Source organism: Ambystoma mexicanum, chromosome 2p (assembly GCF_040938575.1).
Source record: "Ambystoma mexicanum isolate Mex_15411 chromosome 2p, UKY_AmexF1_1, whole genome shotgun sequence".
Taxonomy (NCBI): Eukaryota; Metazoa; Chordata; class Amphibia; order Caudata; family Ambystomatidae; genus Ambystoma; species Ambystoma mexicanum.
In genome coordinates, this window is record NC_090923.1 from 45427473 (window position 1) to 45499561 (window position 72089).

Sequence of the window (72089 nt, forward strand, 5' to 3'; positions counted from 1 at the left end):
AGAGGGTCCTCCTCATTTCGTATCAGCGGCTGGTATTGCTGTCTGATAGGGTACCGTACTGTCCGGGGTTGTCTGGTTATGGGCGCTTCAACAGGCACGGATCTTCTAATGTTCACTGGGCAGAGTCCCAGAGCGGCTCTCTGCTGGTTCATTTGCTCTTCATACGTCATGCACCTTGGCGAGTACCCTCCTGGTAGCTCGAAAAAAGTGGCAGGGGTGCAGGTCATGTCTGGGATCACCTTTACAGACTGTAAAGCAGCAAACCTACGGAGTCGCAGCTGACCTATATTCCGACAGGCGGCTTGCACCAGTGAAATAACTTGGTCGCTGCTTGCCCCCCACATCTATGCACCCCTGCCACGAGGAGCAGGACGGAGAATCCACATTTTACAATATTAAGGTGAGGAGAAGGCCCAAGGGGGAGGAAGAAGTTGAGGTCAAGGGATGTGGGAAAACATAAAGACAATCTGGTATTGAATCCTGTCTCCTATATTGCAGATCCATCTTTAACCAGAGGCCTTACCAAGGGACTGGGAAAGGGTCCGAGAGTGCAAATCGTCCAACCAGGGCTGGGTGGCGTCCCCGTGGATACCAGGTGAGCGGCCTCAATAATATTATCCACCTGGGCGTCATGGGGACTTCACAGATTGACCAGTTAGCTCAGTTTTTGGGACAATTACACACTGAAGTAAATTCAGCCAGGCAAGAAACCAATGGTTTTAGGAGGGATTTGATTGTTACTAAGGATCGTACCGACTAAATAAATAGACAACTGCTCCAATCAAAGGCAGGACAGACCCCATTGCCTGGTAACATTCCGCCAGCATCTGTACCAACTTCTTCCACCAATCCAGTACAAATAACCCTTCCTGGGGCAGTTCCTTTACCTCCACCCGAATGATTTACAGGGGACCCCAAGAAGTATGCAACGTTCATGAACCAGTGTCGTCTTCATTTCCTTTGCAGACCTGGGGCTTTTCCTAACGAACAAGCACGGGTTGCTTTTGTCTTGTCCTATCTGAGTGGCAGTGCTGCGGATTGGTCGGTACCATTGGTAAGTCAGGATAACCCAATGTTACATGACTTTGGGGGTTTCCAGATGGAAATGGAAAAACTCTTTGCTCGTCATACCCAAGGCCAAGCATTAGACAACCAACTTTTTTCACTCCGTCAAGGAAGTCAAGACTTGCTTACATATATAGCAACATTTAACAGACTAGTCGTTGAAGCTGGGTGGCCTGAGGAAAAAAGGACCACACTATTTCATCGGGGTCTACTAGGGGAACTAAAGGATGTCCTTGCTCAAGTGGTTAACCCACCTAAAAACTGTGAAGAATTCCTCAACCTTGTGGTGCAATTAGATCACAGATTACAAGACCTAAAAGCGGACCGGATAAGGTTAGACACTCGAGCTGTGTATGTCCAGTCAAAGGATAATGTTCCATGTGCATTGGAAAACACGGTAAAATCCATGAAAATCGGAGGTGTACAGTCCCCTTTAACTAAAACTGAAAGAGACAAGAGAAGGCAACAGCAATTATGCTTATATTGCGGAAAATCAGGCCACATCCTCAAAGAATGTCCAGTGAAACCACCAAGGAGAACTGTTGGAGCCACAGAGAAGGAAGATAATAACAAGGGGTCGGAACACTACCAAGCCCGGCAAGCGTAGAGGTCTGCTTGTCGAGCGAGAAGGATGAGCCACAGACCTCACACTTTGCATTACCGTATTTTTGATCCATCACCAACAACCATCTTGGATGCATGCTGTCGAAGAATACACAGACAGTGGAGCAGCTGGGAATTATGTAGACCAAGATCTGGCAGCAGAGATGGGGCTTCCCATATGCTCTAAGTTGACTACTGAAAAAGTTACTACTGTTGATGGGACAGAACCCAACGTACAGTAGCACTAACCCTACTGTGCCAGGATGGACACTGAGAATCTATTGCATTCAATCTCATCAAAGCTCCTCAGTTCCGACTAATCTTAGGGATGCCATGGTTGGTAGCTCACAACCCTCTAATAGATTGCCGTGCCAAGAAGTTGACCTTTTCCGATGATTGTGCTCGCACCTGTTATTACCAAGAAAAGGGGAAAACAGACTTATATACATCTGCTACTCCCAGTACGGCGGCAATTGTACTAGGTGTGACTAGTACTCTACCAAATGAATACCAAGATTTTCAAGACGTGTTCCAGAAAGAACAAGCCAATACTCTACCACCGCACAGGCCCTACGATTGTCATATCAACCTCATACCTGGTGCGCAAATTCCTTGTGGCTGAATCTATGCACTCACTGAACCAGACAACCTCCATTTGAAATCTTATCTTGATCAGTACCTGGGAAATGGATTTATCCGCCTGTCTAAATCACCGGCAGCCAGTCCCTTATTCTTCATACCAAAGAAGGAAGGAGATTTGAGGACTTGCATCGACTATCGCTCATTAAACCAGATCACAGTAAAAAACCGTTATCCACTGCCCCTTATTCCTGAATTATTGTATCAAGTCAAAGACGCCTAAATCTATACAAAACTGGACCTTAGGGGGGCGTACCATCTTGTTCGAGTGAAGAAAGGAGAAGAATGGAAAATCGCCTTTCGTACCAAATACGGCTTGTATGAATATCAGGTAATGCCTTTTGAACTTTGCAACGCTCCCGCTGCATTCCAGTATTTTATGAATGATGTTTTGCGGGAGTTAATTGATGTTTGCGCCCTGGTTTACATTGATGACATCTTAGTATATTCTGCTACAAAAGAAGACCATATCAGGCATGTCCACTCCGTCCTTACTAACCTCCGCCAACATAAACAGTATGCTAAACTCAAAAAATGCTCTTTTCATGTCACTGAAGTGGAGTTCCTCGGTTTTATCCTCACACCAAAAGGTATCAGAATGGATAGGCACAAGGTAGATGCCATTCTTAACTGGCCATCACCAACTTAATTTAAAGGAATCCAGAGTATGTTGGGCTTTACAAACTTTTACCGCTGATTCATCCCAGATTTTCCAAAATAGTGCATTCAATTACATCACTATTGCGAAAAAAACAATAAAAAGTTCCATTGGACCCAAGAAGCAGAGAAGACCTTTCAAGAATTTAAGAAATAATTCACTTCTGCCCCAGTTCTACGGCATCCTCGCCCAGACCTCCCTTATATAGTTGAAACTGATGCCTCTAGCATGGCTATGAGAGCTGTTCTCTCACAAAGGGACCCAGGAACTGGCCAGTTACACCCTGTGGCCTTCTGGTCATGAAAACTCTCACCTCCCGAACTAAACTATGCTATCACAGACAAAGAACTCTTGGCTATAAAATCAGCTTTCAAGGCATGACGACACTGTCTCCTTGGTGTTAGACATACTGTCACAGTCATAACTGATCATCAAAACCTGCAATACCTAAAAACAGCAAAGGGTCAATCATCCCGTCAACTGCAGTGGGCTCTTTTCCTCACTGAATATGACTATGTGATCACCTACCGGCCAGGAGTCTGAAACGGAAAGGCAGACGCCTTGTACCGCATGGGTGTTGATGAAAAGGTGTACATAACTCCAGATCCAGTAGCCATCATTCCAGAAGACAAACTCCAGGGTCTTACGACAACATTGACACAGGGTGAACTCCAAAACAAGATCCAACTCTTAATGGATCCCACTCTCTCACAAGAGTGGTGTACTCAAGGAGAACATTACACCATTAAAGACCAGTTCCCATATTTTAGGAACCGTCTATACCTGCCAAGTAAAGATTTAGAAGAGCAGGTTATTTCTGGGTTATCACGACTCCCTGATTGAAGGTCAACCTGGAATTGCCAAAACTCTAGCTAAAGTAAAACGAAACTATTGGTTGCCCAAATGGCGTAAAGACATCATCCAATTTATCCAATCTTGCGGTGTGTGTGCACAAAACAAGTCCCAAAAGCAGAAACCAGCTGGTCTTCTCCAACCATTGGAAATTCCTCCCGCACCATGGCACACACTGTCCCTTGATTTCATTACAGATCTACCTCCCAGGCAAGGAATCAACACCATTTTAGTAATTGTAGACTTGTTCTCAAAAATGGCACACTTTATTCCTTTTAAGGGTCTTCCAAATGCATCCAGTTTAGCAAAAGTATTCTTGGAGGAAATCGTACTGCTACATGGCTTTACATCGGTCTTCATCTCAGATCGAGGTAGTCAGTTCGTATCCAACTTCTGGAGGAAATGCTGTTCAATGGCCCAAATTGACATTCGACTATCCACAAGTCACCATCCTCAAACAGATGGCCAAACAGAAAGAACAAACCAAACCCTCAAACAATACTTACGTTGCATGGTACATCAAGTGGAAAGAAATTGGAAGGACTTGTTATGGATAGCTGAATATGCCTATAATAATTTATTACACACCAGCACTGGACAAACCCCTTTCTACACTATATATGGTAGACATCCACCTACTTCAGAATTGGATCTCCCAACCCCTTTGGAAATGCTAGCGGTTAAAACCCTATATACGACTATTTCCCAGGCCTTCAAAGAAGCAGCAGAACATTTACTCCAAGCCAAGAACAGACAAGAGGAATTTGCAGACCAACATCGTAGTAAAGCCCCCGACTATCAAATTGGAGACAAGGTTTGATTAGCATCAAAATATGTGCCCATAAAAGGGACTCAGACCTTTCGTCCCCGATATCTGGGACCTTATTCTATTGAATCCATAATAAATCCAGTGGCAGTTAAATTAGCCCTACCACCCACTATGCAGATTCATCCTGTGTTTCACGCATCACTCCTGAAACCGGTACAACCTGGTACTCGGGTTACAACACAACCAAAACCAGTATTAGTTGACGGAGAACCAGAGTTTGAAGTAAAGGATGTCCTAGACTCAAAATACACCAGATCCAAACTATACTACTTAGTTGATTGGAAGGGGTACGGCCCTCAAGACAGATCATGGGAACCTAGTGAATACATCCATGCGCCTCGCTTAATTAAAAAGTTCCATCAAAATTACCCACCCAAACCAGGAACAGGCAGAAGTGCCACCATGAGAGGGGCCTTGAGGGGGAGTGCTGTCATGACCCTTGACCCTGGCCCTCACTGGCAAGTCAGCCTTCCAGTTAGGGCCAGGTCAAAGGCCTTAAAACCTTATCCAAGTCTCTCTTGGAGTCAGTCCTGGCGCCTTTGGCTGCAGGCGCATAACCATCATGAAGACCAACATTACAATGGGACTATTTACTTGGGACTATTTAACTTGGGGGGGGGGTTCAGCCAACATGGAGGCACACACATAGCTCAGTTACAAGGAACTGAGCTATGTGATCTAGTCTCTTGGGTGTGGCATGCCTGGGACTACTTTACCTGGACTACTTTGGGTGTGGCAGGCCTGGGACTATTTTACCTGGACTACTTTACCTGAGACTATTTAAATCGCACCCAAACAGCAGAACACGCTTCGTGTTATTCTGCTGTGGGCAGCGTAACGCTCACCGTGTCCAGTTCTTTGATGCCAGCTTATCTGAAACCAAGGACCTACAGAGAGAGAAAGAACACTAGGGAAACTTACTTGGAATAGTATCCTGTTTTCAATCCATCACCGACTTCAGTTCCACTCACCTGAAGGTATGAACTCCATCATCCGGCACGCATGCATCCTGGAATACCATAACCTGGAAAGAGGAGAAAGAAAGACAGCATTAATAAGCGTTTACTCACGTTTCCTCCCAAACGAAGAAAGCCACACAATTCTTACCTGGATAGTCATGACCTGTTCAGTATCATTGCTGGAACATCATGGCACTCGGTGAGGAACATCACGACCTGCAAGGAGAAAAAAGCCACAGGTTAGCAATATAAAAGGCGAAACAGCGCCACACATTGCGCATTACTCACCGGACAGCATCGCGCACACCGCGCTTTCGCCTACCGGCCTATGCTCATCTTAAAACTGCATGACAACACCAAAATATCTTTCCATACCTAAAAAGAAAGAAACAAGACATTATTATTATAACTAAGAGAACTTCATATAAAGACTGTAAAGCAGCAAACCTACGGAGTCGCAGCAGACCTGGATTCCCACAGGCGGCTTGCACCAGTGAAGTAACTTGGTCGCTGCTCGCCCCCCACATCTACGCGCCCCTGCCACGAGGAGCAGGACGGAGAATCCACCTTTTACAATGTTAAGGTGAGGAAAAGGCCCAAGGGGAGGAAGGAGTTGAGGCCAAGGGAGGTGGGAAAACATAAAGACAATCTGTTATCAAATCCAGCTCTCCTATATTGCAGACCCATCTTTAACCAGAGGCCTTACCAAGGGACCGGGAGAGGGTTTGAGAGTGCAAATCATCCAACCAGGGCTAGGTGGCGTCATCGTGGATACCAGGTGAGCGTAACAGCAACATGCATGCATGTGCATGGTCATTCCTATTCAACAATGAGCCAGCTTCCATGGGCCGGTGTAGGGGGGTCATCCTGAAGATGTAACTATCATGGGTGCTGCAGGATAGTTGGCATAGACTGAAGTAATGATGCCCTTGGCATCCCATACAACCTGAACATTGATGGAGTGCCAGTGTTTCTGGTTGCGGTAGATGTGCTCTGTTGCTCGAGGTGGACACAGAGCAACATGGGTGCAATCAATGGCACCTAGCACTTTGGGGAAGTGCTTCAACACCGTTTCTGGGGTTTTGTTGGTACCAACTTAACTTGTACCCATGCGCCTAGTAGCTATTACAATTCAGAATTGTGTCGCAGCTGTGTGGGGCAAAAAGAGACCAGACCCCAACCCCTTTGAGACACAGTAAGGTAAGATGCCACACAATTGAAAAACTGCGCCACACTTGTGTAGGTGAATTGGTTTGGATTTATGTAGTTTGGTTCACTAACATAAATTAACAAACACTGCCCTTTTAGGATAACACGTGTTTCGACACACCAGTGTCCTTTTCAAATTAGGGCTAATTATAAAACTATGTTCCAAATCTAGTGTTCCAATTTGAAGAGCCAATATATCACGGGATGAATCCCCCTTCAAAGTTTCAAATCAATCTTCTGCCGTTGGGAAGTGTGCCACCCATAAAAATCCCCGACCACTGCTTGCCTTTCGGCAGGTTTTCTGGGCATATAGATATACCGGCGCACAGAAGGACGTGCTGTTATTATTGCCAACACCTGGTGTAGGCAGCGTGACTGTGTGACCTGTGAAATACCACTGACTATGGTGGTGATCCGCTGGAATGAGCCAGTGGCCAAAAAATGCAGTACAGTGAGCACCTTTTGCAATCAGCTCAGTGTTTGAGAGCACAGGGTGGGTGATTTGAGGTCATCTTCCCACTCTGTGATCAGGTCTAGGATGATATGGGGGGGGCCTATACCTGCCATAGACCTAGTCATCAGGCATCCCAAAAAGGCTGGTCCTTGGGTGGAAGATCCGGGCCCTGGCCATCCTCCTCCTCCTGCATTGTTCCAGGATGACTGCTGCAACAAATGGTGCATTCATCGTGGCTGTGTATGTGCGTTTGTTGATCTCGCGTGCTTTTGTTTGTGTACGCATTGACATTTACGCCTGATATCACGTGGCGTATGTGTTTCGGGATTTGCGCTTACTTTTTCGCATGCCAGCGATCCTTCTCCAATTCCATGAATATGGTTGTTTTGCACACGTATGGACGGTGCGATTGTTTGATGGTGGATCGTTCCTCGTAATGCCCAGCGTTCTATGTGTTCCGCCCCCTTTTTAGGTGACTGCGCAGGACAGGCCGGCCCTTCGCTTGGAATCTTGCGCATGGCCTTCGAGGTATTGCAGTGACGTGTTGGACTGACATGGATTCCTCCAAAGTCACAGGTAAACCCTGCGCATTGTGTTCGATGAATCGAGCAAATCCCAGATTTTCCACAAAAAAATTCCATGAATTGGGTCCTAAGGGTGCATCACACATTTATGATCGTGTGCCTATGAAACTGCTGTTGTGTAACTTTCTGGCAGAAAAGCGATACAAGTTATAGCTCTGATCTGGTGGATGAGGTCGCTCAAACGCAGAATGCAGGCAAAAGGTTAGCATGACAGTTTGTGTTGTATATGGTGATTGGGAAAGTTGAGAATGTACATTTTTGCACCAGTCCTTTCTTACACACATTAAGTATCATAGCAAGGGAGCCTGAAACAACTTGGTGGGAGTGGGTTTCTCCACCCAAGAAAACCTATTGAAAATTAGGCTAAAACTGTTTATTTTATAGCACACTTTAAGCGCAAAAATGAGTTAAACGGTTTATTTTGTTGGGTAACTCATGAAAAAATCCAACAAATGCAAGCCCTCAAAAGTGCACAGGAGTGTTTCCCATTGCCATTTCATGATGTTTTTGCCCACAATCTATGCCAGTATGAAAAAATGTTCACGCTTACTGTGCCCATACATTTCCATGCAAGCTGCACCAATATATGCCAGTATTGCCATATAGGAACAAAGTCATGTTTGCTTTGCGTATAACGCCAGTAATGATACTATAGGAAAACAAGTCCATGCTGGGTCTATCCATATATGACAGTAATCCCAAGAAAGAACATACTCCAGTTGACATTACTATCAAAAATGCCATGAAACAATATGGAAACATGGCCAAACTGGCTGCACCAAAATGCCAGACTAGCCCCACAGTAACACATCATGCTTGCGTTATCATATATGCCCATTAAAAATGTCATGCCACAGTAAGAAATGGCTAAACTGGCTACACCAAAATGGAAGTCTAGCCACATAATAACACTTATCATGCTTGCTTTATTAAATAAAGATACCCATGTAAAATGGCATGCCACAGTAAGAAATAGCTAGACTGGCTGCCCCAAAATGCCAGCATAGCCATGTAATAGCACATCATGCTTGCTGTATTAAAGATGCCCAATACAAAATGTCATGCCACAGTAAGAAATGGCGAGACTGGCTGCATGAAGATGTCTGTCTCGCCACATAACACTTACCATGCTTGTTTGTTTTAATCCAAGATTCCCAATACTAAACTGTCATGACACAGTAAGAAATGGCAAGACTAGCTACACCAAAATGCCAGTCTAGCCACATAGGTGTCCAGTATAATATAGGGACCCCCACCTGCCCAAATTAGCTCTCCATCCCAGCACAAGCACACACACACACACACACATTCACATACATTAACTCGCTCATTCACATGCAGCATTATGTACACCAATCATCATACACTCACTCATTACACAGGAATACATGCATACATACATAAACATAAACAGTTTTAATGAATTCTAGATTCTCATTGGACACAGTACAGACACACCACCAAACAATCATCATAACATGGAAGTACAAATACCAATAACCCACCAACCCAATGCATACCAGCACTACAGGATCTCGTTTTTCAACCCAGTACTTTACTGTAAGAATAATAGCTGTAATCTGGTTAAGATTTTACAGTTTATCATGCTAAAGAGGTCTTCCTGTAAGAGTGGGACTGAACTGCTGATGACGTTGAGTGGAGTGATTGACCCATGATTGTAGGATGTGGCAACATAAGCGGTGCATGTGAGAGCATGTTTGAGAGGGTGATAATTGTGAGTTGGGAAACGGTGTGCCATGGTGTGATGTTGTCAGATGCCCTTCAAATGTGTAGATAAACTAAAAAGGAGATATACAGCCACACAGGTGGGAGAATTAAATAATGCTTTTGGTGATCTAACATTCAGAAGTCTGAATAAAATACGACTACATGGAGTAAATAAAGAAATACAATTTGAGGGGGGAAATAGCTGGAAGAGGCCATTGTAATAAAGGCCGCATTGGTTAATGCGCGCTCAGAAGTGGCACATGCGGTGGAGGTGGGGGAACCTATCCAAAAACACGATCTTGATCTCCTCTTCCTATCAGAAACCTGGTTCATCGAGGGATCCCAATCTATTTTTCATAAATTAGTGTCAGAGAAATGCACAATTCAAACCATTGATAGAGTGGGTAGAAGAGGGGGAAGGGGGCATTGCCATCATTTATACATCATCCCACAACATTTCACATTTGGATATGTTGGATTGGGGTGATGAAGTAGAAATTGGGGAATGCTTGATCTCACTGTCCCATACAAGAACGGTAAAAGTTGCTCTAGTGTATAGACCCCCGGGCCCTTTGGGAAATCTTTCAGAAAAGTTACATATGTCCCTCACTCTGACTGGGAGCAAATTTAAGGAACTCCTGTTGGTAGGGTATTGGAATATTTGGCTGGAGAACAACTCACACCCAAATTCAGCGTCCTTGGCCGAGCTCCTGGATAACCATAGCCTGGAGACCCTAACGAGAGCAATATCACCTAATAAAGGCCACTGTCTAGACCTGATAGCAGCAAGAGGAAGAGTGGTGCGATTGCTGGAGTTAAGACCACTCCTCTGGTCTGACCACTGCTTACAACTGTTTGGCTTCCTGGGGAAAACAAAATAAAAACAAGGAGGAAGAGAGAGCATCCCAGTATGGACGTGCAAGCTAGCTGATCTGGATAAAATCCCAGGTGATGAAAGCCACAGAAGACTAGCGGATTTAGATAGCATGCTTACAGGTGAAGACTTTTCTTTAAAAAGGGCCTGTATATTTTACAGGAGATATGTGAGAAATATGCTCCTTTAAAATTAAAGACCACAAAAAAAACAAATAGTGGTTTGGCCTGGAGTTGGCCTTGATGCGCAAACAGGTGTGGCAAGCAAATAAGGGATGGAGGTTATCTAAATCAGAGAGTGATGCAGTGAAGGCGAAAGAAATACTTAAAGGGTATAAAATAGCCTTATTTGAGGCGAAGAAAGAATTCCTCGTCAAAGAAATTGAACAGGCAGGGAATCAATCAAGGGCGTTGTTTGATGAAGTAACCCGATTTAGAAATCCAGCATGCTTGGCCATGACTATTGCCCCTACGCAGGAACAAGCTAATACATTGAAACATTTCTTTGTACAATAGATTGTGGACATTCAAGAACATATTGCAAAAAGGAGGGCCCCAGAAATATGGGAGGAACCCACAGAAGAAAAAGACACAGATGAAATCAAGGAAGAGAAAGATAGCGTCCATTTCCAGCTTGTAAATGAGGAATCCATCCACTCTTTCTTATTCCAACTAAAGCCAACAAATGACCGAACATTTCTGATGCCGGCATGTAGGGCGAAAAGTCTGGCAGAGGATATTATTCCCTTTATAACATCCTTTGCCAATAAATCACTACTGGCGGGCCAGGTCCCTAAGGCACTTGTTAAACCACTATTAAAACAAGCTACTATGGATCCCACAGTTCTGAAAAAATACCGCCCTCTGGCCAATTTGTGTTGCCCACCAATATTTTAGAAAAAGTGGTATGCGGCCAACTTCAGGCCTTTGTTGACAGTAAGGGACTACTGGATGTACTCCAATCCGGTTTCAGACCCAAACATGGGACGGAGACTGCATTGTTGGCCGTCCAGGATGACTTATTGGAGGCTGCGGATAGAGGTAAATCTACTGTCTTGTTGATGCTGGACCTATCCAGAGCCTTTGATACGGTGGACCATCAGAACATGCTCCAACAGATAGAGAAAGTTGGAAAAGCATTGGAAACCAGTGGTGGAATGGTTTAGCTCCTTCCTGAAAGATAGGACCCAACAGGTTACCCTGGGGGGCTTTCTCTCCGAGATATTATGGTTAAAGTGTGGAGTCCCACAGGGCTCAGCACTTTCTCTATTGATGTTTAAACTATACATTTGCCCAGTGCTCAACATATTGAGGAAGCATGGGGTGCGGTTTCACTCCTATGCTGACGATACCAAGGTCTATGATGAGGTAGAGAATATTGAAGAGGCATTCAAGAAGGTCAATCAATGCATGGAAGACATTAAACAATGGATGGCAGGAAATCAGTTGCAGTTGAAATCGAGCTTATATTGTTAGGACTAGAGGGAAACATGGCGGGAGAAAGACAAAAGCTGTTGCCCCGTATCTTAAATGAGGAACTGCAATAATCAAGAAAAGTTTGAAATCTCGGGTGCCTCCGGCAGGAGAATCTGGGCAGTGAAGACCAGGTAGGTGAAGGCAGTACACTACTCACTATGAACACTGAGAGATGTGCCTCTATATATCCCTAGGGAAGATCAGGCAGTAGTGAAAGGGGCAATGACCAACTCGCACCTGGACTACAGTAATAGTCTGCTGGCAGGCATTCCAGCCGGCCAGATCAGCAGACTACAGAAGGCCCAGAATGCGGCAATCAGGTCGGTTGGTCACCTAGGGAAGAGGGACCACGTGTCCGCTCTACGTAGATCTTTACCCTGGGTGAAAGTGGAATATCAAATTAAATTTAAAGGGGCCTGCCTGATGTACAGATGTATTAATGTACTGGCACCGGAATACCTTACTTCTAGAGTGCGCTGCTATCACCCCACAAGAGATCTTCGGTCAGGAGGCGAAATGCTGATGTGTGCACCTCAGGCCAAACGAGTCTCTAGGGGCGACAGGAGGTTGGGGTATTTGGCCCCAAACTGTGGAATCAGATACCAGTGGAGATCCGGACATGTCAGACTTTGGAGGTGTTCAGAGGAAGGTTGAAAACATTACTATTTAAATAACCTAGGCAAGCCATATATCACATGCAACAGCTACACATCCTACTTTCTGAAGGATAGTTGACAAAATCAAAGTCAAAATCAAATCTTGACATTCTTGCCCCAGTCATGAGGATCCGCCTGAAACATGCGTGGGGCTTCCTTCCTGTTCTGTCCCAAGGAATTATATCTAGCGGTACCTGCAAGCATGGCAATGCTGTGGTTGAGACACACTGTGTGTTTGGCTTTTTCAGGTGCTAGTTCATGGTGAATTTTCAATATATTATAACGTCCAAAATACTTTCAGTGCTGCGAGTTCAGAATCGTACCAGGTGTTACACTTGGAGCCATGGTGCAGGGCAGCAGAACGGAAGTGGCAGACCTCAGGCTCGCCCTCTGGCAAACTGGCCTGTCCCCTTCTCCAAAGGCAATAATGACTTTCCCTTTGACCAGGAAAAGGACCCACATCCAGGCTTGCGTCTCTTCTGCATCCAACAACACGGCTCAACTCTTTAAAATCTGCAAGGAACTAGCCAACCCTTCCGCAGTCTTCACCTCACCTCTTCCCTCCCAGGCCCTCTGCAATGCACTGGCCGCACATTTCACTGCAAAAACTCAGGACATCCAGAGCAGGAGAGACAGGATTTGGTTTGAACTCGTCAAAGCAGTTGTCGAAGTCGGCCGAAGCGTTTGGGTAGGGTGACCAGACGTCTGGGTTTTCCCGGAACAGTCTAGGGAAATCGCCCTCTGTTCGGGGGTCCCAGGATTGTTTTAATTTTAAAAACCATGTCCGGTGTTTGCAAGGTGTGTGGCTATAGTCGATATTTTTGACGGGACCCGGCGCAACTCTTCCTGCGTGAATGGGGGTATTTCATGCCAATGAGAGGCGTGTGCCTGTGAGCACACCCTACACCACGCCCCCACCAAAAGGCCAGCGACATAGATGTAGGACTATACTTTTATTTTAAAAAGAATTCGTTCCGGAATGGCTTTGTTTTGAAATAAAAGTGTAGGAAGAGGTTGAAACTTGCACCTCAGTGCACTGCTCTGAACATTCCCTTAAACAGCAGGTGCATGTGTTTGGGGGATTGTATTACACGTTGAAGGGGGCATGGTGATGGGTTTTGTGGGTAGATGGGACAGGCCAGCAGGGAACATAGTTACACTCCTTCTTTTCATAAACCTCGACCACTGCGCCAAAGACAGGACTCGGTTCGAACTCGTCTAGTACAAACAGCAAAATACATTGTTTAGAAACCATGCGAGCACGTTCCTTAATCGTGTAGGGAGAATTCATTCGAATTTCTGGTAGTTCAAATTCTGTGAGTCTTTAGCACTTTTCCAATATTTGTCTGGAAAGGTTAAAGGTCACCTATAGAGAGAGGGAGGGCAGGATGCTGCCATCCCACAAAGGGCCCTGGTTACAGGTTCCACTTCTATTCTGGGGAATAGGGGCGTATACATCCATTTTCTGTTTCCAGCGCTGACAATAGAAAAAGGCGTAAACCATTCTTGGGGTGCTCGGGGCGGGTGAAGACGATAACGAGAGCAGTATGTGATGGGGGGTATTGTGGGGCCGGAGGCAGTCACGCGGCGGGCCTCACTGGTGGTGTGTCGGGTCACCGGACTTACTTGATTGCAAGGCAGGGACCTGTGAGGCTGTGGGGACGCAGCCTGGGTGCCAGAGTACCTCTGATGCCGGCAGGATCCTAGATGGTGGGTGCCTGGGCTGGACCCAGTGCACCATGCTGGTCTGGGGGGCCCACACCAGCAGGCACCTGTAGTGTTGCGGGGCCCGCCACAGATCACCAGGCGGGCCTCTGGCTGCGTTGGGAGCACCCGACACAGACCAGCAGTGCTGCGCTCACGCAGCAAACAACGGATCAGGGATCACCCTGCTCGCCCCGGGGCACCAGAGTCCTCCACGTGGCTGGGGTCACTCAGCTCACGGCAGCCCCGGCACTGGGGGCACCAAGGCCGGTGTTGCCTCATTCAGCCATGATCACATGGCTAGACCAGTTGAGGGCGGAGTTGCCCCGCAGGCGTGCCGTCCTCGTGCAGGACCCCATCCATGGGCCTACTGCATGCGGCGCTGCACCAGCAGGGTGCACCAAGGAACAACACCGGAGTCAGGTTCGCATCGGAAGCGGCTCGTTATTTTTATTAACTTGGCCACATGGTTGCCCATGTGACAAAGACAACAAGACTGGGAGATACCATGTCTCCCAACAGGGGTGACATGCAACATGCAGGGCCGTGATCACACAGTGGAGGCATGCAGGCCAGATGTTGCGTGGTTAGAGTCTGCAGCCGTTCTAATGCACACGCCTGCAGGGGGTCCTTTTATTAACTTGGGCCATGACACAGTCATGACCCACCTCAAAAGGGCATTTACACATTGGGAGGGTCTCACATCTTAAAAGGACAATACACATGGACGGGTCACACATCACATGGGGTGCTGGTTTCAAAAGCGCTCATCCCTGACCAATAGGCTGCTTCTGAATTCCAGCACCAGTCTCACGTGACCTTCAACCAAATATAGCATTTCAGTGTCGTTTTGAACCTCAGGATGGGCCCAAAGAAGAAAGCAAGGATCTCAAGAGTCCTTTTTAAAGCACTTTTTTAATGCAAGGTGTATTTTTTTTAATGCAGAAGAAAGTACATCTTCTCGTCTCTTTTGCCCACGCTGTGAATAATTATATTGCAGCATTTGAAAAGGAATCTTGTTTTTCATTGATCCGTGCAGTTCTCGTCGCTCAGTCGGTTAAAATTGAGGCAAAATGTTTTTTTTTTCTATGTGTGTGTGAAATGCAAGTTGGTGTCGCGTTGTCGGGGAGTGCCTTTGTCTCGCGCCGCTAATTTGGAGAAGGCTCAGATGTGGCTCAGTAAATTATGACAGCATTATCCCTAATCAGACACCTGTCCCAGCCATCAGGGCTGCCAGTGGGCGCCCCGGCCAAGCCGTGCACGGCGAGCCTTGGCAGGGGCAGCAAGCTACCTTTCCTCTGCGCGTGTAGCCCTTCCGCAGAGAGAGGCGCCACGCCAACAAGCTCTCAAACCGCACATTTACATGAAACCAAAGGGCGGTAATGCAGCTGGCAGTGCCTTGATGTGACGTTCACCCTGACTGGCTCGCACGAGCCCTGGAACTCTTCCATGTTTGCAGGGCTGAGCAACTCCAAGCCTGCACTGTGCATTGCACAGACGAGGATAACACGTTATCTTTCCAGAATGCAAAAACTTGCGTTGGACGCCTGTCCTGTGGGAGCTGAAATACCTGTCTGCATGGGGTGGAGTGTGCTGAGCAGTACCTGTAGTGGCAGCACTCACAGAAGGATCATGGGCAGATAAATGCTCTGGACGTCACGGCGCAAAGCACTCCTTCCACTACACTACTGGCAGGGACAGCACCAGGGCCTTCCACCCTTTTCAGCTGGAAAGGGCCTTGTGCCTCAGGTCCCCGCTATCCCACCAATGTAGCTATCCCCATGTTAGAAGTCATATCACAAGGTGACATACTTTCTTAATTCAGTACAGTAAATATGCACACCTCTCTCGGGCCCCTTGCAGTATCCAACAGCCTTCTTACTCCGATTTCTATCACTTTGGCATCTTGCTGACAAAGGCCTTGGGTCTGATTCACAGAAGTGCTTTCTGTGAATCAGGCACCTTGTGTCTGTACATTCACCCATGCACACAGCAATATATAAATCACCCCAGAGCTGCAAACACATGTCTCTCGTCTCCAGTAAAGCCACAGACGAGTGCTCTTCCACAGCAGCACACATATAACTGCACACAGAACAGCACCTGCCCAGACCCTCTCTCCAAACAAGGTAAAAAGTGGCCCCTCAGTAGGAACGTAGTGGGAAGTAAGAACAAGCAGTGGACTGTGAAGGTGGGGACAGTTTGGATACACTAAGTTTTGAAATCATAAATCTCGGATAATCTTCTCATGGTGTTTCAATGATAAAGCCTCAGAACGCACCAGTGCTAAGCTCCAGTGCCAATATGAGCTTTCAGATAAAGACAATGAGGAGTAGAGATGCGCTCAGTGGTGTATTTACGAGGCGCACTGGGCCTTGATCTAGAGCAGCAGATTGTCAATGGAGCAGCCTGTTTATTTACAATTAGTCATTTCTTACGTTACAGGTAAGTGTATTTCTTTGAGTCAGGTGTGTCTACAACAAGGCACTGAGAACGAACGAAGTGAAAAGACATAATACACTCACACATCTAAATCCTGTGCTGTACAAACCTGTATACATGGGTGATATTTACAAAAGCTTTATTGTTTGGGTGATTTTTGTAAAAAAAGAAAATGAACACAGAAAGGATGTGTTAGGTATTTAGTGATTGTCATACAACTGTTTTATCATTGAGATGCGTCAGACAAAGGTCTGTAGCCATTGTTATGTTTCCAAATATCATTCTGTTACTCAACGCAGCCTGAGCCTACGCGGGTTTTATTCACTATGAATCTTTCTAATCAACACACACCCATATACTGTACTAAGCAATCACATTTCACACACAGACGTCCATGTGCAAATACACATGGCATTCGTTTTATAAACCATCACAAAAGCAGGATTCTCTTTCTGGAAAAGTTAAGGTAAAACACGATGCTTCATTGCGTAATATTTAAAGCATGATTATGCTTAATGAAGAAGTTCTCTCAGGAATTGCCTTGGCCAAATGGATAGGGCATAAATCGATCGATCCCTTCAATACGTCTTGCCCTCGATTTTATCACATGTAGACACTGGAACCGCACGGGTCGGAAAGCACTATCTTGTGATAATCTCGTCTGTTGATCAATCACCCTACATTCAACTGCCCTGGGGGCAGTAACTCATAGCACCTGCCCATCAAGCTGACATTGACAGGTCAAACCGACGTGCTATGTTCCTCTTCGTATGGACACACACACACACAGTTAATGTTTAGTCGCTATTCACAAAAAGAACATACCAAGTTACACTTTTCAATAATTACTCATAGTCGGGCATTTACTAAATCGTATATTTCTTAATGCAACGGAAACAGTGGAATTCATCCATTAGCGGCATCGCAACTATTGTTGTACGCGGCATCGCAACTATTGTTGTACGCGGCATCGCAACTATTGTTGTACGTAATTAATGGAAGAACTGATTGTTTACTCCAAGCCATAGTAATCAGTTTAGGTCAATCGTTACAATTCCATACAATCTTTCAGCTTCCAATGCTCGATGATTTGACCCCATTACTTGAATTGTGCAAGTGAAAGTTCTGTGTAGTAAAATATAATTCTTTGGAGTTCCATCATCCATTTTCTCTCCAAGCACATTGCATTCCGTTTGTGAGAACAAATGATTTGTTACACATCCATCATAATAAGTTGCTTTCCACATGTTTTCATTGATCAAATGCAGTCATGGTGGTCCTGATGACGGGCACATCCAACGGACAAACAGGAGCTGCTTGACCATCCCAGAATATCGATATAACGGTTCCGTTCCTGATGCCCCACCAACCCCTCCACGGGCATATGGTGACCATAACATACACACATTTCTAGGACATAACTATGTAGATGTAAGAAAGAAAAAATACGTTTTAGGACCCAGTGTCAATTATATAAAACATAACTTTTTATGTGTATGTTATATTTTGATAAAAACTGCTGTCTTTGTGTCAGGTTGAAGATGGTTTTGCGTCAAGCACACTTTACATAAATATAATAATTATGTGTCTAAATGTGAGGAAATTGAAGGTAAATTATATTGGGGAAAAATAGGGATTGATTGATTTATGATCAAAAATGTATGCCCTATCCATTGGGCAGATACAATTCCTGAGAGAAGCTCTCCTTTAAGCTGAATTCCTATTGGTGGATACTGAAGCTGTGTTTGGAAGCAAGCCCTCACTTCCCTTCCTAGACCCACGTTTCAGTGGTCTTTGGCCTGTCTATGGCCGCTCAAAGGGAGCATGCATGACATAGATTGTGTAGAAAATGGCGAAGGGGCAGTCTAAATGCACAAGTACATTAAGACGCCTGTGAAATGGTACACAAAGCCACACAAGGGACAGCAGAAAAAGAACAAACCCGGACGAAAGGTCTGAAGTGTCCTGTCGAGAAATCAGTTGAGTCATCTTTACAGAAGCTGCCCAGGGCTCACTAGGCAGACGGTGAACTGGCTGTGTTTGGGATGGTTCTTTAACCACATTCAGCTGCACTTCTCCGTACTGCCAGAAGCACAACTGCAAATGCTGCCACACAATGCATAACAGTTATGTTTATAAGTAAACTTTGCAGTAATTAATAAAGGGTATGGACAACATCAACAGGCTCAGGCTTACTCTGTTTTCCCGGAAGTCTCTTCATCGGGTTCACACTTGACCAAGATCAACTCAACCAATACAGTTTTCCTTAGATCCCACAGCACAGAGCTCAGAACTGCTCACAGACATAGTCCCCCCAGCAGCACCCTGACTGGCCATGCATCCTCATGTACCCCAAAGCACCCAAAATGACCAGAATTGGATCTTGGGGAAAGGTTTGCACTGCAATTTGGAAGCGCTTTCACAGCCAGGCCCTAGCTGTATGTTCCCATATATAAGTTGGTGAGTTGCCTTCTTCAACTCTGGCAACCAATGCAGTGTCAAATCTGGAAGACAGCTGTGCAAGACAGACAACAGCCCATCAGGGCCCACTCATGAGGGCAGAATCTTCCATGCAGCGTACTAGCAGGATCTTTACTACTCCCTAATGCAAATCCCAAGGCCAAGGACAGAGGCCAATCTAGACAAACCCTAAACTAACACCCCTACTTTTCAATACACGGTGACCAGAGGTCACAGTTCTGTTTCCACCCATGACCAAAATGTCAGAGGGCTTAGTCAGGGGAAAGAGGCTCTGACAGTGAAAATCACCAACCTTCATATTGAGAAGTCAACTAGCAGGCCTGTGGGGAGGGAGACGACCCCATGCTGGACAGAGAGCCCTTTGGCTGGCCAGGCCACCAGAGAACAAGTCTGACTTCAGTGATTGCCATGTAGGTGGCCTCCAAGCAGCACCCACCTGATGGATATGATATGATATGGCATTTATAACGCTCCTATGCACAGGTGTTTCATGGATGGCGCACGTGTTACGTGGTCACCTCATGGAGGTTTACACCCTGGCCTTTTCAGGTCTGAATCCCGTGGCAGAGCCAACTTAACCTTTCATGTTTCCTAGCTCGATAAATTCAGTACCAATACATTGGGTAATAATAACTCCTGTTATGTTATTACAATGCTTAGAGGATCGAAACATCCATTATGAAGCACTATATATAACAAACAATATGTATTATCACTTTGTTGTGGACGAAATGTTCCCAGTCATGACTCATAAGGATGTGAAACGGCTGCCAGCTCAGCTCCCCTGTCCTAAATAGCTTGTGTGAAATAAGTCGGCGGGAATGTTAGGCACGCTTACACCTTACTAAGCTATATTGGGATCTTATGTGAATTAGATTGAGTCAAGATTCATCTTTTCCATTGTGATTTATAAACCTTTAGAAATTAGGATGTGTACCTTCCTGCCACCTGGCCTTAATTTATCTCCAATCCTTATGGTTTGGCTGATAGGATGGCAGAGCCCGAGAGGCCTTTCATGTGTTGCTGCAAACTAAAGACCACCCAAGTGGCAGTGGACCTGGTCAGAATGTCCCTCAAACTCACCCCACTGTAAGAAGCTCACTGCTTCCCGTCAAATCTGATCTCCCATCTATTGTACGTTCCTTTGTGATCAAAAGAGCATTGTTTCTCCTGTGAATACATAAATAAATAAGCTATGATAAACTATAATAGGTATAATAGGTTGAATTCTAATAGACCAGTTAGAAGAGGAGATTCCCAGTAACATATTAAACATCAAGGCTCTACCAGGCTTTGTAATTTCCAGTGTGAAATCTTAGAGGTCACTATACAGGACCCTCCAGCATATGTGATTCATTTATGGATCATATATTGCCCGCTTAAACTCGATTCTCAATTTGGATGGAGTTTAGTCGATATGTTAATCTCACAGACAAAGACCTCAGCCCCATCGATTTGGCAGACGATCTCAACTTTGACTACCTTGACTTCCAAGATATCGGTGCAATACAACGCAAACATGAATTAGTAGATATGTTTTTTTACATACTCACCTACAGCAAAAACACCCCTAATGCCCCTAAAAATGAATACCCCAAAAGGAATATCTTGGTATTCTACTTTCAGCTCCTAAAAAGTAAGATATGGTCAATTATACAAATAGCAAAAGTCAATTTCAACAAAAACAAAAAAGCAATTGCCAGGGAGGGATCATTTCTCTTTCTTGAGTTTATTTCATCCACTTGATCCAAAACAAATTACTCCAAAAGCTACTTGAGCCAAAGTATTTTCAGCCAGAAAGCCAACGCGTGTTTCGCGTAGCGTCCTACTGTACTTCAGTAGAGGCTAAGGAGATGCTTCATGGCTGTAACATGATGCATTGATCTATGACAAATATGGTATAACATGCAATTAATCACCCACATGCAAACTGAATTTTAACAAAATAATCTATCCAAATTCTTGGAACGCCCATCTTTACAGAAAAGTAAACTCTAATAATTCATAAACATCTACCGATATTGTTCAAACCTTTCCACAAACCCATTACTACACCATTTTTTTGGTTACATCCTCATTTGCCATATTTGAGCCTGTTGCCCATTGCTGGGTATGTATGTTGGACCTTTAGCGTACCATAGGCACACTAATATGCCTTAAAGTTTCCACCTAACCAACATGTTGCTCCTTTCCACTCACCCGTAATTATCATCGATGAGTTGTGAGCCGTATATCCTTCCTCACACGACTTCTGTGGGATGCTGTTCCAGAGACCTGATCTGAAATTTTAAATACACGCATCACATCACAATTTCAGTTCTGTCTGCCAAGCTTAATTCAGATTAATCTCTGACTGCCTATCCTGAGTACAAATTAAGTATAACGGATACATATCTGTCTCTTCATTAGTAGGTCCAATAATTCAATGCACAGGTAACGCAATGTCTGTAAAAATAAACATAATGAAATCATGTTCTGTTTGACTAACAACTTGTTTCATCAGCATCTTCGTAATGTTCCCTGACCTTGTCACTAGCACGTACCTTAAAACGGAGTGTTTTCCATCATTGAAACAATGCCTTTTGGCAGGAATCTGCGCTTCCCTCTACCTAAATGTTATTTTCCAAGTGCCCTTTTAACCTGACCATAATTCGCCATCTTGAAATGGCAAGAGCCATACTCTATCCCAACTACTTTCTACTGACCCATAAACCGTACATTATGAGATGTTTTTCATAATGTCCCCAATAGTAGCACAATCTAAACGTGTGAGTTCATAGAAAGCACTCCCACAATACATCTACTCTTTGTCAAGTTACTACACCCTTTTCGCACACCGAATCTTGCAGCCATTTTAGAATATCCTAATATCTAGGGAAACAACTATGAATGCCTCATTGATACGGCAAACATAGATGCTCCAAATCTAATCAAATCAATAAACATCCAGAATAATGAATATTCAAAAATGTAGTATTATGTGCATAACAAATCGATATTGATGCCAATGATCATTTTCCTGTGCCCTAAATTTACACCCCACATCCAATCCTACACTGTTATGCAAACCCTATTGTTGGGTAATCATGTGGAAATCAAAATTCCTCTAATTATCCACTGATTAATGTTAGGAAAGATTTATCTTAGGTGCAATTTTCCCTCCATTTGTGAACCCCCAAACCTTTTCTTTTGTTTGGCTTACCTAACCTGACTTTTTCCATTGGAGCATCGCCTTCAGATGTGCCCCTCCGGGCTTCCTTCCTGAGTGTCAATCTCACTCTACTTAGTTTCTTGGGAACCTTCTCTAATCTTCCATCATGCTCTCCTTTGTTGTTCGCATAAATCAGTACTGCATCCTGGAAAAAGAATTACACCTTCATCTCCATCAAATATTCTGTACATAACTTTTTGAAAAACCGAAGAGGCTGAAACGAGACCAAACAACATCCTGCAATATTGAAATAATCCCTCTGGTGTAAAAAACACTTTGAGATGACGTGAATCTTTGCACAGTTTAATTTGGTGATACACCGAGGTAAGGGCGAGTGTCAACATCTTTTTTGCAGGACCCATTGTGGCGATTAGCTCTTGAATGTTGGAGAGTGGATGCTTCTCTGGTAAGACATGTTTGTTTAATTGTCAGAGATCCACACACATTCTGACCTTTCCTGAAGGTTTCCGGACCACCACCAGAGATGACACCCACTCCACTGCATCAACACTTTCTATAATACCTTCCTTCTCTAATTTCCCTAGTTAATTTTTTACTTCTCTCCTCATGGCTAGTGGTATGGTGCGTAGTTTCTGTGCAACAGGTTTGCATCCTTCTTTTAATAAAATGCGATTTGTAAACCCTTTCAGGCAACCGATACCTTCTCTGAACGCGTCTAACTCCTTCTCACCCTTCAGGTGTTTTACCTCCTCTATTGCGAACACTGCTTCATCGACATTCGGTTCCAATCGTACCTTCAGATGTTTTTGATGGGTCCAACTGAAGAGAAATTATGCACCCCTCTTTGATAGATACACGCAACCTTCAGCATGTCTACCTTTGAAATCCAATGTCGCCTTGAACCAGCCAATCAGATCAATCATCACCCCTCCATATGCTCTGGGGTTTATGTCTGCCTCATGCAAATATTCAGAACCCATTTTTTTCATACTCCTTATGGAATCAGAGTGTATTTAGCACCAGACCCAGCCATAATAGTGATCGGAGACCCATTAACTTGAACCATTGTCATTGGTCTACCTGTCTTGTCTTCATCCCCAAAGGCAACTATACACTCATCCTCGTAATCACTTTCTTCTTCTCCAATCCATTTGGTGTAATCTTTGTTCCTACAGCATTTCGCTATATGTCCCCTGCCCTTGCATATCCTGCACATCATCTTTAGTGCTGGGCATGTTACACTGTTGGCAAGGAGGGAGGGACTGTCACACCTATATAGCACGTTCTGACCATCCTCCGTCCTCTTATGCTTTGACCTCGACCTTGCATTTACATGCCCCACAACCTTCCTGAACCCCTACTTGCTGTGTCTCTGTCTTCATTATTGTAACTGGAGCCTCTTCTATCATTATTCCACCTTCTCATCCCACTTTGGGTGCTTATCGCTGCTATGGATTCATTAATTGGCTGTGGAGTAGCTACTGGTATAGGCTTAACTGCAATTTCCTTTACCCTGTTTCCAAGGTCTTTACACACTTTTCTGTATGTTCAACTTCTTTGGCCACCCTCAATACTGTTTCTAGTGGTGGTTCATCCTCCGCCCACAGTCTTTCTCTTACATTGCTACTTCTACACTTCAACATAATTTTACCTCTAATTCTCTCATCCAACTGTTGGTTGAATCTGCAAGTTCTTGCCAGCGTACGCAATGTGATAATATACGGTTCAACAATCTCCCCTTCTTCTTGTATGCATTTGCCAAACTTGTACCGTACCAGGATGTGCAAATTTGTTTCTATAGTGTTTGTTTATTTTCTATATGGCTTTCTCCTATTTATTCATGTATTGGCCTTCATCCGTGTCTAGATCTGGTAAATCTTCAAATTTCTCCTTTCCAGCTGGTCCCAGGCAATATTAGAACAGAGACTTCTTCCAGTCTACTCTGTGGTTTGTTCAAAACATTTTAGCCATCTTTTCCAGGGCCAGGAAGAAACATAGTAGGTGGGGAAACACTGAGTAAGGCCATATCTCCGCCCCCTCTGAGAGTAGCCGTGGTGTTATGCTGTCCAGATGGTCTTTGATCAGAACTCAACTGAACCTTGTATTTTATATATCCATTAGTGGAGATAATTGTGTCAATATCAAGCTTGTCTAAATGTTCATCTCTTCTTTTTTTTTAACTGGGGCAAGGATGAGTGCTCTTATTTGGAGTGTAGATCATCCTTGCATTGTCTGACCCTCGAAAATGACCGCCGCTCATGTTTTTACATTACGTGAGGCCGGGCACTTCCTCTAATCCCTTCTGACTTCTTTGGAGATGGTGCAGTTGAACAGAGCTTTCGGCTCCTAATGTGTGCCTAATCATGGCACCCTTTCTAAATCCCTCGTTTTTTTTAGTGCTCCCCCTTATTGCCGCTCCCCTTGGCTTCACTGCCAGTATCCTGGAACACTTCTCGGATCAATCAGGGAAGGCGGAGCTCGGTAAGTTGCTCATATGTTTATACCACACTACATGCACTACCATTTGAACACAGTAGAGGAAGAAACGGTATAACAAGAATCTTTTAGGGATGAATGGGGGATATGTCAGGAATGGAACTGGAGGTGCAGGGAGTGGAAGAGAGAATTAGGAAGTGTCAATTGAGAAACAAGTCTGCTCAGGATAACAGGTGGTTTGGGAGATGCAATGTTCCCCAGGTGGGAGGTTGGGTCAGAATCAAATTGCCAGGGGTGTTGCTTGGTGATGATTGTCGATTGTCTAGACCCATTGAGGTGAGTGAGGTATTCAAGCATGCACCAAGGACGAAAGACAGAAGGGTGTGGAGTATGGAAAAAGGTGATGGAATCTGGACTGTCTGAAAGGGGTGAAGATTTGAACAGAGATTCTAAGGCGTCAGGCTCATCAGATACTGCGCCGGAATCAAGACCATCTGGAAGACTCGGAAGATTGTCTGTGTCTGCCCAGCTAGTATTTCGCCATCCACTTCAAGGTAGGGACTCGATTATAGAGACTGCGATATATGGACGACTATGTTGGTTCGCGGTGGTGGCAGAACTGTCCGTGAAAGGATCGTGATGAAATAAAGGGGATGTGTAGTGTTGGAGTGCATTGCGTCATGGAGCCTATGATGCGATGCAAGAACTGCAGTGGAGAGAGAAGCGCAAGGTGGTGTAGGAGTCTGTTGTTGCTGCAGAGCGGGGCTTGCATTGGAACCAGCGTAGAGCTTGCTTAAAGCTAAATAAAGGAAGTATAAATAATTTACAGGGAGCCGGTGAGTGCATGCTTGAATATTACAATTTCATATTCTGAAGAGATCTCACTATGCTTTATCTCTCTCTCTCGCTGAACATTTTCCTTGTCTTCTCCTTCTCGGGCAGGTGTGAGAGGAAATGGTCTTGATATTCCACCAGTCCCAGGTCACATTGTTGGCAGGTCCACTCTGCCTCTGATTCCCAAGTCTGCCTGTGCCGGCCTCTCTCAGTTTCGAGACTGTGGTCACTGACGCTGCATTTGGTCATTACCTGCCTGTGCGTTAGGTTCTTCTCTAACACGATAGCCTGCTGGGGTGTGCTTCCTGTTTAGCTGCCTGTACTCTTTCCCTAAGTTCTGAGCCTGGGTTCCCAGTGGGTGATGGATCTCTTTTCCCTTCTTATCAAAGTAGACAAGTTGAAGTGAATTCGAGTTTGTTGGAATAAAGGGTCTCTGATGAGTGTGATCAGCTGGTCTTGCATTTGGCAGGTGTGTTGGTGTAAATTGGAGGTAATTTACTGCTAGTGTGCCCTTGCGGTAGGCATTTACTCAGGGCTAATCCTTGGGGCTCACTGTGCCCTTCTGCCTTCCAGGTGTCCTGCCACTTGGGGCTACCCACTGTTTTCATGATTGAGGGGTAACTCATTTACAATTGATCTTGTTTGCATTGGGATGGATTAATACTATACATTTGAGTTCCAGCGGGACCAAATATTGGCCCCTTCCTGTCGCTTTTTTCAGTTGATGGTGGATACATTCTGTCGGGACGGATCCAAAATTATTCTCTCTCTCTCTCTCTCTCTCTCTCTCTCTCTGTCTACTCTCTCTCACGCGCTCTCTCTTTCTCTCTCTACTCTCTCTCTCTCTCTTTACCTCTCTCCATCTCTCTGAGTGAGAGGTGTCTTGTGAGGCGTGCCCTCTCAATGATCTCTCTCTGTCGGTGTTGCGTGGCACTCTTGCTTCCTCTGGCTCGGTGTCGCTGTGGGATTGCTCTGTCTCTCTCTCTCTCTCTCTACTCTCTCTCTCTCTCTCTTTACCTCTCTCCATCTCTCTGAGTTAGAGGTGCCTTGTGAGGCGTGCCCTCTCAATGTCGGTGTTGTGTGGCACTCTTGCCTCCTCTAGCTCGGTGTCGGATTTCTCTCTCTCTCTCTCTCTCTCTCTCTCTCTCTCTCTCTCTCTCTCTCTCTCTCTCTCTCTCTCTCTCTCTCTCTCTCTCTCTCTCTCTCTCTCTCTCTCTCTCTCTCTCTCTCTCTCTCTCTCTCTCTCTCTCTCTCTCTCTCTCTCCTCACACTAAGACACCTATCCTCGAGTCAACCTGTGTCCCCTAGAGATTCTCTGAGTCCATGTGAAGGGTGGGGGCGCTCACAGCCTCCTCACGGTCACCTGCTTCAAGCATCCAGCTTGCTGGTCCATGTGAGGTCAAGACACTGCAAAGAAGATTCTCCTCCACAAAAGTCTCCTCATGTAAAGGACAGCCTGGTTTACCCTGTGCCCCTCAGATGCCCATGGAGAGGGAGGGTAAGACACCGGGCATTGTGACCATCCTTGCGACAGAAAGAGGGACTCAGGAGTGAGGCAGTTCCTTCCTTCTCAGCCTCCATTGAGCTGCAGGTGGTGGTTGAATGCAAACAGATGGAAACAGAAGGAAGAGCATGAAGAAACTCAGAAGAAGCCTGGCTTGGTCCTCAAAGCCCCTCTGTAACGGCTGAGTGCACACCCAGGAGCTGGCGTTGCTGTCCAACAATCTACCCCGGCTTAGGTGTTTTTTTTTTCTATTTTTCATTTTTGATGTGCTAAGGATTTTTGTGTTTTTCTGTTAATTGTTCATGTGGTCAACAGTTACTGCCTACTTAAAACTGACTCCAAGCAATGTAAAAAGCATTCTAAACTCAAGAACATGTGACTTACATGCTAAAATGGACTTTACTGTAAAGGTTGAGTAGCTAGCCTCACCTCATTTCCTCTATTCACCATACCACTTCTCTCACCTCATAGATTTAACTCAACCTACTCACTTCCCTGGTTTACCCAACCTCACAAGCTTGTGCATACGTGTGTGTATACGTGTGTGTGTGTTTGTATGTGCCTGTCTGTGTGTCTCTGAGAGACATGTGTTACTGTGTGTGAATATGAATTTGTAGGCATGTGAGAGAGTGTGATTTGAATTGACTGAGAGTGCTCTGCAGAGTGTACTATTTTGGTAGAACCTGTAGCGTGGCGTAAGTGTTTTTGTGGGTGTTATGCCTGGAGCCAGGGCACAGGGTTCAGGCACATCGTGGCTGGGAGGGGGGTCTAGAAACAGAACACAAGTACAGGGATCACCCTGTGAGACCGTGAGTCCTAAATCAGACCATGGCCTGGGGGCACCCAGGCCAACACAGCCAGAGTTTCCCAGCAGGGGCTCCGGGACATGCACCCAGAGTTGCCCAGCAGGAGCACTGCTGATCACCAGTGGACAGGGACAGTGTTACCCAGCAGGGGCACTTTCCTGGTACAGGGCCCTGCAGGGCAGGCCCTCTGCCTGCTACACAGTGCCCGCACAGCACGCTACAAGGATGACACAGCAGGCAAGGAGTCAGTTGGTATCGACCCATGAGCGGATAACAGCTCATCCCTTTTATAGGAGTGGTCACATGGTCACTGACATATGACACGAGCACAAGTCCTTATCAGGGACTCATTTCTTAAAGGGGCACAACATCACAGTGCGGACCTGTCAGGAAGTAACACTAATTAGCCAAAAGCCAGCAGCCAGGCGCGGGGCGCTAAAGTACAGTATGGTGCACAGTGCAGTTTTTTGGCAATTGCTAGAGGACTCTCAATTCTTGGAAAGGTAGGAATTGTTATTTGCCTGTGGAGTCTTGCTACGCTACACCAATCGCTGACAGAGTCCGCTCATGCAAAGCGTGAAGCAAGGAAACCGGATCCAGTAGAAGCAGCGGCGGAGAGGTGAGTGAGCCGTCGACTTATGATTAAGAGGAGAAGTAAGTAAGCTCACTGTGTCGCACGATCTCGTGGTGATCTTCTTTTTGTCCCCTTGTTGCTCACAAGTACTTGTGGGGATCCAATAAGGCATCAACCCCTTAAAGAAATGGTGACCACAAAAATCTTTTTACAATTTAAGAAATAACATGGGTGGCAAAGGAACAAAGTCCCGGACCCTCCCGCAGAAGGTATTTGCTTCAGACCTAAGTAGGGGAGATCCAGTAGGTTCAAGTGGGTGAGGCCGGGGGTGGAGAAGGTAAGGAAAATTCAGTAACTACGCCGCCGCCAGAAGAATGGGAAGAATCCCATGTTATGGACGACGTAGGAAACACCGTAAATTCATCTTTGATGGAGATGTGGTTACATTTGGAGAAATAAATAGTAGAGTTGAGTGTGAACTCGCCCTGTTTGGTTGTGGAACAGGATTTGAATATAAGTGAGCGGCTCCACACAAAGATGAGCGGAACTCCTTACAATACACAACAAACAAGCAACGTAGACGAAATGATGTTCCCCTCTGAAATTGAACTTGGTACTTTGGGGTCCACTTCGGTTGCGGCTCTGAACTTGCTCTTAGAAGCAAAAGATCGGATCTATGACAGTATATGAGACGAAGAAAGATCTAACTCTGCGAAGTTGACAGAAAGATTGGTAGCTCTTAAGGGACTAAACTCTCATCAAAATCAGAAACTACTGATGACCCCAAATAGGAAGAAGCCCCATTACCCCCCTCGGCCTTGCCAAAACCAGTTACCACCAGTACGTCCAGAGGGATATAGAGATAAGAAATCCAGCTAGTAGAAGAGAGAAGCAGGAATGGGGCGAAGAACAAGAGGGCTTCCCACCAAAGTCATGTAATACAAACTAAGAAGCCAAAAAAACGGAAAAATATAAAAATGTACAGAAGGGAAAGGGAAAGGTTTGCATACTTTGTTACGTTTGTTGTCCCAGAGGTCATCTCTACTGACTGCATCATTACCATCGGAAATGATGATCACAAAGAAATGGCAAAGCAATTAAATAAATAAGGAAACAGCAAAAACCCAAAATCTGATATAAGAACATATTTCTCCAAAGGCAAAGAGAGTGGGATGATAGCTACACTAGACGATTTTGTGGAAGTATCAGGAACTCCAAAAGATCAGGGAAAAGGGGCCCTAGGTCCTAGAAGGAAAAAGTCCTGACCTTATTCAAATTGAATATTCCTCTAGGAAATGTAAAGAGATACATGTTCTAGAAACCAAGACAGACTTAAGGGGGCCAAGGTGGGAGGGGATAATGATGGAAAGCCTGGAAGGGAATCTTCCCCTCCTTTGGACCTTTGAGTACCTGTGGAATCCATCTCAATAGAAAATGTAGATATCCCGTTGAATAAAGGGTACATTCTGGCATTATTCACAGGGATTCCTGAATTAAAGGGTATTTCTTCAGGTGATATAAAACCAGTGGAGTTTGGGAGGGTTAATAGGGTCAGCATACACTTCTACTCTCAAATGGTTCTCTTGTTGGCTTGGGGTGTGAGAAACCAGCTCTTACAGAGCTGAGTAGATATGTCTCCATAAATCAGGCCGGTAAATCTCCTAATAAAAGGGATACAATTGAGGAGATGCACTCTTCAATGAACTAAGAACTATCACTTGCCAGCAGAAAAGTCAGAGACGGCGGCTATTCCTCGATAAATACGAAAGGTCCTATAAAAGAGGACCAAGACTACTGGTTGTGGTTTCCATCAATCCTGCAGGAAACTAAAAGTAAAGGACCGCGAAGCAGAATCACAGATAATACAACTATTTTGCTGGAACACCATGGGTTATAATAGCCTCCTTGTCCCTAGTACATCAGAACAGTTAGGTGAAGTGGATATTCCACCATTCCAGGAAGTGTGGTTACTTGTTCCCCCAGTGATTGATGGGTTCATGGCTCAACTAAGGCAAAACTGGCGTGACCAATGGGAGGTTTACTTACTGCATTTAAAACAACTTAAAAGACCACCTACGTAGAATGTCTTGTTTCATCGGATGTAATTTTTGCAATTACGCTAGCTAATTCACTGAGTAAAAGGGAGAATTACCTATAGTTGATAAGCCTATATTACAACCCCAAGTCTAAGCCCGATGAACTGACAAGAGTAAAGATGGCTGAAATACTCACAGGTGGATTGATCACATGTGTGGACAAGAGCAAAGATGGCTGAGATACTCACAGGTGGATTGATCGCATGTGTGGTCAAGAGCAACAATGTCTGAAGTACTTAATGGGTGAATTGATCGCATGGGCAGACAAGAGCAAAGTTGGCTGAAATACTCAATGGGTGGATTGATTGCATGGGTGGACAAGAACAAAGATGGCTGAGATACTAACATGTGGATTGATCGCATGGGTGGACAAGAGCAAAGATGGCTGAGATATTCACAGGTGAATTGATCGCATGGGTGGACAAGACAAAAGATAGCTGAAATGCTCAATGGGTGGATTGATCGCATGGGTGGAAAAGAGCAAAAATGGCTGAAATGCTCATCGGGGGATTGATTGCATGGGCAGACAAGAGCAAAGATGGCTGAGATACTCAATGGGTGGATTGATCGCAGGGGTGGACAAGAGCAAAGATGGCTGAGATACTCAACGGGCGATTGATTGCATGGGTGGACAAGAGTAAAGATGGCTGAAATACTCAATGGGTGGATTGATCGCATGGGTGGACAAGAGCAAAGATGGCTGAGATACTCAACAGGGGATTGATTGCATGGGTGGACAAGAGTAAAGATGGCTGAGATACTCAATGGGTGGATTGATCGCAGGGGTGGACAAGAGCAAAGATGGCTGAGATACTCAACGGGCGATTGATTGCATGGGTGGACAAGAGTAAAGATGGCTGAAATACTCAATGGGTGGATTGATCGCATGGGTGGACAAGAGCAAAGATGGCTGAGATACTCAACAGGGGATTGATTGCATGGGTGGACAAGAGTAAAGATGGCTGAAATACTCAATGGGTGGATTGATCGCATGGGTGGACAAGAGCAAAGATGGCTGAGATACTCACAGGTGGATTGATTGCATGGGTAGACACAAGCAAAGATGGCTGAGATACTCACAGGTGGATTGATCACATGGGTGGACAAGACAAAAGATGGCTGAAATACTCAATGGGTGGATTGATCGCATGGGTGGAAAAGAGCAAAGATGGCTGAAATACTCAATGGGTGGATTGATCGCATGGGTGGACAAGAGCAAAGATGACTGAGATACTCACAGGGTGGATTGATTGCATGGGTGTAAAAGAGCAAAGATGGCTGAAATACTCCATGGGTATGAACTGGATGATCTCTGAAACAGCCCTTTAAGATGAGTATCAGTACCCTCGAGATAGATAGGGATGCAGATTCATACTCATGCATCAAATAATTAAGATAACTCAATAGTTTGGCAAAGGGAGTTCGTTTCATGACAAGTTCATAAAACGGGTAGTACAATGAACATCATCAACCGCTCGATCTTCTTGCTCACTCTATATTTATAAAAAACACAATACTTATAGCAAAAACTCGTCATTGCCTACCTACAATCTGCGCACGTACTAACATCATCTCACGTGGCAATCTTAAAAACCTAACATGCAATGTGATTGGTTATAGGAAGGTACCTTAACATAGGTACTATATTTGAATATGGTAACAGGGAGAGGGAATTGGATAATACATGTCAGGTGGGGCAACTAAGCCCTCCCTTCAAAATGGCCACTATGAACGTCACTAAAAGTACGACTTCCCATTGGCTCTACTCACTATAGGACCTTAGATTACATGGTCCACTATGATTGGGTTGGCATCAACCCCACTCATATTTTTCCACCGATGTCTAGCAGCACGCATAAAGAACATCCAGGTGCAGAGAAGTTTGTCTGCACCCCAGCTTCCCACCAATTATGCTACAATCATCACCTCAGTGGTCATGTGTCAGTTACTGCTTTGTAGTTTGGCCTTGTGTCTGCTCTGTGTTGTGAGAACTTTCAAGGAGTATGGGCATGGCAGGGATCCATTCGTAGGTGTGAAAGTCTCCTTCTTCCAGCCTGCCTTGGTCACGTGACTATATAGACACCATGAAATCAGCATTTCTCTGTGTCTATTCGTATATTCGATTCAATACTACCAGTCTTCTGATGTCTGTGGCTTATCTTGACTTTTCTAAACAGGATCCTCTGTTCTCTTTCTCTCCTTAATTGTATCCAACGTCAGCCTATTCCAGTCATATAAGACCTTGGTTTCTTGGCATGGTCATCCTTAGTTGAGTTTTTCTCTGTCTTGATTCTTGATTGAGGCCTTAAGTAACCTTTGTACAATTCTGCTCATATGCGTAGTGGACGTATATCTATACAAAAAGTGCTTCTTGAGGTATGTACTTGTAAACGTTGGCGCTTGCCACAATTTATCGACTATTTATCATAAGCAAGCTTCATGATTTCTTTGCCACTTGCAGTTACTTGCATCTGTACACATTTAAACTAACTGAATATCTTCATCATGTATGTGGCATAAATTTCTTCATCTTGAAATCAACTTTTTCACCTTAGGCTCAAGATGTCACTTATCCATGGTATTTCATCTCTTTGTCAGTATTCTCAGGTCATTAACTCTTCTATATGTGTGTCAGTCCGATTTCTTATGATTTCACCATTCATCTTCCTTCATTATCCTCTTCTTTGCTTCTTCATGTATTTTATTCAAACAACCATCATATTGTTTAGGATGTAGGTATGGCTTCTTTAATGGATACCTTACTGTCCAGGTTTTCTTTGGTGCCGGTATAATAACAGGTGCTGTCATGTTAATAGGTACTGGGAAGAGCCCCTGTGCTGCTCTTTGCTGGTTTAACTGTTCATCATACATCACATACTTTTGTGTGAATCCAATCGGTAATGGCAGGGGGCAACAGGAGTGGGGACGATACTTGACACTTCCTCTTCACTCCCCCCTCTGGGCGATTCATCAACCACTCTCACTTCTTTCCATGCATCCACTTTTTCTTCATCCTTCACTTTTGTTTCGTCCTCTGGATCTAGACATTTTGGTCTGAAGAGATGCTTCTTTGGGGTCCATATCTTTAAGACTCCTTTCAAGCATCCTGCTGTCCTCACGTGCTCATCCTTGTTCCATGTCATCAGTTGACATTCTCCACTTGGACTGCAATAGATTCATTTTCCCACATATTTTCTATTATTTCTTTGATACAGGTATTTGGTTCCCTCTGGTGCATAAATGCTGGTCTTCACAAAGTCTCTTATTTCTTCATCAGTTAGGTCTTTGGGTTTCCAACCTGAATCAACATCAATCATGATCTTCATCCTTATGGCTTTCTTGGCAGTCTTCTGGCATTGTGAGATTATTCATTTGGTCACACAGAATCCAAGTAGTATCATCACCAACAGGGCTCCTAAGAACTTGAATGCATCGGCTATCCATTGTGGAATCCATGAAACCAGTGCTCCAAACCAACTGTCATCTTCAACTTCACCAGCTTCATCTATCATCTGAATCTGGAGTTTTGTCGGCATGTCTATGGCCTCTGTTAAGGTCCCATTCTCTTCGTCGTGTGAAGGTATAAATGTGCAACATAATTCTCCATTGTTTGCACAAACACCTCCATCCATAGCTGTGAACATGTCTAGGACATATCTGTTCTGGAGTGTCATCAGTCTGATTCCTCTCAACTCTTCTCTGATTGCATTGAATCCTTTTATGGTTGTGTTGATGGTCTGCAGTAACCCCCATCTGGTTATCTGCAACCATTTAGTATTTGCTCCAACCTGAATTCTTGGCATCAGGATCATCGTGAACACTGATGAGGTCAGGCTGACCAACCTGTGTTCATATGGGATAGCATCTAAAGCTTCTATGGTTTTTGCAGAGAAATAATGTTCCCTCGTTCTTTTCATAAGTTCCAGAGATTTCTTCTTTCTTAGGTGAGCATCTGCTTTTGGGAAACTATCAATGTTCACATCACTTTTTGGAATCACCAACGCTGGAACATGGACATTCACCAATGTACATAAACCTCCCCAATTTTTCTGCAATCTCATATATGCCTGGGATCGACACACCCAATAGTGATCCATGATCACTGCAGTACCATGCATCATTCCTGGAAGATCAAAGACTCAGCTACAATTGTGATTCTCTCCCATTTTCCTTCTCCCATTATTTCTGAAACAGAATTTTGGGCTCTTCAATGGTATAATCTGCAAAGGTCCTCATCTGTCCTCGACCCAGGTCAGTAATTTAGCAAGCTTTGGCCATAATGGCTTGCATCCATTTTGCACTATATCCATGGTAGCCTGCTAACAACCTATTACTGCCCATGCTCTGCAGATCACTACTCCTTTTTCCCATCCATCGGGTGAAAGCACTGTTTCCCAGATCTGCATTTGACCTCTGTTCTTCCATCTGCGTGATTCTTCTGAAATCTTTCCTGCAGTTTCCAATTTCTTGTTCACTTCTCTTCTGATCTCTGCTCCTTTTATTCCAGGTGTTTCATATCTGATCACAATGTTCTTCATCTTGGCATTGTTTCTTGTCTTTATGTCTTGCACATAGTCATCTTCGTCTGGATCTGTTTTTTCAGTCACCCATTTGAGAGAAGCATCACTTCCCATGACCTGACCTCTGGTTTTGCACATTGCTATATGTGACAGGCAGTGTGCTGTCTGCAGATCTATTTCGATCGCTACAAAGATTTTTGGCTTTCACATTCATATCTTTGTACCATATGTTTTTTCCCAAATGTGCTGTGCTGTCCAGGTAATCATTCAGTTCATTATTGTCATCTTGTGTGCTTCTTTTAATTCTCAAAGTCTTTTTGATGAACACATCAGTATAACTGCTTCTGGCTGGCGGCTTCTCAGGCACATCCATCCAGGTTCTCTAAGTAGAAGAAAGTTCAGTAAGTCTTTCTTTATCCCTCCGCCTCTTTCTGGCTCTGTTTATAAATGGACATATTGATTCTGCTATTATCTCTGCACGCGATTGTCTTGTGGGACTTGTCCTTGGGCTTTTTGTCATTGGATCAGGTGTGCTTTCAAATATTGTCTCTATTTGCTTATTCTCTAAAGCCTTTTGTCTCCTTAAAAGTTCAGGTTTCTCCATTTGTCTCTCAACTTCTCTTGGTGTGAAGCTTCCCATCGTTGTTTGTTCAAGCTTCTCCCATTCTCTGGAATGTGATTCTGAACTCATTGACACTAGACCAGGTGTCATTGTATTCATTATCTGTGTATGCGTAACTCTCATCGATTTCTTGTCTGGTTTACTTTGCAGACCCTTTCTCCGGCATTTGAACTCATTTGTTAAAACAAATGTTGTGTGTGTGTCATTGCTTAACACATCCATCTCAAGCTCAGTCACTCAATTATTTTTTCTTGGAACAGGAATGAGTATATACGGTCTGGGCACTCTTGTGGGTATCAAGCGTGCATTCTCATGTGGGTGCACAGGAACAACACTTTGTGCACCTATAATAAATGCAGTTCTAATCGTCAATGATAGTAATACGATTATGAATATAACGCAGGCATAAACAATGCACCGGTAAGTCATCGTACAGCATTTCTTTCTTGGGCAATATGAATGTCTCTCCTCCTGAGGGAGACCGATGCTGCTACTCTGGCTCCCCATCTCTATGGAAGCAAAAACTGGTTCTTTAATGCATTTTCATCATTATCACTTTTTTCTTCTGCTGTCTCTGCTTCACGGATCAAAGGTTCTGGACCAGTTGTCCTCTGATTCTGGATAATGTACTGTCTCTTATCTCTGGAAACAGTTCTGTTTGCAATGTAATGTTCCAACAATGAACGATGACCATGGCATGTCTATAATACATGTTCCATATAGATTAGTTCCCAGTCTATCCCTTGAATCTGCTGCACTCCAGATGACATGTTGATTCCCTGTCAGCAAAAGTGTATTTTTTGTCAATACTTCCATGATCTGTCCCTCGAATGAAAAGTCTCTATACTTTTCTATGATTTCGATGAGAAGAAAGTGCAACCTGCACTATTATACTATGAAGAAGCATACTCAAGTTAGTAGTGTTGGCTGGATCGCGGATGAATGTGAGCACATCAACATTGGCATGTCTCCCAACAAGGTCTGGAAAGTCTTCAATTAAACGAAAAAATACTGCATTTGCCAGTCTATGATTCTCTGGTCATAGGGACGTTTGTCTTTTCCTCACTGTATTCTGGAAGTAAAGGAAACTGTTCTGCAATCACTGTGAGCAGTCCCATTATTATTTCTTTTGTTATCAGAATCTTGAAGAAATTCTGTTATGCTTGGAAGTCTCCCCACCAATGACGGATAGGACCTTAATACCAATTAAAAATAGGTCAGTATGTGCCTAGTGAGGTCAGTATTGTGTATCACCATAAGTGAGTCCAAACAAAGACTCTGGGCCTCATTACGACCCTGGTGGTAAGGGGTTTACGCCAGCGTTAGCTGCGCCGACCCCTTACCGCCAATTACGAGGTCCCCTAGCGCCATGGTGCTTTTAACACCTGCTTTTAGCAGGTGTTAAAATCCATGGCGCTAAGGGACCATGGAGTTAATTACGCCACCATAATTTACGGTGGCGTAATTAACGCCTTCCCCACTCCCATTATGCCCTATGGGGCAAAAATGGGAATGGGGAAGGGTAAATGGGGATTGGGGACTTACCGCCCCGCCGACCTCGGAATGGGGCGGTAAGTCCGCCTACCACCATGGCGTAAACGTAGTTTACGCCATGGTGGTAAAGTCACGGCCCAGGCGGTAACTTACCGCCTGGGTCGTAATGAGGCCCTCTGTGTGGAAGGACTCAGGATATTGAATTCTTTTTAAGTTTATACAAATTTGGCATAGCTTCTCTTATCAAGGCTCTGTGTGCCTCAGTCCAAAGTCAACAAGCTACTTGTGGCTCAATAAATGCAATCGTTTTTTTTTACCCTGTAATTATGATGCACAGAGTGTTCGTATTTGGGTCCTTTTTTCCCTTATTTTGCTCAAAGGAAATGTAATATAACTGGCCCACAACCTTATCACAAAGGTTTCCTTGCTTTTTTCACTTGACTGGTCATGCATCCATCTTCCTCGTCATGGATCCCGTCTGCATGTGATGTGGTTCTTCCCCGTTGTCTGTAGTCTCTCCGGGTTGGGGTGTGGGCAGATGGGTCTCTCTGATATATGGCTTGATGTCGCCAATGAAGACCCAAGCACTTCTTCCCTGTAACTTGACTGCAGATGGTGTAATATCCTCCACAATGAAAGCGCCGTGGAACCTTGGCTCGTCCCACTTTTTTCTTGTGTAATTCGGAACTAAGACGGTATCCCCAGGGTATAGTTGAGGTATACATAATTCCGGAACCTTCTCAGCTGTAGTATCTCCTTCTGTGTTCTGTACTGCCCTACACCCTCCTTGTCATCACTGCAGCTGTCCTGAAATTACTGAAAAACTGGAAGTCATACAGTTCAGGTAGTTTTGCATTTCCAATCCTAATACTTCTCCTGTTGGCTGGGTATCACATCTAGCTCTAGTTCGAATCGTTAATGGTGTCCGCATTCTTCTGCCCGTCACAATTTCATGTGGCGCAAGATGGTGATCAGAACCAGGCTGGTTTCTGAGTGCATACAATGCCAGTGGAAGGCCGTGCAACCATCCTTTCTTCAGAGTAAGCTTCAACTTGGCTATAATTTCCTTTAATAAGCCAGTTAGCTTCCGCATATCCCATTCCCTTGCAGGTGATACACCGACGGAAACCTGTGCTTTATACCAAGCAACAAGCTGATCTGTTCAAATACTGCATTAACAAAATGAGGACCATCTGGGAAACACCTCCCTCACTAAGAATTTGGCTGCACAGGTACAGTTTGGGTGTGTACATGGACCTGCTTCTCTCCATCTAGAGAAGTGACACACCACAACAATTAGATATCTGTACTCGTTACATACTTGAATCATATCGACATAGTCGATGTGCAAGTGCTGAAAAGGACCATTAGGCCTTGGAGTGACCTCTCTGATCATGCGTAGTGTATGTCCAGCCATCAATTTCTGACAGACTATGCAATTAATCATAAAAAATGCAACATTCTCCGCTAGGTTTGGTAAAACCAGTCTTCAGCAACGGTTGCTGCTAGATTCTCTCTTGTTATATGTGCTGGATAGTGTAACTGTTCCAGTGCTATTGTCAGTATGGTTTTAGGCATTACAGGTTTACCAGTGCTGTCTTGTCGCCCCAAAGCCTCAGAGGGGCTTAAAGAACACCCTCTTTGCTTCCAAATGTTCTTTTCTTCCTGCAGTGCCTCCCTTTGGAGCTCCATTAACTGAGTGTTTGACATATTACTGTAGTCCGCCGGCTCACTTCTTACAACAATCATTTTCTCATGCACATCAGGAATTCCCACATGCATCATTATTTAATCTTCAGTTGCTAAACGCTTGGCTTCAGCATCTGCTGCTTGATTTCCGTGTGAGATAAAATCTGTCCCTTTTGTGTGGGCTGTGCATTTCAAGACTACTCTTCCCACTGGGGGTTGTAGTGCTTTAATCAGCCTGTCCAATAAGGTGGCATGTTGCACTGGTGTGCCGTCCGCTCATAGGTAGCCCCTCCTTTTCCAGCGCGCTAAGCCTGCGTGCACTGTCAATGTTACATAGGCAGAGTAACTGCACGCTGTTACTTCCTAGTCTGTGTGATTCTCAAGCACGAGTATCAACACTAATAATTCTGCAGCCTGTGCTGAATAATGAGAGAGTAAACATGCACTGACAAGTACTCGAAATTCCCCATTTGCTTTGAGCATCACCACAGCGATACCTGTATATCTTTGTCCGTCATTTTGCTCAATCCTCGAAGAACCGTCAATGAAGAAGATTTCTCCTTCTGCCAATGCATTTTCCTTTACTCTTGGGATCTCATCATAAATTTCTTCATAGTTCGCCCAATCATGTATTGGCTCTTGTTCATGAACTGGCTCTGCTATAAACATAGCTGGGTTCGCTAATCTGCATCAACTATTTTAATCGTTGGATTTGATATGACCACTTCATACGCAGAAGCTCTTTGTGATGTCAATGTACCTTTCGGTTTCTCTAAAATGGTGAATAATGCGTGCTCAATGCATAAAGTCATTGGGCATCCCATTACAATGGTTGTAGCTTTCTCTATGGTGAACACGGCGGCAGCCATACTTTGTTCAGACAGGAAATGACCTCTCATTACTGCGTCTAAAATCCCACTGCAGTATGCCAGGGGCTTGTACCCCAACATGGTTTTCTGTGTAAGGACCGCTGTCATAACAGTACCATCTGTATGTGAAAACAGGTAGAATTCCTCTACATAATTGGGAATTCCTAAAACTGGTGCCGTGCAAATGGCCTTTTTTTTAGTTCATCAAACCCTTCCTCCATGGCCTTACTCCACACGATTTTTTCTTTCGTTGCCTGTGCTTTCTTTAAGGCTTGTAATAAGGGCCTGGTATAAGAGCTGTAGTCAAAGACCCACGCCCTGACGTAATTACATAATCCTAGAAATCTTTGCATCTGTTTTACCGTGTGCGGTTTAGCTGTTCTCAAAATAGCTTTGGCTCTTGCAGGTGTAACCTTTTTTCCCTCATGTGAAATCAATTGGCCTATGTATAACACCTCTAGTTCACAATACTGTAATTTCTCTTTGTAAACTTTATATCCTTTCTCAGCAAGTATAGTCAATAACTGATTGGAATCGTGTCTGCACTCTTCCTCGGTTGTGCTGCAGATAAAATGTCATCCACGTATTGTAAACGAACACTCTCTAATGCAATGTTGCTTAAGTCCATTTGCAGGACTCTATTGAAAATCGAAGGAGACTCACAATAACCTTGGGGCAATATTGTGCTTTTCAGATGAATTTGCCTGAATGTGAAAGATGTCAAATATTGTGAGTCTTTGTGCAATGGGATTGAGAAAAATGAATGTTTTAAGTCAATCACCGTGAAATAACGTGCCTCAACAGGGATGTTATATAGAATTGTAGACGGGTTAGGGACTAGAGGGAACTCGGCCTCTACTATCTGGTTTATTGGTTGAAGACCTTGTACTAGCCTCCAAGACCCACACTTTCCTTTTTTCACTGGGTAAATCGAAGTATTGCATGATTACTCTGACATCACTAAGATACCTTGATCCTTCAAGGCAGAAATTGTCTTAAAATCCTTTCATCTGCCTCCCTAGACATGGGATACTGTTGTGCTCTTGGTAAAATTGCTCCTTGTTTCAATTTAATCTTCACTCTCCAACTCCCTTTAGTAGGCTTATGCCATAAGGGCCTGTAGTCCATACTGACCTTTGCCAAGTCGACATCAAAATATTCAGGACGTTTTTGTGCCAGCATCATCCTCTGGGGTACCTCTCTTTTTATCATTTTCACCCAATAAATGAGATTAACCTCAAATGTCATCTTGACCTCTCCTATTTGTTCTTTAAATAGATCTTCATCAGTGACGTCAGTCAATCTGTAACCTTCTCCAATGGCGATTACTGCGCACCATTGTCTGCCTTCATCACCACAGCCATTAAGCAAAGCCACCTCTCCTCTCACTATGGCTGCATGTATTGATAAGGGAAACATGCGTCCCTTCTCCTCATGCATAGGTATATCTGGTCTGAACAGAAATTCATCTGGTGTTCTCATTGTTCTGTCTGCAAGGCCTGGTAGCCATGAAATTAATATGCACACTCCATACGCTAACATGTCATGTTCTAATGGAATAGCTCACATGGCCATTCGCCCTGCGTATGCTCCAATCATTTCGCACACGTTTAAATAATGCATTCCTGGAGTTGAACACACTATGCCTTCCTCAGTGAATGAGATTGTCATATTTAGCTTGTGTCATCAAATTACGTCCTAATATATTGACAGGCGTCTGTCTCAAATATAATAGTGCCACTTTCATGTCACATTCTCCAATAGAAACTGGAAGTTCTTTTGTGAAAGGAACACAGCTTGTTGCTCCTGTAAAACCTTGGGCATTCATGGTGTCGCCAGATAAAGAAAACTTGCCTTCACATATACACGAGCGTGTCACACCCGTGTCTACTAGGAACACATATTCTTTATCCCCTATAGTGACATCTACCCTTGGTTCTTTGTGAGGGTTTGGTGTCACTGATAGGATGCAACACATCAGGTCTCCCAGTGAGCTGTCCTAAAACAAACAGACAAACCCTGGCCAGCCACATGAACCTTATGCCGTCTGCTCTCTCAGACGCATCTTACCCCTATTTTTATTCCGACATGGAATTCAAGCCTATCTCTTTCAGATCGTCTTTAATCGATCTGGTCTTCTACGTCATCCTATTAACAGGACTTTAGATAAGGGCTTCTGCTAGCGTTCTTTAAAACCTAGGCACTGGGCGTATACTCTTATCGTGGCCACACTCACAATAACTCTTTATATTGCGCGGCCACACTCGAGTCAATTTCTTTCCCCTTATATATACATTACACTCTTATTCTGATGTTATATTTTATCCCGCCTCCCTCCATTACCTTCCCTTTAATTGTTTTCTAGGCATGCATGCTTTTGCCAAAACGTTCAGTCTTTTTTACTCACCGTTAGCATGTCTTTCATCTATGGATGCTCAGGATCACCACCTTTGTTACCGCCTCTCTGTGCCGCTCGTCTGATCTGCTACTTGTAGAAGTGGGAGGGGTTTTGGGGGGAAAGGAAGGAACTCATCACACCTAATCTGGAGGGTTTTTAGTTAATCTAACCACTATATAGGGGGAGCTTCTCGTTCTATCAGCCGGATGACAAAGAACGTGTGATATTGCCGAGGACCCGAAGTTACTTATGTCGACGGTCGATGGGTATCTTTATCTAATCTCACCGTCTAATCTCTGCAGCCCTTTAAGGTGAGTAGCAGCACCCTCGAGAGGGATGGGGAGGCAGCTTCACACTCATGCATCAAATAAATTCAACAAATTCAAATACTTTTTCAAATACGAATTCAACAAATCTGTTTATTGGGGTTCCTTCCGCCGTCTTGGCATAAGGCAATATTGGCTCCCCTCTGAATTATAGACGGATTTCCCTCATAGTTGTTTGTAATAAATCCGGTCAGCGTTTTTCCTGAAGGATCTAATTTTTTTTTTTTAAATTTACAGTACACTCATTACATAGACCACAAGAACCATCAACAATATTATATAAGCAGTATTTATCGGCCCTCTTGACAGAAATAACATATCTCTAGTCTCTGACGAAGAATGCCGGGAATGCACCACATATGTCTTTTGGGCGGGAAGAGATCGGCTGCATTGTCACATACGTGTCGTCACAATCACAAATCCACGTCAATTCCCTCGGCCAGTCTCGCCCACTTGGAGGCTGCCGATCTTTCCATTTTCGTAGAAGGCATCTCTTGCCTACCATACAAGCGATAATCAAGGAGGACTTCAAGTGTCGCTCTGGAACCTCACCCTACATCCCCAATAGTATACTCATCCACCTGTCTCGCAACTATGGTATTTAGCATTGCAAAGACTTGTTCCTAAAATCCTGCAAGTTCCAGCCAAGCCCGTAGAAGCCTTCCGGCTGGGAGAGCTATGTAAATCACTAAACAAATAAATAAATAGAATATGCATGTATCCAGCCTCTGCCTTTACATCTTGGGCAGCAACCATCATGGTCAGGATATATGTTCCCCCGTTTGTGAGGTGTCTAGTGCATATTTGTAGGATTTTATGTTGAATCAGTTTCATCCTCATGGTTCATTGACACTGATTTAGTAAATGAACACATAGCCTTCCGCTGTCAATCAGTTATATCCAGTTCGACCACCCACTTCCCTCTTTATCCTCACCCACCGGGGCCCACTTTAGTATTCCTTTATAAAAGTGGCTAATATCTCCTGGCAACCAAAGGAGTTGGATATAAGGACAAGCAGTTTTTCCTAGGAAGGCGCTACTGAAGGTCCTCATTTTTTTGGGCAGAGTATACAAATCGCATTAGCATGTTTCAAATAGGCTTTCACAGGAAAATGTGTACAAGACTAAATGGATTGCTCTGCCATCTATGCCAGAGACAGGCTGTAGAAAGCCTGGGGAACCCAGTCTATTCGGTATGCCTTGATATGAGAGCGGTATTTGACTGCATTAATTGAAATGGCCTTTGGAAAAAATGAGCAACATGGAAAAGTCAAATGCCATTATTAAATGTGATGAACCTATTTCATGAACACACTACCCAGCAAATAAGATTGAACTCGGCGGGAGCATTATAGGATGAAATTCATACTAATATGGGCATTTTGGCCCCCTGCCTTTTTAACCTATATATTTCAGACCTCCAAGAAAGCCTGACATAATGCAAGGGCTTCGCCCCAAAACCTATCACATTATGTGGCTAGCGTACAAGGACAATAGTCTGCTGATCGATACCACACAAATCGGCTTACAGAAAGGTTTAGCTTGTTTAGCAACATGTACCAGCATGAATAATCTGAATATTAATCCAATAAAGAATAAAGTTATTAAATGTATGTACCATGAGAAATATCAGGGATATAAATGGAAAATTAACGGGAATGGGCTGGAGGAAGTGGAAGAACTAACATACTTAGGATTTACAATTAAAAACAAAGGACAGACTGAAAGGATTAAAAACAGATTATCTGGCACGGGAAGGTTTTTTTTTAGCCCAAATTAAGGTGATATCAGGGAAGCACTATAAGTACATCATGCAGCCGCTAATGGGACACCACAAAGTGAAAGATTCACCTGCAATCGTTTATGGCCTAGAAATAATTGACATAGAAAACTGGAAATGGCAACCAAGGCTGGAAGATTTATTCTAAGATTGCCTCCCTCATTACCCATAACACCGATTAGAGCAGAATTTGAGTTGAGATCGTTAAGGTCCATTGTCATATGGAACAAATAAAATCTATATTATATCAAAAATGGTTGATGACAGGTAAGCTTAATACTCTATATGGGGAATTGTTGAAGATGGCAAGAAAAAACAGGGAGCCGAGGCTTAAAACCTTTACTAGATCGTGTGAAAGCCAGTTCAGAGAAATTAATGACAGTACTTGTTACCTGGTTAAAAACTACAACCAGGTCAAACAAAAGATAAAGCAATGGGACATTGTAGGAAATGAGTCCATCTTGAGTAAATCTCCAGGTTAATAAAATATAGGAAATATCCCCATATTTTGGCCTGGCCTATGACCTATTTTAAAAGGTTTCCAGAAAACCCTAAAACATATGGTCATTGGATGAGAAGCCATAGAGGAATTGAGGAAAAAGACTTTATATGCTTCGAACATTCAGAGAAAGCCTTAAACAGATGTATATATTTATTTATTTTATTTGTATTTATTTATATCGTGCTGAAACCTGCAGGCATACTAAACAATTGTCCATATCATTGGCTTTGGTGATATTTGTACAAGACATCTTTGGCGTAGTAGGTGAACACGCACAGTTTACTGGTCACCATATCATTTGCAGTTTAATTACGCGGGAAGAGCCCTATACAGATATCTGCTTAGAGTCGATTCTGGAAAAGGGGAGCTAACCTGATGAAAATCTAGTTTTTGCTTTCTTCCTCTTTTTGTCGATATGGTCCTTGCATTCACTTGAACATTTGCATTTTAATCTCCATGGCAACACCCATTCAGGTGTGTTTACAAACAGTCCTATACGCCTCAGCAGGAGTCACTTTAACTCAACTCTGATAAAGGGTTTTTTTTTCTGATAGAAATGTGGTTCTGTTTGATCTTTTACTGTGTATGCATTGATGAGGTTTTCATTTCAATCTAAAGTGTAATCTATACTATTCTAATGGTATTGTATGTAATGTTGATGAAACCATGACATGATGTATGTAAGTTTCTATGCTGTATTCTTCTTTTCTTTGTTTTTTTAACTCTTCTTTTAATTTGTACTTATTGTTTGAAAAAATGTAATATAAACATGAATCACTCTGAAACAAAATAAATGAGTTTGTGAGTGTGCATTATGTTACGTTAATATGCCTTTGTACTGTGTCAATAACCTGTGCATGTGTTGTTTTGTTGAAAAGGGATTGAAGCCTGACGCAATCCCCTTCCAAAATGTGTCAAACGTTTCTCGCCCTAGTTTGAATCAGTTAAATCCCAAAGGTAAACCTCCAAGGCTGATGACATGGTAATATCCCCCCTTTCACTTTCCTCATTGCAGCCCCTTCCCACCACTCTGTGCCAAAGTTGTCAAAAAAAGTCTTAGTTAGTTAATCAAACACATATATTGCAATGATTGGGGCAGATTGGTGAATTCTTGGCACAGTTATGGGCGTCACTCAAAGTGATTTGTTCTTAAAGATGGAAGATGGAGGGAGCCAGGCATTCTGGCCCGCTGACTCCCTAATGTTGTGTCTGTGTGTTTCTGCAACACTGGCCTTTCACTCTGGCCTCCATTGACGCTTCTGCATCAAATGTTCCTACAAAAGGGAATTCTATTTTGACGGGTTTGCTGCTGTTTGGCATGGGGCTGGCATGGGGCTGGCATGGGGCTGGCATGGGGCTGGCATGGGGCTGGCATGGGGCTGGCATGGGGCTGGCATGGGGCTGGCATGGGGCTAGCATGGGGCTGGCATGGGGCTGGCATGGGGCTGGCATGGGGCTGGCATGGGGCTGGCATGGGGCTGGCATGGGGCTGGCATGGGGCTGGATAGTGCGGGCGGAAGCAGTGTGCCCTCGGCATGAGCACATTCCATGCCCTGTGGCTAGTGTATAGTACTTGCCATAGATCCTACAGCAGGTCACTTCTCAATGGCCGCTTGTCCATCAATGAACCAGGCATCAGCACATATGAACCTTTGCATTGTGAAGAGCGCCTACATGTACAAGCAAAATACCTGCGTTGAATGAATCCATCTCGGTAACAACCAAGACGCGTGCCTCACATACAGTAGTTAGAGGTAGTGTGTGTGGGCATTGGCCTCAAGTCATGCTTAGTGTGTAGTACTCATAAAGGATAGGTTGTGGGTCTGCTGTTTGAGTTGTGCAGACAGTAGTATTGCGCCCAACTGCTCTTCCCAAAGGGCATAGGGCGTACCAATAGGCCGCACACTGGGGAGTATGCATTGAGGTAGAGTATCTAGAGAATGGTCGCAGGCCATCCGGCTTCATCTTGTGGGTAGAGCAGGTTTTAGAGTGCTGAGGGAAAGCATAACGGCCCTAAAAAGCCACCCTCAACAAGGGTAGGTCCTTCCCTCCCCACTCAAGGTGTGATGCAATAAATGGTTTAACAGATTATTTTAATCAGCCCTATCTCCAATTCATCTAATACCCTTTGGATCCTTCCCCCTGTGTTACCTCTGAGCCATGAACCAGGCCAGTGTACAGGAAATATGTTTAGGTTTATTTTACATTAATTGTTACGAAACTCGCACTAAAATTCAAACACCAATGTATCCGTGGCACAACACAATAAACTTCTCTCCACATGAAAAAAATCACAAAAGTGAGTTGAAGAGAATACAAATCGCAATCATCTACTTTCTACAAATTTCACTTCAAGAAATAATTAAACTGATCAATAACCAAAAACAATTATAAATGTAGGGATGTGCAATTGTGATGGGTCTTCAAAGCTAGCCGTTTATTTTTACTAATTTGTGCAAATGCATATGGCAATTAGTATTTCATTGACCTTTCACTATAAAATAAAGGCATGGTTATTTAGCGGTTCATTTTTCAGACCGCCCCCCCACTATGGTCTGAGTTGGGGAAGTCTATCAGAGCAATTGGAGTGATCTGGGAATTTGGGATTTTTGATCCCCATCCACTAAAAGGCCTATTTTGTGGAAGCTGGATGGTAAAATAGGGATGATTTGAGAATGTTGGCTTTTCAGTCCCCCCCACTTGAACACCTGCATTAGGTAAAAGTTGAACAAAAGATTGGACAGATTTAATAACAAAAACACCCCTCTTCCATGAAGAAGTCTAGGTCAACAGGAGAAAAGGATTACCCAATTAAATTATAGGCTATAGATTTTCAACGCAGACTGGGAAGTGAAATTTATTAACTTCGAATTTTAACACACAATCCCCTGTAGTGTTCCACCAAATGGGGAATCAATTAGATTGATCATTTTAGTTAAGTAGGCTAAGGATCTACACAGTTTTGCCCCCACCAGCCCACTTTAGAGGGAAAGGATTTAAGGCAAGCAGAAGTCCCCACCGTTTGGTTTCCCAGGGCTCGGTTCTACTTACATGCCCCCGTTTACAGTTCAGGAAAGCCAGCTGTATCTCAGGATACTCTGGAAAGATAGTACAGGGTCTGGTCACTCCACTCTCAAAGATAGCCTCCCGCTCTCCACAGGACCCAGTCAGCTTGAGGCCTTCCCAGAAATAGACAGCTCCATCCAGATGCACTCTCAGCAATCTCCTCTGGTGTTAACTTACATCTGTTAGATGGTAAGTTTCAGCAGCCTTCCTGATGGTACATTTCCACAGCTCTGTCCCCTCCTCCTAGTGCAGTCCCCCTTATAGCAGCGATTACACCATCAATTTTACAATCTTCGGGGAGTACCCTGCAAGAGGTAACGCAAATAGGATTGGACAGTTACCCTTTCTCTCCTGCCCACTCCAGCCCCTCTCTACGGATTGGTTTAAGAATCTGGAGCAGATTTATGGCAGCTTAATTTACAAGCCCTCTTTGGTCTCATGACAATTTTTGGCAAAAACTTGTTATGTAGCAAAACCTCATAATTTTACGAATACCTATCATAATATACAAAATTGACAGCCAGGTCTACACCGTTTTGCACGGCCATGTGGCACTTTTCAAACAATTTCATAAAAATCATAACAGTTATGAACATGTAATTTCCTACCCATATTACTTATTTTACACTTCACCAGTACGCCAACTCTTACATTTGGGATATTTTCAGATCAGCTAGGAACCTAGTTTAACTGGCCATTACAGTTCCATAACACATAAGTGCATGAATTTTAGATCTCCAAAATCGTCTACAAAGTACCTTTAAAACTGGTACATAAATGAAGAGTATCAGCCTTATGGTTGCTGGGAAAAAGGCCTACATTATAATAGTCCTTTTAAATTAATTGTAAATCTGTATGTTCATAAAATGGGAGATCTGCTTCATCTAGGCATCTGTCAACTGGGCCAGCCTGTGACCAGAGTTTTTTTGAATGAATTTCTTTGAAGTTTGTTGTTTGCTCTTTGAAGTTGTAGACCCCAGTCTTTACAACTTTTAGTAATGTCCATGCCAAGGGGAACAGTCCTGCTATCACTGCCTTCAGAGCCAGCAAGTATGGTTAAAACTCTGTTTTCCACACCTTTAGCAGGACCCACCACTTTTTTGCAGTTGGAATTAGGTGGGGGATGTAAGATCCAGAGTTGCAGTAGGGGATTTCTTTGTGACGTTTTCCCATCCACAAACCAAAAGGGTTTAACTTGGGCCAACATGAACTTTTTCATGGAAACAAAAATGGCTTTTCTTTTCAAATGTCTGCTGGTATTCTACTTTCAAAACATGATATGAATTACTTTTTGTCAAATCGCACATCATGTCTTTTCCCTGGTATTTTTATGTTATCAGGGGTACGTTTTCCATAAACTGCTTTAACTTGCATAAATACATGCAATGCCATTTTTGAATCAGTGTTGACAAATCCTGCTTTTGATGTGAGAGGGACTTCAGTGTGGGGACTTTGAATGCACCCCACACATTAAAAAAATACATGAAATTCCCAGAAAAACCTTTAGGTAGAGTGAAACGGTGGCTATGCTTAAAAAATGAAACTCAAGTCTATGGGAATTAAATTAATACAAATCCCTTGAAAATTCTTAAATTGCGTAGACGTTGAGGTTATGCGTCAAGCATAAAACTCAAGTTTATGTGTATTAAATCCAAATAAATTCCCTGAAAAATGTTTACTTGATGTAATGTAAAGGTTACAATGCAAACGGTCAAAGATATTTACACTAATCAGTTAATAGAGCCTTAAGACTAACCCAAGAAGTGCTCCTACACAAGATGCCACCGTTTTCATCATAAGTGGCATGAGACTACTCCTAGTGCACTGGAAATACATGGCATGTACATAGACAGTGCCCTCTGTGGCCCAATGCAATGGATGTGGTTTGCACAATGCAGACCACGGATGAAGCACTTATGATGACATATCTGATGCCACCCGTATGTAATATCATCTGTTATCTCATCAATAAGGTGATTTGTAGATAAGTGATGGTGTGTGTGATTATGGTGCTAGAGTCAAGGTTTCAAAGCGATGGTAACTGGCAACTTATAAAAGAAGCGGGGTTTTGCTTTACTTGAACTAAAGTGTTTTCAGTGCATGGATTGCATGCTATTGGCCCTGGGAGTTATTCTTTAAGGGTCAACCTTCCCCTCATCTAGTTTTCTTTTGGAATTTATGCACACACCTCTTTGCTTTCCGGTGCCAGATTACAGAAACTTGCACTGGCGCCCTAATTTTAAAAACACTGCGACACGTTAAAAAACCATTGCACCTCGACAAGTGCAGTTTGGCATATTAGAAGCATCAGGGCTAAAATTGCCCTAGTGCAAAAAAGAAGCATGGTATTAGCACAAGGGCAAAATGCATCAGAAACGTATCTTTTTAGTACTGCGCAATTTTAGCCCTGGGGCTTTTAATATGCCAAACGCCACTTGTCGGGCTGCAATGGATTTTTAATGTGTCCCAGTATTTAAAAAAAATAGGCCAAACTTTGCCCTAGTGCTGATACTGTGCAAACTTTGCACTTGCACCGGTGCAAAGTTTCTGTAATCTGGCCGTTGGTTGGTAGCTTTGAATGACTCGATATATAGTCGTAACTCTGAATCGCCGGCGGTTTAACGCCAATAGGATACGTTAATACCACCCCGCCTGACAGGCAGTGAAATAATCTGTTGCAAAATAGGTTCTAATAAAATGCCCAGTGTTCACATGACATTATAAATCTGACAGATGAGATGGCCAACGCAAAACCAGCGTGGTCGCCCAATGGTTCTTGTTTAGTGCCCTAGAGAGGGTTAGCATTGGATGGTCATTTGTAAATCACTGTTGTAGACCTACAGGTGGTCAATTATTAGAACATGAGGCCCTTAGAAGAAGAAAGCACTTGCTAATAACCGTGGTCCTATTATTCATGTATGTTTTAAGAGTAACATCCAGAACCGAGCAATGCTGATCTCACTATTTTGGAATCAAAGCTAAGAAATGATAATCGCATTATCGCATGTGTTATTTAGGAAAGGAAAAATGTTTCCTTAACGTCTCTCAAGCACGCATGAAGCAGTTGAAATGTTTAAATAACAGCTGGCAAGCAGTGAAAAGCATTTCTCTCTGCAGGCAGCTCATGTATTCTCTAAGCATTGCGCAACCTCCTGAGATAATGTTCACTGACTGTCTATTTACCACACTGACATTTTTTGTGCTATAAACATGCTAGGGTAGGCCTTAGTGAATGCTAAACGCCTTCTGGAAGTAGTCTGCTTGCGTCATCAATGCTTCATAAAGGCCTTTCATTAGACTCATTCTGGGAAGACCTTGCTGTTGCCAATCGCTGTAGATCACTTTGCGGCAACGCGTTGCCGCGCTCCATCCACCGCTGCTGGCTTCAGGTGGGTAGAGGGATTCTTTTTCCAATAATGGAAACTGTTGCAGGTTGGGAATTTGGAGAAGCGCCCGGAGGGCTTTCACATGTACCAAGCTGATTAGGCCGTCCGTCTGGCCTGTCGCGGTGTTGAGATCACTTTGCCGCAGGTCGAGCGGTTCGCCTTAGGCCGCACCCGTCAAGTCTCCACATTTTCTGCGAGTGGGGAGACCAGTGCCACATACTCAAGTTCCCATTTAGTAAAAACAATATTTTTGCGAGCAGATTAATATATAATAACGACACTTTAGCCGACCCTCTCTCCAGCATGGTCCTCTGCGTGCAGGAAGCCGAGTGAATTCGACTTGTGTGCTGCACAAAATGGCGGCTTGCCATGCATCGCTCCTGCGCCATGAAAATAAATCTCCGACCATGAGACGCTGGCCCACATTCCCTGCTGGGCTCAAACTGCGTTGAAAAGTAGAGCAGGTGGCGAGCCTGCTGCTTCCAGACAGGGTTAGGCCGAGGAAGGATTACACTGTGTTACACTCTCTCGCAGTAAGCGCGCTTTTTTCTCTCTCCCAATTACCTTTTGAGAAAATGAGTGTTCTCTTCTTGCACTCCACAGTCGCCTGCTAATGAGCCATTATTGATTCTTAATATACACGAGCTAGAGTCTGTGTTTGAGTTAACACCTGTTTTTATTTCTCAAATTAACTCTGACATTTATTTTCATAATTAAATGTAGATCAGGGGATACCGGAGAAGTCAGTGCTTCAACTATTTCGTTATTATTTACAACGACCTGTGAAGGTTTTCATAACAGGAAAGATCGTTTTATATCAGAAGCTATGGAAGAGAAAAGCAGGAGCTGCGGAAGAGAGGATGACAAGAGGGTAGAAACAAAGCCAAGAGTTTAGAGAGAAGAGAGGATGCGTGGGAAGAGGAAAGACAAGACAAGGGTACAGGAAACTAGAAGACTAATGAGGATAATGAAGAAGGGAAGAGAAGTGGCCAGAAAAGAAGACAAGAGTTTAGAGAAGAAAGGATGTATGGGAAGAGGCAAGACAAGGCAAGGGCCAGGAAACAAGAAGACCAATGAGGATAGGGAAGAAAGGGAAGAGAAGTGTCTAGAAAGAAAGACAAGAGTTTAGAGAGAAGAAAGGATGTGTGGGAAGAGGCAAGACAAGGCAAGGGGCCAGGAAACAAGAAGACTAATGAGGATAGTGAAGAAAGGGAAGAGAAGTGGCTAGAAAGGAAGACAAGAGTTTAGAGAGAAGAAAGGATGTGTGGGAAGAGGCAAGACAAGGCAAGGGGCCAGGAAACAAGAAGACAAACGAGGATAGGGAACAAAGGGAAGAGAAGTGTCTAGAAAGAAAGACAAGAGTTTAGAGAGAAGAAAGGATGTGTGGGAAGAGGCAAGACAAGGCAAGGGGCCAGGAAACTAGAAGACAAATGAGGATAGTGAAGAAAGGGAAGAGAAGTGGCTATAAAGAGAGAGAAGAGTTTAGGGAGAAGAAAGGATGTGTGACAAGAGGCAAGACAAGGCAAGGGGCCAGGAAACAAGAAGACTAATGAGGATAGGGAAGAAAGGGAAGAGAAGTGGCTAGAAAGAGAAACAAGAGTTTAGAGAGAAGAAACGATGCGTGGGAAGAGGAAAGATTAGGCAAGGATCCACGAAAGGAGAAGACTAATGAGGATCGGGAAGAAAGCGAAGAGAAGTGGCTAGAAAGAAAGACAAGAGTTTAGAGAGAAGAAAGGATGTGTGGGAAGAGGCAAGACAAGGCAAGGTGCCAAGGAGCTAGACGATTAATCAGGATTTGGAAGAAAGGGGAGAGAAGTAGCTAGAAAGAAAGACAAGAGTTTACAGAGAAGAAACGATGCATGGGAAGAGGAAAGGCCAGGTGCCTGGAACCTAGAATACTAATGAGAATAGGTAAGAAAGGGGAGAGAAGTGGCTAGAACGAAAAACAAGAGTTTAGAGATAAGAAACGATGCATGGGAAGAGGAAAGACAAAGCAAGGGGGCAGGAAACTAGAAGACTAAAAGGATAGGCAAGAAAGGAGAGAGGATTGGCTAGAAAGAAAGGCAAGAGGTTAGCGAGAAGAAAGGATGCATGGGAAGAGGAAAGACAAGGCAAGGAGCCATGAAACTAGAAGACTAACAGGGACATTGAAGCATTGAAGAAAGGGAAGAGAAGTAGCTAGAAAGAAGGACAAGAGTTTAAAGAGAAGAGAGGATGCGAGGGAAGTGGAAAGACAAGGCAAGGGGCCAGGAAACTAGAAGACTAAAGAGGATAGGGAAGAAAAGGGAGAGAAGTGCTTAGAAAGAAGGACAAGAGTTTAGAAAGAAGAAAGGATGCGTGGGAAGAGGAAAGATAAGGCAAGGATCCATGAAAGGAGAAGACTAATGAGTATAGGGAAGAAAGCGAAGGGAAGTGGCTAGAAAGAAGGACAACAGTTTAGTGAGAAGAGAAGATATGTAGGAAGAGGAAAGACTAGACAAGGGGCCAGAAAACTAGAAGACTAATGAGGATATGGAAGAAAGGGAAGAGGAGTGGCTACAAAGAGAGAGAAGAGTTTTGATATAAGAAAGGATACGTGTGAAGAGGAAAGACAAGGCAAGGGGCCAGTAAACTAGAAGACTAACAAGGATAGAGAAGAAAGGAGAGAGGATTGGCTAGAAAGAAAGGCAAGAGGTTAGCGAGAAGAAAGGATGCATGGGAAGAGGAAAGACAAGGCAAGGAGCCATGAAACTAGAAGACTAACAGGGATATCGAAGAAAGGGAAGAGAAGTAGCTAGAAAGAAGGACAAGAGTTTAGTGAGAAGAGAAGATATGTAGGAAGAGGAAAGACTAGACAAGGGGCCAGAAAACTAGAAGACTAATGAGGATATGGAAGAAAGGGAAGAGGAGTGGTTACAAAGAGAGAGAACAGTTTCGATATAAGGAAGGATGCGTGGGAAGAGGAAAGACAAGGCAAGGGGCCAGTAAACTAGAAGACTAACAAGGATAGAGAAGACAGGAGAGAGGATTGGCTAGAAAGAAAGGCAAGAGGTTAGCGAGAAGAAAGGATGCGTGGGAAGTGGAAAGACAAGGCAAGGGGCCAGGAAACTAGAAGACTAACGAGGATAGGGATGAAAGGGGAGAGAAGTGGCTAGAAAGAAGGACACGAGTTTAGAAAGAAGAAAGGATGCGTGGGAAGAGGAAAGATAAGGCAAGGGTCCATGAAAGGAGAAGACTAATGAGTATAGGGAAGAAAGCGAAGAGAAGTGTCTAGAAAGAAGGACAAGAGTTTAGTGAGAAGAGAAGATATGTAGGAAGAGGAAAGACTAGACAAGGGGCCAGAAAACTAGAAGACTAATGAGGATATGGAAGAAAGGGAAGAGGAGTGGCTACAAAGAGAGAGAAGAGTTTCGATATAAGAAAGGATGCGTGGGAAGAGGAAAGACAAGGCAAGGGGCCAGTAAACTAGAAGACTAACAAGGATAGAGAAGAAAGGGAATGGAAGTGGCTCGAATGAAAGACACAAGTTTAGAGAGAACAGAGGATGTGTGGGAAGAGGAAAGAAATGGCAAGGGGCGAGGAAATGAGAAGACTAATGAGGATAGGGAAGAACGGGAAGAGAAGTGGCAAGAAAGAAAGACAAGAGTTTAGAGAGAAGAAAGGATATGTAGGAAGAGGAAAGAAAAGGCAAAAGGCCAGGAAACTAGAAGACTAACGAGGATAGAGCACTCTGGGCAGAGGAAGTCTTCATGCATAAATGTGCTGCATGAATTCGGGCAGTCAGCACATCAGGGTACGTTTGGGGTTCTCTCCCCAAAAAAGAATAGTTAAAAAAATCCATTGTAATGATGCATTTTACAGCTCAACTTCTCCCAAAACTTCACAGTCAGTTCTGTAGGGAAACAGATGATGCCGGGTCACCAACAGTCCACAGAAGAATTCTCAGAGCAAATCAACCAGCATTCTCTGGGAAACTGCCTGCATCACAATCAAGGCAACAACTGCACTGACACCGGTCTACATAGACACAAAATGGGCTCCATGGGCTCAGATGGGACGCAGATGGGACGCCATCTTCTGGGTGCCAGACCATTGCAAGAATGTAGACTGAATCGGCACACAAAGAGAAAATCAAGAGACAGGCCTTCTCCTGCTGGGCCCCAGTCTACTGGAACACCACCCTGGCTGTAATCAGGACCACTCTAGCGCTCCTCCAGATCACAAAGGTTCTCAAAACCTTACCCTTCATGAAGTGCTCACCTAAAACTTCCTACTCCTAGGTACAAACCACAGGCACACCCACTCCCTCCTTCCCTGCAGCTCTCTGGCCAGCCTCTCTTGGCCCTCTTCCTGCTCCTACCTGCAAGGCAAAAAACCTCGGGCTCATCTTCGACTCCACACTCTCCTTCTCTCCTCATATATCTGACATCTCTAATAAGTCACACTACCAGCAGCACCTCCTCAGAGGTATTCTTCCCTTCCTCTCCTTCCCCCAGAAGCTCACTGTCTTCCGAGCCCTGGTTCTCTCGAAGCTGGACTACTGTAACAGCCTCTATCTTAATCTGCCTGCCTCCACTCTCCGCCCTCTGCAACTCATCCAGAACAGGACTGCAAGACTTGTCCTTGGCCTCAAGCCCAGGGACCGTATCTCTCCAGGACTGAAATCTCTACACTGGCTCCCAGTTGCTGCGAGGATTAAGTTCAAAACCCTCTGCATTGTCCACAAGGCCTTCTGGGGCCTGGGGCCTAAATACCTTCAACTCTCTATTCTTAAATATCTTACTTCCCGAGCCCTTCGCTCATCCGTCTCCACCTCCCTCAGGGTCAGCCGCTTCTCGAAGCAACGAGCTGGGGGTAGACCTCTCTCCGCGGCAGGGGCCTCCCTGAGGAACAGCCTTCCTGCCTCCCTGAAACTTGAGGAGAACCATCTCCGGTTCCGGAAGCACCTCAAAACCTTCTTCTTTGCTTCTGCTTTCTCTCTCCCTCTCCCCTGCTAAATTCTTCACCGTAACTGCACTGAATCTGCAACTGGGCCACTCTCTTCGACCTCGGTCCTTGGCCCAGCCACTCTCCACTTGCACTGCATCCCTGGCAACCCCTGCACTGCGGGACTGTCTCTGTATCCCTACAGCCCCCCCTCCCCAGCACTTGTCTGCACTTACCTTGCACTTGCCACCAGCTGGCCCTATTATTTATTTTTTATTCTACTTACCCTGTACTGCACTTCCCCCTCTCCCCTTCCCCTTGCACTTTTCCCTCCCCCCTACCCCTGCACTTGCGCGATCTAAATGACACCTGGCCTAGTAGGATCGTTGTCTGTCTTCCCCTTGTTCCCCCTCCCTGCCTCGTCGCACCCTGAAACACTTGTGTATAGGCGCGTTACAAATACCATATCATATCATATCATATCATACCTGTAGTATGGGATATCCAAGCAACTATACGCTGTAACCTCCCCTTCCTCCAAGCTATGTTAACCGTAAATTACTTGTACAGCAGTGCTCTGTTGCTACCTAGCAAGGTTTGCTCTTTATAAACCTAAATACAAATACAAAAACAAAAATGATGTATGAGACACCTCACCCATTAGAAGTAATACTCGACGCACGGTACACATATAGTTTGTGCCACATGACTAAAACGTTTCCAGAGAGAATTTGCCACTAGCACATGGGTGGAAATGCCAATCATACATCACATGCCAGCAGAAATGGCACCATAATTGTGTGTAGTATCATGGATCATGGAGTACAGAGAATGTTGGGGGAGATTCCATGATGGACTGGAGAGAACAGAGCGAGCAAGTCAGTTGCAGGAAGCTGAAGGAGAAGGAGAGAGAGACAACGTACATATACCCACTTAAACCATATTCCTTCTTAACATATATAAAATAAAGCCCATTTGTGATACCAATCTAGTGAAGCGTGATGCTTTAGAAAGTGGCTCAGGTTCACGCCGCATATGTCGAAATTTGCTGGCTGAATAATACGGAGGCCAAGGCAACGTCTAGCAGGACATTAGGAAAAAAGGACCCTATGACGTGACCCATCTCATGCTGCGTGCAGCCATTATAAAGGGTCAGGCATCTGCACAGGCTTCAATAACATCACCTCACCTGTCCCACTAACAGGAATCAACATTCCAAACATTAAAGGGGCCTTAATAAACTCCAGGACCTTCGTATGTCATGCTACAGAGGTAGCGGACTTAATTCAGGCAGAAAACTTTGACTTTCTTGCCATTACCGAATCTTGGCTACATGCAGCAGCAGGCCCTGCCCTCATGCTCGCAGTACCAGACAACTGTACCATTCTTAGAGCAGCTAGAACTGAGACCCCTGGAGGAGGCATAGCCATCATACCTACATCCGACCTAGCACGGAGACTAGTTGCCTCTCCTGAGGTCAAATCCTGTGAATCCCTCACTGCCAAACTTCCTATCTCTGACTCCCAAACGCTCACCATTCACCTGATTTACAGACCTCCAGGGCCCCATCGGTGCCTTCAAGGAGGACATCTCCACAACCCTTTCTGAAAACCTAAAAAATACCTTGCAGACACTCTTGCTCGTGGATATTAACCTGGGCTTCAACGACCCCAAAGAACCGCAAGCAGTGGGAATAGCTAATGTCCTCGCTGAACTTGGCCTCACTCAAAGAGTGACACTACCAACCCATGACAAAGGTAGAGCACTCGACTGGGTGGCAGATTATAACTGCAATACCTCTATCACTGCCATAACCTCTCAGTTATGGACTGACCACTAGATGCCAAAAGCCTCTCTTCTAAAAGTAACCCTATCGCTCCTCCTACCCTAACAAGGAACACAAAAAGCATATCGGCAGTTAAACTCCTACCCCCTAATACTACCTACTCTCAACGCGTTACCAGATACCACCGATACCACAGTCCTAGTTAATGAATATAACAAAACCATGACTGAAGCCTTGGATACCATTGCCTCTCTAAAAATGAGAAAAAGCAAACCCAGAGCACATCTGAACTCTTGTTTCACCTCACACCTCAAAGCCATGGGAAAGGAACAAAGAAAAAGTGTAGTTACTTGAAGGCAGATACCATCCTGATTAATATATCAACTATGTACAAAAATGAAATACTGCGCACCAAGCAGGAACCGTACAACAATAGAATCTTGCAAGCCAACTCAAGTACAAAGGAGCTATTTGTTATCCTAAAAGAACTTGAAAACCCAATCCCTGTGCCTGACAATTGTGTAAACGACAAAACCTGGTGCTCCGACATAAGGCCCTCGCGAACAAAATTAACACTCTCCAGGATAAAATTGCCAACAAAAAAATAAATATACCCCATATTACCACACACGCTAGCACCACATCGCCTGCACCCAAACCAGCAAAACGCTTTAATTTTGCCAAACTCTCAATTCTTGAGGTCGAAAAAATGATTCTCTCCCTCAAGCAGTCTAATTGTCAGGGAGATAATTGCCCAGCCCTAATCATTAAAAAAGCGGCTAGAAACCTGGCACCCTTCATCTCGAAGTTAATCAGTGCTTCATTCTCTATCGGCACCGACCCAAGCAATCTAAAGGAATCCTGGGTACTCCCGCTCCTTATAAAACAATCATCATACCCTTCCATACCCACCTGGATAGGCCTGTAACAACAGTACCATTTCTACTAAAATTCAAGGTAGGGTTGCTTACATCCAAATACAGGACTACCTGGAGAATAACCAGTTATTAGGATCTCGGCAATCAAGATTCAGGCCCTAACATGGTACAGAGACAGCGCTGATTGACCTCAAGGCCCAAATCGATGAGCTGAGAGACAAAGGGAAATCAGCCCTACTACTCCTCCTTGATCTCTCGGCAGCATTTGACTTGGTGGGCTAGAAGGTCCTATGCAACCACCTCGGTACAGGAGCATACTTCTCACAGAAAGCCATAGTCTGGATCCAATCCTTTCCAAGCAACAGGACTATGAGAGTCTTCTCAACTTCAGCAGCAGCAGACCCCATCCCCATTACTTGTGGAGTGCCTCAGGGATCACGTGTCTCAACCAAAATGTATAATATACTCACCAAGCCCCTTTTTGATGTTCTGGATTATCTCGGTGTCACCTACACTAACTATGCAGATGATACCCAGATTCTCATACTACTTACCGTGGACTATGATAAGGATTTGGCCGTGGTAAATAAAATGTACCTCATCATCCATGCATGGATGGCAGTCCATGGTCCATGCCTGAATGATGACAAAACTGAACTTATCATTCTGGGTACTACGTCTAATATTAACAAACTTGGTCACAAATACACCTCCTTTAACATTGATGGTAACACCATCAAGGTCGCCAAAGTGGTAAAAACCTGGATCCTACCCCACCTTTGCCAAACAGATAATTCCATGGCCTCTGCCATGGCTTATACATGTAAACTGATTAGAGCGGGCAAACCATTCTTATATAAAAACAGTTGCACCACTCTGGCTAGAGTGCTAATCTTGTCCAAATTGGACTATTGTAACGCCCTTTATCTGGGCGTCAATAAATATATCATCAGAAAAATCCAGATTCTACAGAACAACGCTCTTAGAGCAGCACTGGGCATAGTCAGGAAAGAGCATGTCTCTTAGGTAAGGGGACAGAATAACTGGCTCTCCACCAGCGAAATAATCCTGCTGAAAACTGCCTCACTCACAAGTGCCTAAACAACGCTGCACCCCACTATCTCATAAACAGAATTAATAGAAAATCCTCCAACCGGCCTACAAGAGCTTCTAATACAAACTGTCTGCTGGTGCCCAGGTTCAAACTGATGAAAAAGCTGGAGGCAGCAGCTTCCCAGTCAAAGCTGCTCAGCTTTGGAATTCCTTAACACCCTTCCTAAGGGCGGACCAATCATATTCCCACTTCAGACACAACATCATCAACTGGTTCAAAGAAAATGAGTACTAAATATACACCAGCTACTGTCGTACTATCCCTATTTATCTGCACTGTAAATAGAAAATAGACAACAGACTGTAAATTAACTATATCATGCTGTACCGCTCTTTCTATGCAATGTCCTCTAACTTGCTTACTGTACATATATATCTTGTTGTTGTAATTTAACCTTTAATTGTATTATATTTGTGTATCACTATTACCTTGTAACCCTAAGCTGAAAATATTCATGTATCCTGCGCCCTGATACCCTTGGGTCTGGTGCCCCTTACAAATAAAGAAAGAAAGACACAAACAAACAAAACAACAGAGACTCCGCCTCGTCCCAGTATTGTGTTTACTAAAAAAAAAAGAACAAAAGAAAAAATATTTTTAATTTTCTTCATTCTTCTGTGCAAATATAACAAGACATTCGTAACGAAAAAAAGAATTATGAATCATCACAATAGCACAGCAAATGCTATGTAAGGTTAAATATTCAAGGGAATAAAAAGAAATAAAAGAAAATAATTCCAATCTTAACATCCAAGAATAAATGAACCGAATAAGACAACAGTAAATTGGAACAACTCAGGGGTGCTATCACCCAGTCGACATATCAGAACAGCTACCAATAGGGAAGCAGGAGACATGTCGATTCGCAGTGTTCCTGCGTCTCCAATGTTTTTGGCCGAGGTTGGGGAGCCTACACTGTCATGGAAAAGATGGATTTAGACATTTGAACACTATGCCAGCATAGTATGTGGCACAAATTACAGGGTGGAGAGAAAAATATATTTACTTTTACACTGTTTTGGCCCGCTTGGTCAAGAGAAATTTGACGATCTATCGGACCTTGTGGCCGATGAGTGTGGGGATATGAACAAATATGAGAAATCCATACAGAAAATGAATAAACATTACGAGAAAAAAATAAGTACTATTTTAGAATGATTTTAGAAAGTTTGGGAAAAGAATACAGAAAGAAGGAGAGAGTGTTGAACAGTACATCACAGTTCTTGGGAAATTGGCCAGAACGTGCAAATTTAACCAACAACTAGAAGGGAGATATTAGAATGTAACAGCAGCAAAGTAAGAAAACAACTGTGGACAGAAGATGTTACACCCCTAGAAATCTGGACCAAAATATTTACATAAAGTTGATATTAAACTAAGAGCTTATGGCAGTGCGAACATTGAACTGATTGGATGGTTCATGGCAATCCTTGCTTTCAAGGATGGACAGGCTGTTAGGACGCGCTTATGTCCCAAAGAGAGGAGCATCTGCTCTTCTCAGCTGGACTCATCAAAGATTGTTAAAGGTCCGACTAGATCCCAATGCAGCAGGAACCATTTTTTAATAGAAGGTCCAGAGATGAACAAAGGGAAAATACAAACTGAAATATTCAAGGATAACATAGGCTATGTGAAAGGATTCATGCATCGCATATTACTTAAACCGGGTACCAGACCAGTGGCGCAGATATTGCATAATGTTCCATTAGAAATGAGAGATGAATTAAAAATGGAACTTAAGAAGTTGGAAGAACAAAGGATTATTAAAAGCATTGATGCATCAAAGTGGGTCTCCTCCTGGTTGTGGTAAGGAGGAGCTCAGGGGAGGTGAGGGTGTACATTGATTTAAGAGAACTAAATAAGTGCATAATTCCTGAAAGAAATCCGCTACCAAATATACAAGAGTTGATTTCGACAATTGGGTCAGCAAAAGTATTCTCAACACTTGATTTTACAGCTGCTTATCATCAAGTAAAGACACACAAAGAGTCGAGGCAGTTGATGGGTTTCACTACTCCAGAAGGGCTTTTTCAGTATCACAGGATGCCGTTTGGACAAATTTTTGCGGCTTCAGTGTTTCAGAAGATTATGTAGCGCATTCTGGATGGAGAGCCAGGAGTCATCTTCTTTCAGGGTGATATTCTGGTGTACACTGACAATGAAGAAGAACATAACAGAAGGCTAGAAAAAGTTCAAGAAGCTGCATGATGTAGGGATGACTCTCAGTAAACAAAAGTAAAAAATGAATATGAAAGAGATTCATTTTTTAGGACATGTAATCTCCAAAGAGGGGATTGCAGCAAAGAAGGATCTAGCGGATGCAATAAAATACATGGGGCCTCATTACGACCCTGGCGCTCCAGTAATGAAGGGTGCCGGTACAGGGCCGGCACCCTTCATTACGGGAGCGCCTATTATGAGGTTCCCTTTGTGGGACTCGGAACAGACGTCTGGTAAAACCAGATATACTTCCGGGTCTCACGAGGGGAACATCCAATGTTCGAATGACCCGGTTATTCCTCATTGAAGGAACCCGGTTTTGGAGCCCGGTATGGATGCAGCCATGGCGCTAATAGCACCATGGCTACCTCCAAACTCGTAATGAGGCCCATGGTCACGCAAACTGCAAGGAACAACTCAGAACCTTTTTAGGTATGGATGAATATTACGCTAAGTTTATTCGAGGATTTGCCAATCACACTGTGTCTCTAAGGAACATGATGAAGATGAACAAGAAGTTCATTTGGGACGAAGAATGTAAAATTGAATTTCAATATATAAAGAGGGTTTTGGCTATGGCACCTGCTTTACAGAATTATGAACAAAGGAGACTCACCGTGATCACTACAGATGTGGGTAATATGGGGCTAGGAGCGCTTTTGACACAGGGTTAAATCATAGGGTTTGCATCTCGTTTGCTTAAAGGACCCAAAAAATCTTATGCAACTATTGAGAAGGAAGCACTGGCCATGAGATGGGCTACAGGCAAATTCAGGAGCTTTGTCTTGGGAGCTAAATTTGAGTTACACACTGATCACAAACCGCTGGTGGAAGCTTTCTCAACAAAGGGTCTGGACAAAGTATCAGGCAGGATAAGGCGATGGGTATCCAGACTACAGGAATTTGATTTCACTGTGACATACATCCCGGGTCTGAGGAATTATGCAGCAAATTGCTTATCAAGAATGACTAACAATATGGACACGGAAAATGAAGATAATGATCCCAAAATGATCTGTGAAATATTGAATGCAGCAACATCAAAACAAGAGTGGTATTAAGAGATGTTGAAGGATACAAATATGTTGTTCATGATCAAGAGTCTGGAAGAAGGAGGATTAACAAGGAGACGATGCAAAAGGCAGGAGTAGAAGGCTTCTGGAATGTGAAGGATGAACTTTGCGGTCAAGATGGCTGTTTTAGAAAAATAGATAAGTTGGTGCCACCTGAGGGAATCAGGATGAAGGTGGTACGTCTTGGGCATGAAGTTCACCAAAGAATCGTGAAGGCCAAATACAAAATAAGGAATACCTATTGGTGTCCAGCATGTGAAACGCAGATTGAGAGGAGCATCAGGAACTAACTGTGATAAAGGGTATGTGAGTGAAAAGTATCCAATGGCGCTTACATATACTGGAGAAACCATGGACGAAAATAGCCTTTTATGTTCTAGGGCCTGTATGGAGTGGAGGTTGCCAGACATATTGCATTGTGGTTATTGATGTGTTGACCAGATGGGCAGAGCTGACAATCACCGCACATGTGATGACTAAAAGGGTGATTGATTCTTTAGAAGGGTTGTGTGAACGTGAGGGCTACCCAGAAGAGATATTGACTGATAATGGTTCACAATTCAGGTCTAGAGAAATGGAAAGTTACCTTGAGGAAAGATACATTGTCCACAACACCATTGGCATATATCCCCCACAAACTAATGGCATTCTGGGGAGGTACAATGGAGTAATTAAGGAAGCCATTATGTGGCCATGGTCAAATGGGAAAGATTGGAAGGAGGTTGTGAGAACAGTGGTGGCCCATAGGTTCACACCGCATAGCACTACGGGTGTTTCTCCTTTTGAACTGAGCAGGGGAAGGAGAGCTAACACTAAATTGTTTCCAGGTTGGATGGGTGATGTGGCAGGTATGGATCTGAGGTTGGATGAGGTGAAGGACAACATCAGGGAGAGACAATTAACCAACACATTTCAGCAAGACAATAAGCATTTTAAGAGAGCGAAAGGGCTGTATTATGGGTGTTGGGTCAGGATTAAGTTACCGGTTGTGTTGAGGGAGGATGGATGTCAATGGACAAAACCTATTGAGGTTGTGGAGGTGTTCAAACATGCTGTGAGAACAAAGGATGGTAGAGTGTGGAACAAGGAGAGAGTACTGATACTGACAAGGGATGTGGATGAAAGCAGGGGGTGGAACGGTGGAAAAGCTAAGAGTGGACATATGTGTGATACTCCTTTCTTTGGGAGTACATTTTCCTTGTCAGAAAATACAGATATGTCATCACTGACGGCATCAAGGCTTAGAAGAAGCTACCGAAGTCCAAGATATTTGAGTGACTATATCGAGTCAATAGAGATCGGAGTCAAGAGGAACCTCGAGGAGATGTTGTGTGAAGGAAAGGGGATGTGTAGTATTGTGTATTGTGGAGTACAGAGAATGTTGGGGGAGATTCCAGGATGTAATGGAGAGAAGAGTGCGAGTGAATCCATTGGAGGAAGCTGAAGGAGAAGGAGAGACGACATTCATATCCCCACTTACCCCGTATTGCTTCTTAACATATATAAAATAAAGCCGATTTGTGATACCAATCTAGCATTTGCTTCCACTTAAAGGTGCCGCAGTAGGAATACACCATCATGCCATGTTCTACTGGTCATTTCCTCAGAAATTGTAATCACATTATCATCAATGAAAATTCAGTGTTTCCCTGATCTCATTGTCATGATGGCATCTACTTTGCCAGCAGAGAATTGTGATGCCAGTCTGAACAAAACCATGCAAGTGTTGCAGCATACAGCTTACTATCATGCTGGTGCCCATACAACTTACCATCATTCCGTGTCAATGTGACCTCCAGAAATAAGGACTCCAGTGTCAGCAGTACAGCGTTGCTGCCGTGTAGAACATTTTGGTGACAGTTGACAAATAATATGACTGTGTTCCCCCAGAAAATGAAATCATCATAGACTAGTGACTACTGCCTAAACAATTCATGTCAGTGTTGTTCCTGTGAACTTCATTATAATGCTTCTGTTTGTCATCCACAATGCCCCTGGAAAAAAGGAATACCAGCCTTAATACCGCCGTGCCCGTGTGGCCACCGTTAATAACATTATCAAGGCAGACTCTATATTGCTCTCCCTAAACTGCCACATGTCGTCTCATATTGCCTTGATTTTGCAAGCCACATCACATCCCCCAGAAACCCTCATGTCATGTTACGTTGCCCCTAGGTTTTGCTCATGTCACTGCCTCTCCAGACGTACCTAGTGGAAGTTTTACACTGCCACCAGAACGTGCACATAAGTTCTTCTCTTTGCTGCCTCAACCATTCCTCCTCTTCTTCCCCTTCATCGGTCTCCTTCCCACATTCTTCTCTCTATTTCTACCTCTGCCTCTAATCTCGGATTCATTTTGGACTCTTCTCTCTCTTTTTCATCTCACATTCTCTCTATCTCTCATTCTTGCCGATTTCAATTATTTAATATCCATATGGCTTGCCGGTTCTTAACCTTTCACGTATCCCAGCTTCTCATCTCGTCCTTAGTCTTTTCTCGTTTGTTCTACTGTTCGAGTTTACTACTTACTCGTCCTGCTAACCATCTTACTCCACTTTGCTCAATTTACCAATCTTCTAAGAGCGTTCTCTGCACTCTTTCTTCCTATGATTCTACCTCCATGACCTTGCACTCTTATAGATGGCTGGCTATCGAAGCTCACTTCCTCTTCCATTTTTAGTTTGACTATAAGGTGTCACTTGCGACACCAATAAGCCAGAAATATTGCATTTCAGTACAGATAGGGAGGAATGACATATGAGGAGGGACACAGTGTCTGTAGCTGTTGTTTGGTAATGGGCCCAGCCATTGCCTGCCCATGGCCATGCTAATCCCTATGGTCATTCCCACCCATTCCTGCCTCTGCCCGCCCAAAACACCTCCTCATGGGAACTTTTTGAGGTTGCTTTAATTAAGGTTTATCATCAAACTTTGCACTGAAGTGCCTACCAGTGTTTGTTCAAAACTATTTTCTGCCAGTTAATGGCCCAAATTATATGTTTTTCTGGTAGTTCTGGTGAGATACCGGCAAACTGACCTACTGTTACTGGTGCCTGATATCCCAGAATTTGCAGGCAGTAGTCGAAGTGTACGAAAAGAAGTAGTGGAACTATGTTCCCTGCTGGTCTGCTCCACTCCCCCAAAACCTCATCCCTTCGCCCTCTCCCGCACACAATCCAAACCCCCCTGCTATTTATGGGAATGAGCAGTGTAATGCACTAAAGTGCAAGCTTTAACTTCTTCCTACATTTTTATTTTAAAACTAAACCATTCCAGAACGGTTTCTTTTTAAAATAAAACTATGGGAACAGTGAAACTTAAAAATAAAAAGTATGGGAACACCGCTCCCGTCCGCTACCGCCCACTTCGACCTCTGTTTGAGGGATATTACAGGTGCCAGTAAGGGCGGCAGATCACCATTCCATGACTCCATGGAGGGGATTGTGCGTATTTCGGGCACTGGTAATACCGGTACTGGAAATACTGGCTTTTTTGCCAGTGGGGGCTGATTTACTACCTTCAGCTCTTGGCTGGGGGTAAATCAGTGACCCCCACCAGCAAGCTTGTAGTTTCGCAGTTGGTGAAAAATGGTGCGGACTCAATTACCGCAACTTTTACCGGCACCTTTACAGCACTGCTAAACTTACAATGAGGCGCAATGGCTTAATTGGAGTTGTAAACACACTACTGGTGTAATCAAAATGTCTTACCAAGCCTGCTTTCAGCCACTTGATTTATAAGCAATCTTCATGCCCTTCACTGACGTCCTGTTAAGACCAAGCATTGGCAAAGCCACGGAAGTCCTGTTTATAACAGACATTTGCAAAGCCAACATGTTTGGCTTGTGCATACATTTTAAGCTTTTGCAAGGTACCACTATTAGATGCCCAGGTACTTGTACTAATTGCACCTGCTACCAACAATGGGTAGTTAATACCACTACAGCTGTGCCAGGCAAGTGCCTTTCCCATGCGTACACAAAGGCCCAAACTGTTGGCACTGCCAATGCTTGTTTATCTTTGGTATTCAAATGTCTCCCAGGTCTGGCACCCCTTTATCTGTCCTCCTTGATCTCTTTTTATTTACCTTTGTTCCCAGTCTATTTTTCTCTTAGTCGATCCTTGTCCCATTGCACCTCATCATGTTTCCACTCCTTCTGTCTTCTCTCCCCAAAAACGCTGGAATGCTCTCCCTCTGCCTCTTCGGTCTCTGGCTTCTCTCTCCTTCCTTAAAACCCTACTGAAACTGATTTGTTTATTTATCAATTGTCATTTTTGTCCCGCTAGATGATCTTTATGAAGCGCTTAGGCGATAAGCACTATATAAATTAAATAAAATACAAATACAAATAAAACTGATGGCCCCATATGGACCACAAGCCATGTGCACCATAATTGTCTCAGGTCACTGGTAGGACCTAGATATGCCCCTTGGCACTTTAACATCACCAAAAGAACTGCCTTATGCCCCAGATTACTTCACAATTGATCAATAACACCAAGTGCTTCAGATAGTCATCTGTGCTCTGATTGCCCACGGACACTCCCTCATACTACCCATTGCCCTCAATTCTGCCCATGGCACTCAATGCTTGCCACATTCCCATTGCCATACCACTAATTGCCCTCAGCCACTGCCCCATGTGACAAATACCCACGAACAGCACCATGTCTTTATTTATTTATTTTTGCATTTATAGCAGCACGCCAAACCCTCAGGCATTGGGGTGCTAGTTACAGTAAGTGTGCAACATTCTCAAAAGTGCAAGACCACATATAAAGATTACAAAATGCAAGTGGTTCAAAGAAAACATCTGACTGAGCCGTGCCTCATGGTATGGGGGTCTATCTCAGGAAATCAGGAACAGGTAAGTTACGGGTCAGCATGATGGGCATAATATGAGTGGGTGTATGCACTGGATAAGCCACTCCCCAGGGTACGGGGGTCACATCAGGTGTACCGGCAAGCATAACAGACAAAATAAGTATCAGTGCACACACTGGAAAAGCCACGCCTCATGGTACGGGGGGCTACATCAAGTGTACCGGCAAGTCTTAATGACCCTAATGATCAGTATGCCTTGGCAATCGCTAACTCTATAGCGGAACTAGGCTTCACTCAAATGGTCAATAATGCCTACACATTCTAAAGGTAGAACCTTGGACTGGGTGGCAGACCTCAATTGTGTGACTGTGATTACCTCCATTGAACCTTACGCATGGACAGTCATCAATTACTAGCCTTAACTATCCTAGACAGCCCTTGACATTCTAAGACTAACCTTCTGGCACCCCCACTTCTTACCAGAAATGAACGAAATATAACAGTGGATAATCTACGGCCACTGCTCCACCCTATCACAAATCCTTTGCCCGCTAGTAAAGACCCAGCGGCTCTAGTAGACTTATATTACTCTACTATTACCCAAGCTATAGAAAGCATTGCACCGCTTAAAATTTGCAAAGGCAAACCTAGAGCTCACCTCAACTCATGGTTTACCCAAATCTCAAAGCCTTACGAGCGGAAAAAAGCAACGCTGAATCCCTCTGAAAAATCACCCAACAGTCTCTAATAAAGATAATCTCCTGAATATCACAGCTAAATATAAATCGGAAATCCTACACACTAAACATGATACATATAATGATAGGATAATCAAAGCTATTTCTAGTACAAGAGAACTCTTTGTCATCGTAAGAGAATTGGAATCCCCTATTCCACCAATTGACGTGTGCATCAAGGATAAAACCTGGTGCCCAAATATACAAAATGCATTATCCAACAAAATGGGCCTCATTCCGACCCAGGCGCTAAGGGATACCGGGCAACGGTAAGGACACCAGTGCCAGTAATCCCTTTGCGCCCTATTCCGAGGTCCCCCAACGGGACCCGTAAGGTACGTTTGGTCAGACCAAACGTACCTTACGGTTCCTGTTAGGGGACCAGAGGGCAAATAACGGGCTTGCCATTAGCAAGCCCATTATTTGCACCCTCCCCATTCCCATTGAGCCCTGTGGTGGCTCAAATGGGAATGGGGGTTGCCATTTTCAATGGGGATTTACCGGTCCCGCAAAGGTCGGAATAGACCGGTAAGTCCCCATTGAACCAGGGCGGACTCGTTACCGTTATTGGAGGCAGCATGACTACCTCCAATCTCGGAATGAGGCCCAATGTCTCTTCTACAAGATAAAATAGAAGCAAAAATCTGTAACTTATCTTATCCTTGTACCCAACAGAAACCCCAAGCAGATTCTACCAATCCCCCTTTGCGTTTCAGATTTGCTCAAGTCTCCTCCCAGGAAATGGACGATTTCATAGCCTTGCTGAAACCTTCCAGATGCCAGCGCGATATCTGCCCGGCATCAATAATCAAAGAAGCAGCCAGTGACTTAGCACCGATTATCACTACACGAATCAACTCCTCATTCAAAACTTGAACTATCCCAACTAACCTCAAGGACGCTTGGGTCCTCCCGCTTTTAAAGAAACCTACGCTCGACCCAAATATCCCGACCAATTACAGACCTATTACAACAGCCCCCTTCCTGTTAAAAATCATTGACAAGGCAGCATACCTCCAGATACAGACCTACATAGAGGCCAGTAATCTTTTGGGACTTAGGCAGTCTGCCTTCAGACTTAACCATGGTACGGAAACGTCTGTGATCGATCTGAAAAACCAAATAGATGAACTTAAGGACAAAAGGGAAACTCGGCTGCCTTCAGCTTGGTAGATCACAAAGTGCTCTGTAATCACTTGTCCACAGCCGCCCGCTTCTCCCAGGAAGCTACAGCTTGGATTCAATCTTTTCTAGATAATCGGTCGACGAGAGTCTTCTCTCCTGCTGCATTAGCAGACTCTGCTCCTATAACCTGTGGAATACCGCAAGGCTCGTGTGTATCACCCATAATGGACTATATTTTCACTAAGCCGTTGTTCGATGACCTTGACACTCTGGGTGTCACCTATGCTAATTATGCAGATGACACCCAGATTCTCATACTCTTATCTAGAGATTATGACACTGTCTTCCTCACCATTCAGACCTGGATGGCAGCTCATGGCCTCTGTCTGAATGATGAGAAGACTGAACTCTTTCTTAGGGGAGCACCGGCTAGACTTAACAAACTCAGCAATCAGTTCCAGTCATTTAACATTGACGGTATTGATATTAAAGTGGCCAAGAAAGTAAAAATGCTGGGCTTTTACCTAGACGCAGCCTTGAACCTAGACAGGCAAGTTAACGCCACAGCATCAGCCACAGCATATACATGCACGCTAATTCATGCCTGCAAGCCTTTCTTATCCACTTCCAGTTTCATTACACTCGCGAGTGCGTTCATTCTTTCAAAACTCGACTATTGTAATGCACTTTATCTCGGCTTTAGTAAACAAAATACTAATAAATTGCAAATCTTACAGGACAAAGTGCTAAGAACTGCCCTAAGTATTCCCAGAAGACAACACATATCGGAGGCCAGACGTAACAGTAACTGGCTCTCCATCAAGGACAGGATACATTTCAAAGTAGTCCTCCTTACGCCCAAATGTCTGAATAATTCGGCCCCCAAATACCTTATGGATCTCTTTCCCAAAAACACTTCAACTCGCCCTACTACGACCCCACAGTCCGTTTGTCTAAAGGTCCCCAGACACAAGCCTAAGAAAGCAGGGGGAAGTAGCTTTACTGTTATGGTAGCTCACCTATGGAATTCCATGTCCACCACCTTAAGGGCTGACCAGCCCTTCTTCAGCTTCAGAAAGAAAACAAAAAACGGGCTCCTTGCTCAGGGCTTATGATTGACATTAGGCGACTGCCTCTGTTACTGGCTATGATGCTTGTATATCTTTGTAAATTGCTGTCTGTATATTTTCTGATGTATAATATTGTTAACGTATTGGGGTAAATAAAATATATAATGTATTGTAACCTTCCACTTGTATTTGTCTCTACTTGATGAGCAATCTGTAAAATCTGTAACTTCTGAGTAACTTGCAATGCGCCCAGATACCTCTGGGTGTGGAGCGCTATATAAATAAATAAACAAACAAACAAACAAGCATAACAGACAAAATAGGCATGGGTGTATGCACTGGATAAGCCGCGCCTCATGGTACGGGGGATACATCAGGTGTACCGGCAAGCATAACAGACAAAATAGGTATCGGAGGCGAGGGTGAAGCGGGAGGTGGGGTCCCAGGTACGAGATGACCAGTGTAGAGAAGTGAGTAGGCTTGAGTTGTGAAGGCGGGTGGTGGGAGGGACAGTCTGCATAGGTAGATGCTCATTCTGCTTAGGAGAGGGCCGACTTGGAGGGAAGAGGGGAGATGGCAGGGAGAGGACGGAGGACGTGCTGATTAGCAGGTCGTACTGGAGCAGAGTAGCAGAAGAGTCGGGCTACTCCTTACCTTTACAGAGGACCCGTGACCCGGAAGGGTGTGCAGCGGGAGAACCAGAGCAGGACATGGAAATCGAGCATGCTGCACGTAGGAAAAGACTTCCAAATCTGTTACAGTGACCATAAGAGCTGCTACTGTTACCGGCACAGACCGGCAAGTACTTCCCCAGAGCAATGAGCCGGCTCTGGGCAGGCCTGTGTTTCGCCACACAGTGCCCAATCAGTTCATGGGGCTGAAAACACTCCCCCCAGCACATGACCAGTGCTGGGAGACGAACAAAGGTGGCGCCCATCTTAAGGAAGCTTCGGCTTCTGTGATCATGCTGGATGCAGATGGAAGATAGTGCTCCCCCCCGCCCCCACACACACACTCCTAGATGGAAATGGAGGTGGTAACAGGCACGGACAGGCAGGAAGCCTTCCCCAG